Here is a 72089-nt window from a genome sequence, read left to right as displayed (position 1 = left end):
CAACTCAAACCAGATTCCGTTTCAGAGCTACGGTGCCACAGACAAATATACACACATACACAAATAGCGGTCAAACGCTCGTAAGACCCCTCTTCTTGTGTCGAGGGTTGAATGATCCTTACTACTAAATAAGAAATCATAAATACATCACACACTTGGTTTGACAAACCTAGAGGCAGGCGAAGTGTAGCAAGGAGATGTCCGGACCATCACCTCCATTACATTTTAATCGATTGCGACGTTTACACATAACTTAGGTACAAAATAACATTGCATACTATAGGAAAAAATAATTAGTTTTAAATTATTAAGAAAAAGCTTACCGCTATATATCTATCTCTTCTTTAGTACTATTTATAACGAAGTTCCTCCAAGGTACAAGAAAAACACGTGCTGTCTCTACAACGAAAAAACGGCATTGATAGTAAATGGCGTTAGGTATGTAAGCCACAATCCATGCGACAATATTACCATGCATAAAAAACTTTCTATTTTGGAGTTTTTTGTCGAATCTCTCCTAAAAACTAGGCTAGAATTTAAACTTTTATAAAAATAGGCTATGATAGATATCCCAGGCGAGGAGATAGGGTTTTCCCCTTACAAGTTTAGATTCTAATTTTTCATTTATGTCGGGTTACATTGGGTTTAATATCCGATCCATTTTCTTGATTGTTTTATTTAGCTTCATTGCGTATATAAGTACATATATATGTTTAAATGACACAGATTCTTAGAAAAACTTATGAAAATCACTATCCAATACTTCTCATCGAGGTACTACTACTGCTTACGTTACGTAAAAAAAAACCTTTAATTTGGTGCTCGAATCGCAAAGTGAATATAGCACACGATAATTGAATATAGCCCACGGGTGGAATATTTCTCGCAGTATCACATACACTGTCCGCAGCGGGACGCAGTTGTTTTGCTTAAAGCACGATATATAATACGCGCGGGATCTGGTGAAAGAAAAATAGCCAGTTTTCACGTTTTTGCGTGGCTCCGGTGCGTTGTTTTTGTTCACTTTCTGTTATTATGCTATCGGATATATTCAAATTGTTAATGTTCGCTGGGGATCATAAATCTAGATTTCTTTCGTGGCTTAATTTATGAGTTAAAAATAGGTGGATGGATGAAAATTGATGGTCGATTAATGTCATTTGACGTTCTTTCTGAAAAGATTCATTGTAAACTATCGTCCGTATTTGACTCCATAAATCTTAGGGCCTATTTCACAATGTCCAAGTAAAGTCCTAAATACGCTACTTGCCACTTATCAGTGGAATAAATCATCGCTGGCGTTTCACAATCTTCAAATAAGCTTAACTGGTAGATAGGTCTAAGTTTTGTAGGAAATATTATCGGGCAGTTAATTTATTTGTCAATAAGCTATCTAATACTTTACTTGGACATTGTAAACAGGTCTTTAGTGTACGAGCTGCTCCAGAGCTTTAGAACTGCAAGCGCCTAAAGGTGTTAGCAGCTTACAATCAGGCGACTTGTACGCTTGTTAACTTGATATTAATAAAAAATATCTACTCAGAAAAACACTAATACAAATAAATCTAAGATACTCAGATTTCTGGATAATTCGATTTTAGAATCAATTTAATAGATCCTAAATAACTGGAACTAATAATCAAATCACCAACATCAGTAAAGCAAACTCAACCCCTGTTATTTTGTATTGAAATTCGTCAAAGTTCTATTTCCATCCAACATTAATTAGTCCTCTGATAGGTTCAGTCTTGATAAACTCCGGTTATCCCCCAAATCAATTAACTTCTCTAACATTGAATAGCCTCGGCTTATCATTTAAATCTGCTGCGACATATCAAACAGCGATTAGCATATTCTTGAGTAATCACTGGGCCGTGTGTTCCGATTAGTTGCTATAGCGGAGCGAGAGTTTTTGACGACCCATTGTAATTTGAACTCCTTAAAATGTCAAACTCAACTTAATACTCCCAAGAAGCATACTTAACACCTCTCTCTCATTTTTTGCGCTTGATGATGGCCCTGAGACTAACGGCCCAATTCGAATAATTCTTATAAGATTTCACAGCGAGGTATCTTAAAACCTATCTGTCAGTGTCAAAAGTGAAGTTTTCGGTTGAAGAAATGTCACTTTTGACACTGACAGATTGGTATCGTATCGCTGTAACATCTTATACGCATTTTTTTTAATTCAGCCGTAAGCCTAACGCGGTTAACACACTGATGCAAATTCGCACGCCTCGTCGTTCAGGCGTAATGAGCGTTACAGCGCTATGCACGGATATAGCGGTGTCCCGCTCACACATAGAACGACGTGCGAATTCGCATCCAATGTATAAACGTGACAATGTAATAACAATGCAAAAACTGAGCAATACGGGTGTATCCAACTTTGACTTTTTCCTGTTAGTAGATTGAGTTATTTTATTTTATCTTGACCTACTCGTAATATAGGTACCTAAAATCGGGCGTTCAAGTCACCCGTTCTTGCTAAGGGATAGGAATACAGGACTAGAGTTCGTAACCAGGATGTCCTGTTTTGTGATACAGCTATATTGAATAATTTATGTCGCTACATTTATATTTTATTGGAATTATAGGGTAAGGTAGAGTAAAATATGATAAACTTAGGACAGATGTCACGTACCTCCTTAAATACATTTTTCGGCAAATAAAATATTTTCAACTACTAATCCTGTGATAGAGTAATAGTACAAAGTACTTATTTATTAATCAACAACTTGCAACCATTATTATTTATAAGTGGTGTCTGCAAGCCACAGTCCGAGGCAAAAAGGAGCGCTGTATCTCTGCCGGCTGACATGACAATATGTCAACGAAAAATAACAACAAACATGTTTTTAATGTGAAATTCAGAAATTGCTTTCTAGTTAATACACAGATGGATTTTCTTTAACCCGTACACCGGTGTGGTCGTTGATAATGTGCGATATATATAATAAGCCGAGTGCAATTATTGCTCACACAGTTCTAAGTGCCCAAGGATTCCTTTGGCGAAAACTTATATTACTTGAAGCCTAAGTTGCAGTGCTCGCGTGTGCTCGTACAATTATCTCTTTTATTTTATATCCTTTTTATTTTATTTTACTTTTATTACATAAGTAGTCTTAGAGTACATATTAATATTTAATGTCCCTATTAACAACGAATGTCGCTTCTACTACGTCGTTGGATATAGATGTACGCTGCCCACAATGCCCCGAACCTCGATATTTTAAAGGTAGTAAAGGTTTAAATATCCATATTGCAAAAAAACATAAGACCCAGACCCCATGTTCGGCTCCTGTAATATCCGTGTCCCCATTGATACCCAATACACAACCACAATCTACACCTTCTGTCCCACCTTTTTGGCAAACTCTTAGTAACCTCAAAAGTACCCTCCCTACTGTTAAACGTATACCCAGGGGAGCTCGCGTCGCAGTTTCCAAACGCCTCGCTGAAACGATTAAAAACACAGTGAGCGCAAACTCAAAACTTGCCTGGGAAGGACTTTTAACATTTTCTTTTAACGTTTTACACGTTAATGCCAACGATCAGTCTAGTAAATCCCTTACCACCAAAATTAAAGAAAATTGCTCGCATGATTTTCCAGTACACCATAATTTTGTTCAACTACACTCTAACAATCGAAACATCTTTAAATTAGTAGAAAGCAAGGTAGCCGATGGCGATATTAGGGGAGCTGCTCGCATCATATTTTCCGACGACGTAGTAGCACCTAACAGCACAGACACACTTTCAGCCCTAGCTAATAAACATCCACCTCCAGCAGCTAGCACCGCCCTGCCCGACCCTCCCCAATCCAGTGACTTACCGCTTAAGGCTAGAGCGGAAGACGTCCTAGGAGCCGTCATGTCGTTCCCGAATGGCTCAGCTGGCGGCTTAGACGGTCTCACGCCGCAACACCTAAAGGACTTGTTAAGCAGTGAATGCAACGGAACGCGTGATGAGCTCCTTAAACAGCTTACGTGCCTCGTAAACCTTATGTTGGGAGGTGAAGTACCCGCGGACGTAATCGACATCCTCTACGGTGCCAACCTATGCGCCCTACAAAAAAAAGAAGGCGGCATACGACCAATCGCTGTTGGATCCACTCTTCGCCGTCTCACTGCGAAAATAGCCTGCCCTGCAATTCTTGAAAAACTTAGTATCGAATTTAGCCCCCTCCAACTGGGCTTTGGATCCAAAAGCGGTTGCGAAGCTGCCGTCCACGCCGTGCGTACTTACTTAGAGCGTCGAGCGGGTGAGGTGCTGCTGAAAGTGGATGTAACAAACGCCTTCAATTCCGTGGACCGAGGCGCCCTGCTAGCCCAAATTAAAAATAAAATTCTCGAAACATACAATTTTCTGTGGCAATGCTACAGTTCACCTACTAAACTACTGTATAAATCAAATCTTTTGGCGTCATCCGTTGGTTGTCAGCAGGGTGATCCCCTAGGTCCAGCCATTTTCGGCCTTGCCATCCATCCTATTATAAAAAATCTAAATTCTAAATTAAATATGTGGTATCTTGATGACGGAACCCTTGGAGGTGATGCCAGCACCGTTCTGGATGATTTACAAAAATTAATATCAGAGCTGAAATCTATCGCCTTAAATCTGAATTTTTCGAAGTGCGAACTTTTCATCTCGGACACATCTCCGGACCGCAATATTATAGCGGAAAGCTTTGCTAAAATCGCCCCCGGAATCAAAATTACTAGTGAAAATAATCTTCATCTCCTTGGTTGCCCTATTTTAGACCAATCCTTCGACGAATACGTCAATAACAAAATTCAAAATTTCAATTCGGTTTCGGAACGTTTACTAAAAATTAACATGCATACCGCCTATTCCATCATACGACACTGTCTTTTTGTACCCAAATTTACCTATGTTCTCCGTTGCAGCCACCTCTGGAAGCACCCCAGTCTACTTCTAAAGCTAGACTCGCTAATTGAGGACACTTTAGCTTTAGTACTAAATATACGTTTCGAAGATAGATCCTGGACCCAGGCTACTCTACCTGTTCGGCACGGTGGCCGGGGTATCCGCAAAATTTCTAGTGTTTCACTGCCAGCCTTCTTGTCCTCGGTGCATAGTTCTCAAAACCTGATAGAGAGCATTTTAACCCCTTCTCTCGGGGCCATAGAGGCATCTCATTGCACCGAGGCCAAGAATGTTTGGTTAGTAACCTGTGGTAACACAGACCCGCCTGCCAATCCCTGCTCGCAGAGGCAATGGGACGAGCCGCTCTGCCGTCTAGTACGGAATAATCTCGTTGATACGTCAACTAGTATGGCAGATCGAGCTCGTCTACTTGCCACTGCGGAATGGGAGTCGGGTCTGTGGTTACAAGCCCTTCCCTCACCATCGATAGGAACTCTAATTGATAACACCACATTTCGACTGGCGACTAGCTTGCGCATAGGGACAACAACGAACGTCCCCCATCGCTGCCGATGTGGTGCCATGGTAGACAGTCTCGGCCATCACGGGCTTTCCTGTGTTAGAAGCGCTGGACGCATAACCCGACATGCCAGCGTCAATGACATCATCCGAAGGGCCCTTATCAGCGTCAAAATTCCGGCCATACTTGAGCCCGTTGGTCTGGCAAGAGACGACGGCAAGAGGCCCGACGGCATGACGCTGGTGCCTTGGAAAATGGGACGGCCTCTAATTTGGGATGCCACTTGCGTAGACACCCTCGCGCCGTCCCACCTTCCTGGCACTAGCATTGATGCTGGTCATGCCGCGTCCGCAGCGGAGGACCTCAAACGCCGCAAATACGCAACCCTTGGCAGTAGCTATATTTTTGTGGCGTTTGGGGTCGAAACGCTAGGGTCGTGGGGGCCAAGCGCGCGTCAGCTATACAAGAATTTAGCGACGCGCCTCATAGACACCACAGGTGACCAGAAGGCTGGCCAATATTTCGCTCAACGCATAAGCATTGCCATTCAACGTGGCAATGCGGCCAGCCTTCTGGGCACACTTCCCATCGGTAGCGAGCTTGAGGACATATTCTATTTATAAGACTCTTATTTTAATTTTACTTTTTATCATTAGTTTTAAGTTTATTTATAGCCTATTTTTAATTTAGAAATAAAATTGTATTTGTTTGTGATAAGATTTATAACACTTTTTTAGGACAGATAGATATTGTATATTATGTATGGTATTTTTATTTCATATTCGAATTTTGTCCAAAAAGCTTGGTTAATATTAAGTAACCCCGGGTAAACCAAAGTTTATTTAATATTCTAGCATTACCCAAAACAGGTATACCTACTTAATTTTAGTAAACTTAAGTTTTGGTTTGACACTTGAGTTTAATAAAATTAACCTTCTAACATACCCGTACACACACAGGTGACAAGCAGCAAGACGATTAGCTTAGCATGGCGTCAGACAAACGACATACAAAGATGCTAAGCTAAAAGCACAGGTATTAGTGTCTGACGCCGTAGGAGACGTACGCGACTTACGTGATTGACAAGCCTGCTTGAAGAACGATTTATTGCAATTTTAATAAAGCCAAAATTAGTTTACTGTTGTCAAGCCCATTCAATCACAATATTTGAAAATCACTTCAAGCTAGGCGGTAAACAATCAATGGCAATTGATACTTCTACGAGCTTGAAATCAGCGAGAAACTAGCATAATTATTTGCACACGCAAAATAATTATAATAGCAAAACTGTCATGGTAGTTTTGGCAAAGAACGGGGAGCGCTAGGATTATCAAATTTATTAGTTCAGTACGTCACTTGCGGTATAATTAACGACAGTTTGCCCCAACATTGTGTTTCGTGTACAACGAGCTACACGACGAAGTGATATTTCAGTCAAAGATTCGTGTCAATTTGTAATATGTCATAATGCTGAAATTGCGCCAAAATCAATACTGATTTTAAATCGATTTTTTTTAATTCAATCTAATCACAATGAGTCAGCACAAGCATTTATTAATTTGTGTCACGGCACGCCGCGACTTATGGTGAAAATTATTCATGAAAATGTTAGTGTATTTATACATACCTACATAAGGGTAGCGTTACTGTGTTAGCCACACTTACTGTTTTTGTTTGAAGAAATGTCACTTTTGTCACTGGCATATCTATTCCATATCGTATCTTTAACAAATGTTTGAAGTATATTAAAGTTCGAATCGGGCCGCTAGACTTGAAAATATAAAGATTACTTATTTGACGCCCAAAATACGTTTATTGAATTGAATGGAATTGAAAGCTTTATTTCAGACATATTAGGTATCCATATCTTGGTTAGTAACAATGTAACAAAACAATAAACGAAATAAAAATAAAAATAATGTTAGTATTACTTAAGGCTAAAACAAAAATAAAAATAATTTCCAATTAAAATGCGCAGTCTAGATTGCCCGCTGTCACCGGACATGTAATTTCATCCAGTGTTGCTGGAACGGACAATCCAGCCTGCTGGCCACCACGCGTAGGAGGCTGTTGGTGCTGGCGCACACGCGGTGCATCAGGGATGCCGCTCGTTTACGCATAATGGCTTGAAAGCCAGCTGTCCTGGACTCCGTCAACATACCTGAAGCACTGCAGTAGCGCGGCAGCCCCATCAGCATCCTAAATGCGTTGTTCTATTGTACCCTTATAAACACACAGTCATAATATATCAATGATTAACAAGGAAGGTATTTAGATCGTGAAATATAATATCAATTTCATTTTAATACAGACTCGCAGATACCCTACATTTTTATCCATGTGGGCCACTCTGACTTAGTGTATTAAAATATTCTCATGGAAATATTTATACCTTAAAATGTGGCTACTCCAAGCATTCGCAGTTCACGGCGTGTTCACGCATTCGAGAATAATGCCAGTATAAATGAGTGAATTACGTATACATAATTAACATAGTTATAATTCTAGCGACTCAATCAAGCCGCTCACGCGGAATGTTTACTAGTACACATTGCATAACAAGTACGAGTACCTAGTGTTGTCATTGAAATCTGCTTACTCGTAGAGTTTCGGTTGAATTTATAGAAGTATTACATTATAGGTTGCTTTTCTATGAGTTAATACTGAAAATTCGAAGATTCATAAGGGTGTTAAATTCGTATTCTTTTCTCACTCTCACAAACGCGAGTGAGATGGATAAGCGTGCTCGGGACTGCGGATATCATGTTTTTTTTTTTAATTTTTATTTGTTGTAAGTTTTAACAAAAGAAAAGTAATCGATGATCGACCCTTACAAAAACAATTGCGCATTTTTAGTAGCAAATTTTTATATTTATATCTTTTATGCATAAGTTATTAGTATGACTATGTACTAATCTAGCTATAGTTGTGCCAAACACTCGCTCTACTTCTTCTCAGATCTTGATTCAAAGATGGTAAAAAGTACACAGCCACGTTCATATAATTGGGGAATATTTTCTTTGTCTAATGCAGACGATTTAAGCATTGCTCTTTAGACAACGGGTTTTGTGTCTGTGGAGGCAGATGCGTGAGCGGCACGACCTCCCACATTTTTGGCAGAGAAAGCTCGTGCCACCTTAGGTTCTAGTCCCGGTTTGCTTTCTGCGACGCCTTCTCCTATCTAACGCATTAAACCAGGCTTGGTCGTACAGCCTCCCCTCCACAACACGCTTGCGCCATCCATCACAGTGTCACAGTGTAAAAAGTAACAGTGGGCCGACGCCTTTGATGTTTGCGTAAATGCCGACACCGCTCAAGGTCACCGTACCTGCCTAGGGTTGTCACAGACTTACACAACTGCCCAAAAGAGGAAGGTAATGTTTTTAGGTTTCATGTATGTATGTATGTGTACTAATTTTTCAAAATGGCGTCCATTTTGCAAATAAATATAGTGGACGTCACTTTTTTGAAAAAGTCGTTATGGGTGTTGTTTTCTGGGTTTTTGGGGGCGTAGATTTCAAAAATGGCATTTATTTTGAAAATAAAGATGGCGGACGTCACATTTTGAAATGGGTGTCGATGTGTGTAGCAACCATTTTTAATTCAAAATTTTTTGAAATCTGCACCCCCAGAAACCCATAAAACGAAACTTATGACGACTTTTTCAAAAAATTACGTCCGCCATCTTGGATATCAAAATAGACGTCATTTTCGTAATCGGAACCCCGAGGGACCTCGGAGATGACATCCATTTTTTTTTAAGAAAAATTTATGTCCGCCATCTTGGATTTCAAAATAGCGTCATTTTCGTAATCGGAACCCTGAGTAACCTCGGATATCACACCCATATCGATTTTTAAGAAAAAAATATGTCCGCCATCTTGGATTTCGAAATGGATGTCATTTTCGTCATCGGAATCCCGAGGAACCTTGGAGATGACATCCATATAGATTTTTAAGAAATTATTATGTCCACCATCTTGGATTTCAAAATGGACATCATTTTCGTAATCAGGGACCGCCCCTCCCGCCCGCCACCCCTCGGACCCCGCACGGTTGTCCTGTCTAGACGCCTTCGTCGACCGACTGTATTATTTCTTAGTGTCGGTGTTTAGGTTTTCCAGGCAAGGTCACCATGGTGGTCGATTTCAAATGCTGATATGTCTCGCTTAACACAGTCTTTGAAGCGCAGCATCAGTCTTTTAACATTCCTCTTAGCATACGCAACTGCACCAAGCAAGACACGTCTTGATATAGTTAGGTATATTATTATTAACCAGAACTCAATCCGAATTTGCATTATTGTATCTATTTATTTCTTCAGTTACTTCTCTCATAGTAAAATCTTCTCATGTTTGCAAACTGAACAAGTGCCTGAAGTACGTTATGTAACAGTCAAATTAGCGCGTTCAGTTCATTTTTCGAAAGTCAGGTAAAGTAAGTTTGTTTACTTATCCTTACCAAACATGGCAGTTCATCTATGAAACTTTGCCTCATCCCTTGCTCTGCGAGATAGAGCGCAAGGCAGAGGCGGATAGACAAATGTCTATTTATTTAATTAATAAACATAACCAGTGGAATACATCACAAATAAATAATTTATTTCTATACTTGAATTTAATAAGTACATAAATATTTTGGAGAAAACCTTATGCAGATTGACCTAGCCCTAAACTAAGCAAAGCTTGTACTATAGGTACTAGGTGCCCGAATATTTCAATAATTTGAGTGTCACATTGCATCTAACTTGACATGTAATGTTAATAATATAATAAATAAATGACTATGACTATATACATAGAAAACATCCATGACTCGGGAACAAATATCCGTGCTAGTCATATTTGTGTAATTGAATGCCCTTATTGGGATTCGAACCCAGGACCATCGGCTTCTTAAGCAGGGTCACTACCCGCTAGGCCAGACCGGTCGTAATGCATACTGCGAAATAGTGACAACCACAATGCTCACAACCTCCCCCAAAAATCTGGCGCTGTCGAGGTAAAGCCGGCAATGAGGTAAGTAAAAAATGATGTTGAATGAATAAAGTGGAAAACATGCGTGTAGTACTTGCAGTTTATCCTTTGTTATCCAACAGTCAGTCAGTATTTTACACCAAGATTAGTTTTTATAAGAGTTTCAAGCCATATATTAATGTCTGTCGTCCGAATGAATGCAAATAATACATAAAAATTTTAAGAAATTGAATAACGTTATGCATGACAGAAGCTGTGGTAAGGGGCTTTGAAAGGTTGGTTTCCAGTTAGATCTCACTTTTACTAGCGAAACGAATCTGGCATTCTTTCACATGTATGTTTGTGGTGGGATATCATATTTTTTTGACAAGTATGCAGATTAAAATTATTTTAAACGTAGGTCTCGCTCGATCAGTATAGGGGTGCAGGCGGTAGTAGTGACGCAGATCCTTGAAAATAGGATCGAACTGGTGCAGTTTGAATCCAGCGTCACTTTTACTTTTGACAAATTGATTCACCACATAAATTATTAGTGAATTAATAGTTCAGTTTTTTTAAAGATTAGTCGACACAGGTCAGTGTGTTTAGCACCACAGAGTGCACACAAGCATTTTTTTATTAGTCAAAATACTTTAGGAAAGTTTTAACTGTCACTCCATAATATTAGGCCATTACTAAGATATAGCATTACGTAACCATGGTAACTAATCTAAAATCTTGTAATCTTGTAAATCAAATTTTACTAGACTGAATATATCATCAAAACCAATTATTTTTGTGTTTTGCTACCGCTACCTCTTATGCCTCACACCAAGCCAGGAAGTTGAGAAGTTTCCCCTAGAACAAATAAGGCATTTGAATTTCCCAGCCCACTCCGAATTGAATACCCGGCGCTAGTTCCCGACTTGTGGGATTTTAAAAGTTGTGACTTTTAGAATGTGTCCTACATCCACGTGGAAAGGGGTCACGTGTAATTTGGATATATTTGTACAGTCACATATAGAGATAAGATCTTCCATTATCAAAGCGCGCAAAAATATATTGACACGGCTATACAAATAAGATTGTTTACCTTCTGGACCTTCCGTACCTTCCAGGTACCGTTCGGATACATACTACACCAGTATTACTGCTGCATAAATGCTGCCATAAATGTCATAAATCCGGGCAGCTACATTGGTTTTAACATTTCCAGCAGCAATGCAGTCAGCAGCAATGTCACCCTGCAATACAAGTGCAGTAATTCTGCCGTTTGCATTACTGCAAGGAACTTCAAATTGAATACCATTTAATATAAAATTACCTTTTTGATGTTTTAACGTTTGCGACAGCAATGCTGCCTCAGTAATGTCGCGCTGCAATACTGCTGCATTAATTCTGCCTAATGCATTTCATATAAAGAAAGAAATATTTAATAAAATTAATACCAGTGGCTCTTTGAGTTGTAGACCTCACTCGTAAGCTTAAAAAACGTAAAAATAAAAAATTGTCACTTTGTGGAGTCATTATCACCGCAAACACCGCCATAGATCCTACTGGCACTTAAGTCCTTTATGCCAATTTGTACCACTTGCGAAATTTTTCGAAAACGACAGAAAAATAATATCTAACTACCGAATCTGCTAGCAAAATTTCTGGATGTTCGATTGAGAAATGCGCCCTGCAGATGAGAACTTTCGGACATACGAAAGCATTTTGGCCCAACCTGAAATAGAGATCTTCTCTAACGCTCGAACAATAAAATGACCTATTTGGCGTTTTTTTTGTGATATCAATGCTGTCATAGTAATGTTGTGCTGCAATATGGCTAAAGTAATGATGTATCTGAATCCGAATGGCACATTTATATGTGTACGAAAGTGTCATGCATTAAATTTTGAAATCAAAGTATCACTTTTACGGCCCGTTTTTCGAACTTTCTTCAAACAAAAACATCAGCTTTGGCACTGCAATATCCGATCCATATCGTATTTTTAGCAAATTTTTGACGTATCTTAATGTTCAAATCGGGCCGTCAATCTGCTTATTAATAGAAAAAAAAAACACTTATTCAGTAGCACAGGTTATTTCACAAAAGTCAGGTAGGGACCTCTTTTCAAGTATAAAAATACCTGTGTCAAGAAACCCCTTTTTCCATAGAGATTAACGACATCGTAATATGTAAGTAACACAAAACATACACAGACAGACAAGCACGAGCGAAATGCACGATAATTGTATGTCATCAGTTAGATGTCATTCTGATATTAGTGTACGTCCGAATTAACCTGTTAAAAGAACGAGTGCCTTTGTGCATCCAAGCTACAAAGCCAAAATCATGTAGCATGATTATTCAATGTGTCAGCGCTACGAGCTACAACATGCTTGTCTCGTGGCTTGGCGTAGCATGGCTACGGAATGCTGCGAAGACATACAAACTCTCACTCAATGGTGCGTCAACTAGCTTTGCTGTTTTTGCAAAAAGTATTGGTGTTGAAATTGGATGTTGGATAGATCTAGCATAAATAAAACTAAGGCTTATAAAGAAAACAAAACAACACTGTACTTATAAGAGCTCTTGTTTAAGCCAATCGGCTACAAACCTTCTCAACGTGCATATAAAATGAGACTTACAAAGGACCGAAAAAAGCAGATTAACTTTAAACTTGTGTACGTAACAGCGCCTCGATCTAATTAAGTATGCGAGTCAATTGATGCCATGCACACAATACGTCAGGATACCAAGTAGGCTAAAGAAAGGGCGCCAACTTTAACGCATGCGCAAACTCAAACGGCGAACAGTTCCACTCACGTTGCTCAGTATCCGCGAAGGCCGCAATCTGAACGCACGGGTCTAAAAGAGCCTTTCGTGCTTACCGTGGACGCGAGTGCACGTAAGATTGGAGCCGTATTATCACAAGAGCTTTTCGTGGTGGAATGAACGCGAGGGCATAGTTCGTGCGATGCGCTCAGCGCGTAATGGGCGCGCTAGGCGTGATAGTGGCGCTTGCGCTGGTGGAGTCCTGTGCACCACTCTACCACCACCAGTTCGCTGTGCATGTGCCAGAAGGAGCGCCGGCAGCGCACGAGTTAGCACACCGTCACGGCTTCGTCAATCACGGACAGGTAAACGTCATGTTTTAAGTACCGAAATCACAAATAATTTACATTACGTACTCAGTACGAAGAGGGAAAATATACCTTGTTAATTGTTTACGTAACTATTTAATCTAATGCGTAAGTAGAATTCACTGTTAACACGCAACACAATGTAAAGCAACCTGAAAGAGAATTTCCAAGTTGATGTAATATAAAGTTAAACTGAATACGTTAAACTTCGTTTAAGCATTTAAGTACCTTTTAGATTACATTACAGAATACATTAACTTGTCTAATACGAAATCATACTAAATAATGTACTTTAACAATAGGTCGAGAAAAACATTGTAGTCTTCCAAGCATCATACTAAATACTCATTACGAAATTAAACACTGTATTTTATAAACCGAGCTATAAAAACGAAAATAAAAAATATTATTAAATTACATTTATAACTGGGTCTAAAGCGAATTTATTTTATTAACTTCATTTACCAACGTTTTGACACACGTTTCACTGGTCATGGTCGCGGCTAAATAGAGATAATAAAATAAATACGCTACATACCCGGTTATAAATGTAATTTAATATGTATCCAAAATACGAACGTTTGAAATGTTATAAAATAATAATAATATTATTACAATTACAATTTCGATGATTCGACTAGCTTTTTAAAACAAGATGCATTCAGATATTTTAAATTACGCGTACATTGATAGGTCGTTTATTTCTGCCATATTCCATGTTATCTTCCATTCTCCATTTTCACCCCCTTTTTGGGATAAAATGTATCCTGTGTCCCAATCCAGCTAAAGGTTTCAGCTGTATGTATGCTAAATTCAAGCAAATCTGTCATATTTTGTGTGAGTAAAGTACGATCAGCTTCTAAACATTATAATGTACAAACACATAAACTTATACATTTACGTTTTCTTATATTTCTTATAAACAATAAGAACAAAAAAATGCCTGGTTTTAACTAAAACGATGAACTAATCTTTTCCAGTTTCTAGTTTGATTATAGATGTGAAATGAAATGAAAATATGAAATGAGCGATATTAAAATATAAGAATTTACTAACGCAAACATGAACATGAACACGCAACATAAGAAATGTATAAATATTTTTGTTGAACATGAAACTTTAGAAAAGATTAAGCAATCGCGTCGGTACCCTGAAGGTATCTCTTAACGCAATCAATTTCTCATCATCTCGATTCTTTTAGTTCTCAATTCTTGCTATATCTCTAATAATTCACATTCCCTAAACTTGTCCCGAATTAATATTTTGTTACGAAACACGGTTACGGTTGCTCAAAACTTCGAGCATAAAATCCGCTTCCAGCATGAACGTTTACCTAGGTTAAAACTATTAACTTAGTTTCGTGGCCGCTTTGCATCAAAACAGGTATGCAAGGTAATTTCAGCTGTCATTATTATTTCCAGTAATTCAAGTAATAACATGAAAATATTATTTCCATTGAAATGTAATAAATTTAAATTAAGGGAAAGCTGGTAATAACCAAAATATATAAAACTGATTTTATATTTTGGTTATTGTATTGTACATAATACTGATTAGAGGTGAAAAACACCCGCCGCAACTTATTTGTTTACGACAATCCAGTCGACGATGAGAATTATATTCAATGTTGATTATTCTTTTGATCTTTTCTTTACTTGTTACTTTTAGATTTTCAATTGCTGAAATTGTTTGGGGATTTTTACCAAATTTAGATTAAAAAAAGATGAAATCTACTCTACAAGTCATGTTCCATTATCTTACTTTAATTATACTCGTGAATGGATATTTGAATTCTGTAAAATGTAGGCTTTGTTTAAAAGTTAATTCTATCTCTTTTTAAATACATTATCATCCAGCTAATAATGAATATGAGTACAAAACAGATACAGTGGCGATATCTACGATGCCGCAGCAGTAATGCAGCTGCAGGGGTGAAAGGAGCTAGATGGTGTTTACTACCTCTATGTTATTTAGTCGGCATTTTACTCGACAAAAAAAGGAAAGGCTAATATTTAAAAGTTTGCCTACAGGTACTATAATATGTAGGTTGGAATGTTCGTGCGTTTAATATGTTTCTTTCATCGTGCGTAAAAATTACAATTCAATTTTTTCATTTTTAGGCCCCGGGTGACAAGATACATTTTCAAGTGACTATTATATTAAAATAATACGCACCGATAACTGTAATTTACAAAATAGGTATATAATACCGGTATAGGTATTTGACGACCGGTTTGGCCTAGTGGGTAGTGACCCTGCCTACGAAGCTGATAGTCCCGGGTTCAAATCCTGGTAAGGGCATTTATTCGTGTGATGAGCATGGATATTTGTTCCTGAGTCATGGGTGTTTTCTATGTATTTATAAATATTCATATATTATATATATCGTTGTCTAAGTACCCTCAACACAAGCCTTATTGAGCTTACTGTGGGACTTAGTCAATTTGTGTAATAATGTCCTATAATTTTTTTTTTTTTTTTCATAGGCTGATTCAAAAATCAAAGTTTCTTAACTCTCACCCCATAATTTCCTCTTACCTACTAAAATTATAATTAGTAGTTAATTTGAGAATGTTTGATTAACATTTAGGGGTTGCTACTACCAGTAACACCGACCAACTTATAAAAATTCTTACTGTGATGTGTCATATGGTTTGCTTTTAGTATGTTCCATGACAATATTTTCCTATTTATAGAAGTTTATGTGACTGCTACATAATGAAAAGCGTCATTTACGATAAGCGTCGGTAGTGGCCCCTAGATATAAATTAAAAAATATGTAAAAAAAATAAAAAATATATATATCGCCTTTCTTTGATTTCACAAATTCTCAAACGTCGGTAGCGAGTGTAGCGACCCCTAAATATCAATTTAAGAATTTATTAAAAAATCTAGTGTTTTCCAATGCAATAGACCATTTTGTAGAGGGTGAGAGTAATAAATTAAAAATATTTTTTTTTCAGTACTAATTTAAATAACCTAGTATATAAACAATCACATAGACAAATAAAATATAGATATAATATACTCGTACCAAATAATAATAGCGTTATTAACCTTTACTTAAGGTTAATGATAATAAATCCTGAAGTTTTCCCAAACTCAGCCCTTTAAATCCTCATCTTGCTTTAACTAATTTAAGATTTCACTCCGAACCTGTTTTTCTTGAAGGAAATTGCCATGGGAAGGTTTTATGCTCCCCGGAAATTGATTTAGAGCGACACGGCGAAGAGTTTGACTTTCTGGGAAATCTTTGTTGGATAAATACGACTAAGGAAATATTGTAAGTTAAAACATGCTGCAGTAATATGTATTGTTCGGTTTATAAATGTATTTTGCGAAATGCAGTTTCTTTTTGTTTTTAATCTTAAATAATGGCAAGAAAGAGGGGAAACCTTTGCCCAACAAGTGGGACACTCTAATAGCCTAGAAAAAATAATAATTGAAGGAATATTTTTATATTTGGGGACAGTCTTGCACAGATCGACCTAGCCAAGCGTGTACCGTGAGTACTAGGCGACTATATATAACGTATACCTATATGCATAGAATACACCCAAGACTCAGAAATAAATATTTGTGTTCATCACACAAATAAATGCCCTTACCGGGATTCGAACCCGGGACCATCGGCTTCATAGGCAGGGTCACTACCCACTAGGCCAGACCGGTCGTCACATTGTGTTATTTAAATACTTTGATTACATATTAGGACTACTTATTATATTATCTTCAATATGTGAAAAGTAGGTGTCCATTTTATAAGAGCTTGCAAAATATTAAATAAGCGGAAATCTCTTTCTAAAACTTTAAGCTTATTAAAGTTTATACAAAATTTCGCCATTATTATAGATACAAGTACCATGCTTTTGTAACACGTTCAGCAGATATTCAGCAATATACCTTCCACCAGGAAATATCAAGTAAAGCATATATATTAAAAAGGCCTATGTTTGATAATAATGTCTTCCTTCAAATATGCAAAGGTAAATAAACATGTTAGAAAATACTCCAATATTATATTACAACGACTGAACGCAAATATAATCCTGACGTGCTCCTTTGCTTTGATGACTTCAGGATTTCCTCATAATTTATATTCATATATTGTATTTCAATATGTGAGATTTATTTTTTTATTTCAGCTACTGTTGTGAGTTACAGTTACTGTAGTTAATACATTTAATTTTAAAGGTTTACTCGATTAAGTGTAGCTATAGACTGATGTTGGTTGCTACTCATATTAATCAAAGTATTGGATTAACAAAGGTATAACAGCAAGTTCAATTTCACCTAACGATACCTGAAAAATACACATACATGCTAAAAATAAATATTTCGAATTCGATTTACTATTACTTCGACACGGTCCTATGAAATGGTTCACATCTTCTACTTGGGCAAGACTCCCGGCTTCTCCTAAATATTCTTTATTGTACCAACACATACATGCATTTTAAAGGACAATAGAAACATGTAACAATAAGCGGTATACATTTATATAAAACACGTCACAGTCACTCAATTACGTCTTAGTGAGAGTAAAAGAGAAAGATCCCCGCAATTTGCGAATTTCGATTTTCGCAGTAGGCCTCCTATGCGGCTTCTCGCTAATTGTTGACTCGAAGTTCGCGCAAATCCGCCTCCACCATATCGCTCCAGCGATACCTGGGGCGTCCAAAAGGACGTCCCTAGGCGACCCAGGTACGCTCTTTTCACCTTCCAGTCTTCATCCATTCTTGGCCGTGCTACGTGCCGTACGAGCGTAGCCGATAATATGGGAAAATGCGTATTTAGCGCAAAGCGACTAGGGACTGAGCGCCCGCCTGGCGGGTTGCTTGCAGTGAATGCATTAAACATTGCGATTGAAATCGGATTATACATAATATATCCAAGAATCCTGCATCGAAATATACAACATTTACCTAATTATCTGTTTATGCTTTACTATACATCTCGTGTAAAGTAACATAATTATTTCCAATAAATTATCTGCGAGCTCGGTTCTGATCGAGTCAGTTTCAGCTGCTAAATTAGTTTGACAGTTAAATGTTCCGCGGTTTTCGGCCCATCATTTAATTACCAATTTATTAATATTTTGTTAATAATTTAATATCAAGACACAGATGGATTAACTCTCATTTTATGCGCTTTTATAATAAGCAAATATGTACTATTCAACCTATATTCATGTAGTATTTACATATGTCCATGAACGTTATATTATATTAACTTAGTAATACTATGAACTAAGTCTAATCGTTTTTGAGATAGATACCGATTTTATAGAGTAGAGTAAAATATAGGTTTCTATGAATTTCTAGACATCAAGAGTTAAATATATTTAGGTTTCTATTAATGTTGATATAATTATTTGCGACTTTAATGTTAACATAAATGACTTTATTTTTTAAATTTTCTAAATCTCTGCTAAATGATATAAGAGCATAATGTACTAGTTAATACACATATAAAAAATATCACTGTATCACATAAAACTGCAGCCTAAACATGTCGCTCAGTTTTGGAGATATTTGGGAAACACGCATTTTTTTTGCATGTACACAAAAACAAACAAACAAACACTATCTCTTAAAGTCGTTGTTCCCATTCCGTCGGAGATGAAAAGCATTTTAAATAAAATAAGGACGTTGCTATAAATATTAAAAAACATAAAAAAAACTCACTGAAAAAGAGTTAATAAAAGGCCTTCACAAGCGCCCAGTAGAATAATGCGCGTTGAGAAAAAGTTATTGCCACGAATTTATCCTTGCCGTGTAACCACTAACGAGGTTGAGAGGAAAAACAGAAATTACATTTATCAAGAAAGAAAAAGTATCGAAGTAGTAGTGTCGCTCTACGCAGTTTCGCTTTCAGTATAGATCAAGCGAGAGCTAGATGACCTTAAGAGCTACCAAGAGTGTTTGAGTGTTTTGAGTCCCCTCAGAAAAATGTTTAGAAGAAAACAAAATCGATAATTTCTCCAAAATTATTAATTTTATCCTGGACATAAAGGGGGTCCAATTGGTAGCTTCTAAGATTAACAGCCTGATTCGAACTTTAAGATACGTCAAATCTTAGGTCTAGATACGACATGGATCGGATATGTCCTAATATTTGACGTATCTTAAAGTTCGAATTGGGCCGTAAGATGTTTCTTTGCCTTTGTATAGGTAGGCAAATTCATGCACAATACACAATACCTTTGTTTGAACTTTTACTTCAGACCGCATTTTTCTTCGCTATATTATCCTTCATCAAAAATGGAAATATTGAACCTCAGTAACAAAACTATCGTTTGCGAGCCAGCTATGACAGCATGGTTGCATTTTTATCGCTTGTCACTATGCCTGTCACTTTCGCACTTACAGACTTGTTAGAACGTGACAGGCTGCCGCCGCCCGTTTCGAAATTACGAATTGAAATTCAGACGTCACCGCTTCCAGACATACGATATCATGATAAAAAAACCTCTCATAAACATTCGAAAGACAATTTTTGTCCTCACTGTTAAATTAAAGCTTGTGTGTGAACACGTGATTTCGCTCCTGAAAGCCACGTCTACATCCATCATACTTAGCCGAGCTCGAGTTTTATTCCGATTAACAATACACTTTGTTCACCGTACCTACAACGGAATACGTAATTTTTTACATTTCTATAAGTCTGTATTTACTTTTGTGTTATAAATCACGAGTTGGAAGAATAATAAATGGAATGAACAATGTAATGTTTAGTTTACTTTTATTTGGTTTTAGTGCGAGTACGTGTGGATTTAGAGATCCTGCATATTCACGTCAAACATCAACTGAGCGGTTTAGGTATTCAAGACTCCGTTGTTAATTTTAAAAGCCAAAATCACTCATTTAAAAATAATAATAATTTTGTAGTGTTTAAAACTGGCAGGAGAGAAGAGATGCCTGTTAGACACAGTAGCTAACAGAAGGAGCAAGATGGTTGGCCACCTGATGCGACACGACAGATTCTTTTTGAACATCTTGGAGGTAGGGATTGCAATCCGGTCCGGCGGATCCGGTAATCCGGCCGGATCCGGCACTTTTCAGGAGCTACCGGATCCGGTAAAAATCACCGGATCCGGACCGGATCCGGTTAAATTAAAATAATGCCTAAATACAGCACGCGCTGTGCGTTTTAGAAGAAGAAAAGGCGACGGATGAGAGGTATGAAGTTGAACAGAACAGAAAACGAATGAAAAAGTTAAATTTAGTGAGATAAAAATATATTTATTGTGACGATGACTGGGAACAGGAGGACTTCTTTCATATTGGTGGCACGGTATGACGATTACATAAATACTGTAATAGAAGGAAAAATTAAAGGACGGAGATGCCATGGAAGGCATTTTTAATTTATGCTAAGAGAAGGTTAATGTTTAAAAAGATTATGTTTTGTCTTTACAATTTCATCCAATCTTATGCAGTTTCCTTCATCTCCTGGTACGTGCTACTCTACGTTTAGCCAATTCTTTATTTCCATGTAACTTTTCTTAGGAAGTCCCTTTCCGCGATGGTTTTTAATCCTACACTCTATTATTTTTCGCATGAGATCGTCGTGTCGTGTTTCGTTCCCTATAATTTGACGAATATACTTTTCTGTATTATTATTTTTTTAAATCATACAGTTGACATGAATACGTGTAATTTAGTAATTTTGCATGCCAGCTGCTGGTGAAATGTGTGTTTCCCTAATATATTGACCATCTTTTGTACCATGTTTCAAGCAAAATAAATGATTTATGATTTACTACTTTTTCGGATAAAAAAAATAGAACAAGGTAATATTGGAGCGCATTAAAAGTAAAATATCTTCTTTTGTTAATAGAATGGATGTCAACGTTACAAAGACTTCAATCAGAGAACAGTTACGAGAACTTGTCCTTTCAAGAAGTTTCATTTCCCACCCCACATCCCGTCATCAGGCTTTAGAAACTAATCAAATTTATAATTGCAAACGAAAATTTGAGCACTTGCAAAAAGTTAAATATAAAAAAAAAAACCGATTTCAAATTTTGTTTTAAAGTAATATTCACATTGTAACACTTTTAACTACTAAGTTCTATTTTATTGTTAAGAAGTTATTTATTAACTTCAAATTATAGATTTAGGAATACGTATTACGCAAAAAACTATAAAAATATGTTATTTAATTAACTTGAATATTCCTATACCAACCCGGATCCGGTCCGGCCGGATCCGGCCGGATCAGGGCCAAAATCCGGCCGGATCCGGCCGGATTGAAAATCAATCCGGTTTGCAATCCCTACTTGGAGGGCAAGATTGAGGGTAAAAGACGTAGAGGAAGGCCCAGGCTCACATATCTCAGCCACACAAAAGATTTATTTTTTTATACTACGTCGGTGGCAAACAAGCATACGGCCCGCCTGATGGTAAGCAGTCTCCGTAGCCTATGTACACCTGCAACTCCAGAGGAGTTACATACGCGTTGCCGACCCTAAACCCGACCCCCCCCTCGTTGAGCTCTGGCAACCTTACTCACCGGCAGGAACACAACACTATGAGTAGGGTCTAGTGTTATTTGGCTGCTGTTTTCTGTAAGGTGGAGGTACTTCTCCAGTTGGGCTCTGCTCTAGATCTGGAATGATATCCACCGGCTGTGCCCTACCACACAAAGGGAGATGACATTCACAATGCCTATACCTCTCTTTTGGACGTAGTTTAAGGACGTACCCGGGTCCAGATAAAGTTTCTGTCGTGTCGTACGAGGAAATTAAAAGGCTGGCCCAGCGAATAGATGAGTGGCGATTACTCCACCGACAATAGCATAGCACTTAAATATTGATGATGAAAACAGTTTGAAGTGTGGTTATAAAATTGCTTTTGGTTATACTGGTATGGTGGTAGCTACGTAAGCTACGTACCCGTATTGGTTCTATACTTAGGAATTATGTTAATTTCATATCTAAATACATATTGCTTAAATACCAAGCTTTTCAAAAGTCAGTTAATCCTTTTAACCATTATATTTTATAACCATTGTATTTTGAAATAAGTATCTTAAAAAGTTGAACGATATAAAAAAATGGTTAACGGTTTCTTAGTTCATTTATCTATTTACAAACGTAAAATAATTCAGAAGAGATGTCACTATTTTAAATCAATTTTGCATGCTGCCCATTCAGCATGCAGCCTGAAGCGTCTCCTTAACAATTAATAAAAATTGCGGAACGATATTAATAATTTTTGTTGTAAATTTAATTATTTTCTCGCAACTATGTTGGAAAACATCCTCCACTTTAGGCGTTATACAGTATGTAAATTAACTAAAACCATTTACTCAAACCCGTTAATATTTAGGCCCTACTGAGCAACTTTACTTGACTCACGTTAACAATAAAGGTACGGTTCGGTTTTAGACTACACCAGAACCTCTAGTGTAAATTTATTCGATAGCGTGACGTGACGTACGCGTTTGCGTTAAGTCTCATTTTATATGGGATTTATAAACAGCGCGCCACGCGGGACGTTTTTGAAACTCATAATCCCATACAAAATGAGACTTAACGCAAACGGGTACGTCGCGTCTCGCTATCGAATAAATTTACACTAGGGGTACAGTATTACAGCTGCAATAATTTTATTTATTTATTTAAATATATATTTACAAGGCATCACAGCATGTGCCAATACGAGCACACCAAATTAGACTAATTACACGTATACAGATGGTCACTAAAAGTCAAATGCAAGTGCTGGAAAGCCTATCATCCATCATCTCACAAAACCTCAGACACTGCCGACATACATTCGCCCATCTCTATTCGCGGCCTAAAAGAGACTTGAGGAATATCCGGGACATCTCCTTAATTCTTTCTCTCTCTCTCTCTCTCTCTCTCTCTCTTCTTAATAACCCTGCAGAGTCGTCAAGTTTACAATGACTCGCCGCACACGAAAAGTGTGACGTTTAAAAGGTAATATAACACGATTTCAATATACCCCAATAACGTTATGAGCATTTGAGAATAAGCATAGGGCACTTGATTATGTGACTTAACCTAGGACGTGAGTTTAAGCCACCATATTGCGTTGTTCACCTTGATTAGTTCTCTTTTCTGTACAATATAAGGGTAATTTTACTGTATTTCTTACAAAATCTTCCTCTTAACGGAAAATAACATACATTTTTTGTCCAAAAGTCCCAACTTCTAATTTATTCCGCCCAGAATAAGGAGCTCTTCATTAAAATCTGATGAAAAAAAAAAAAATTAAACTGGCCCAAATGCGAAAGTAACTTTGTCTGTCTGCCTGTAACCTCGTCACGTTAAACCGCTGATGTCGATGAGATGTTGTATGGAGCAGGGATCGGAAACCGGTATTTTTTGTATGGGAACGAAAACGGTATTTTTTCGTTCTTTGTTAATTGGCCAATCTAATAATACGAAGTCGTTATCTAAAAACACAACCGAGTCCTATATTTAGAGTATAAAATAAACTGAAATATATGTTTATTTCAATTTTTTTCCGGTTCCGATCCCTGGTATGGAGTTCGTTTGAAACTCGAGCAATCATACACAGACGAAGTCGCGCGCAGAAGCCAATTGTATACTAAAAAGTTAATAGTGAGCCTTTTAAAAATGTTTTATTTCTAAAATAGATGACTGATGTGTCTGAAAAGTTTTGGATTGGCAGCTACTTACCGGAAAACGCAGTGTTGCTAAACCTCCTATAATACGGACCAAAGTTCTAGTGATTGACTTATTACGCTAGATGATGCGCATTAAAGCAATACAAAAGTTAAAAATGGCAGTTAATGTCTGACAATCGTACTCTACGTGACAAGGCCCCTTAATAAACCGGACTTGATAGTGACGTCAGGATCTAGTTTAACCCGTCTTGAAGTATGGAAAACAAGAAATCGCGATTTTGGCGGTGCAATATCGCGTAAAACGCGTTTATTCTATGGTTGCTTTTAAATATATTTATTTCTATTGAACTAGATTTCGGTATAAATTTTAACATGTGTCATCCCTTCTCACATGCATGCGCTAATGCAATCCTCATGTACTTAAATCAAGATCTCACACACGAATATCACGCCGCCTTTAGTCGCCACTTAGTGCATCGATTCCTGAGTCCAATGTCAATGTATGGTCAACCAATTTGATTCCTAGGCCACTATAGAACCATGTCATAATGACTTCTACGACAGTGCTTATTGAGTGATGCATGTCATGTATAGAGTAGTTAAAGCGACAAGGTTCTATAGTGGCCTAGGAATTAAATTGGTTGACTGTACAGTCGCTCTGGTGATTATAACTTCCTAAAATCGTAGCGCAAAAGTTTAAAGAACAATAAAGAATCTAAAATTATCAGGGACCTCCGATTCAGATTCAAGAATTCGTTACGGTTTTGATATTATTTTGTTTTGATCCGAACTTAACAATAGCTCACTCTGATTAGTCCGAGCGAAATGCATTGGAGTTCTTTTCATTAGACATCTCGCTCGCGTCTTTGTGTACGTGAAATACTTTGAGTCGTGTCAATACGAGATCAAAAGCATAACCAATTGGCAAGATGCATTGCGATAAATTCGGAAACGATATTGTTTTTAAATTGCCAATATCTGATTGAGGCTGGCCACGACGTCCACGACATTGCGCGACTGGCTTCGGCTAAGGCGACAACCATAGGTTGATGCGAGACACAGCAATCGGATCTTTCGTTCCCACCTATGATTGTCGCCTTAGCAGAAGTCAGTCGCGCAATGTCGTGGCCAGGCCGTAATCTATCATCACTTTCTACAATACCAACAATAAGCAAGATGGTAAATGGTGCAGGAGCTTTAGTGTTTCCAAAGCATGCAGAGATTTTGGTTAAGTAGAATTTCAAACTAACCCCACTCTCAAAGTTACCTCAAAGGGTAATTCTACAAAAATCTCATTCACCTGGCCATACCTATTCGCAAATTCCCAGAAGTTGCCGCTTTATTAGCATCTCATTTTTGGCGACTGTGTAACCCGTTCCAAGTTCTGTCTACAATCATAACTGCTAAGCGAAATCTCCTGGCAATTTGCGAACAGGTATAACCAGGGGAATGAGATAGCTGTAGAATGATCTCAAAGCACCTTATAACAAAATCGGTCTTGTTGGTAACTAGCGTATTCCCTGGTGTTCAAGATCTCACGCACGAGTAACGCCCCGTTGTCCTCATTGGCCGCCACTTAGTGCACCGATCCTTGAAGTGCAATGTGATTGTGCATCCGCTTCGGTATAACATATTGTGTGATATACATCAAACGGCTGGAGTTAGGGCGCATTGAGTATAGACTTAAAATTGACCCGCGGATATATTATACAGAGTATAGGTACAGTCACGTACTTTATTTAGACAGGTACGTAAAGTCTAATTTACGCACTAGTGCGGAAAAGTAGCATCATATATACTGTAATAGTATTTTATGCAATTCGATGACAAATGCAGATCGGCTTAAGAGGATAGCTTAGTGAACGCTTCATCATACAAACTCAGTCCCCATTTTCCTCGCTGGATGTCACGTGTATTCGTCCCCATTCCTCTTAAGCAAACGACCAAAAGAATCCGTTACCGTCGTCCATGGACATCCGCAACACCAGAGGGGCTGTAAGTAATTTGCCGGCTTTTAAGATGAGAGTACACACTGTTCTTGAAGTTTCGAAGTCGTATCGGCCTAGAAATACCGCCAGAAAACTTCGATTCCGGGGAGTGCGCACAGGAACTGCACGACCTGATCCCACCTTCCTCTTTCTTCATTTGTTCGTACAAAACAATTTGCCTCCTCTTTTTAGTACATCCCGCCATCTGTATTGTCTGATAAATATGACCTCGGTCTCTTTAAAGCAAGAGTGGATAGGCTACTACTGAACCGGTGAGCTCCATCTTAGGCCCTGTCTTCACTTTCCATCAGGTGTGACTAGGGCCAATCGCCGATCAGTTTATAATAATAATAAAACAATGTAGTATACTCGAAGCTCTTTAATTGCAATGCCGATGGACTATAAGAAATTTCGTTAGCATCGAAGAAAATATCCTTAATAAATAAAGGAAAATAATTGAAGGTCATCAAATGTTTTTTTGGGCTCGCGGTCTAAGTACTTTCCTAAAAAGTACCAGTAGGTAACCATTAATTACGTTGGCTACTGTCATTAGAATTTAGGAGTAAGCTATTACGTATTTCTCTTTAAAAAACCGTGGAAAAAGAGAATATCAATATAATTGGCGGGTACAACCCATCATATCGTTTTACAGTATATATAGCAGCACCAACCTTAGTGCGGTAATTAGATTTTACGTACCGTCTAAAATGTATAGGGCCAATATGTACTTTGAAATGTTGTACGATGCACGTGGGAATGGCCCTTAAAATTTTTGACATAGTCATGTAATGTGATAATTATCGCACTAGTGCGGTAAAGTATAATAATAAAGAAAGATAGTTAATTTCAAGTAGGCATATTAGAAAATACACTTATGCACGTCAAATAGAGCTACGTCAAATAACTAAGTGGTTTTGTAAATAGTATTGTTTTAGTTGACTCATAGAAAAAATATTGTATACAATAGTTATATATAAGCTTTTCATGCTTGTACTTACCTTACTTTTTTCCTCGCAAGTGTGTTAAAAAACTTACTATGAAACACGTGTGCATTGGTCATTACACACACCGGCTTTTTTATTCACTATACAATATCGTCTCAAGTGTAATAAGCAACGTGGCACACTGTCTTGTATCATAATGTACTAAAACCAAATTGTATTCTATTTCAATAAATGGAAATATGAGACTGATATCTGGTTGCGTAATGAAAATTACGTGGATTAGACATCAATAAAGTACGAGTAATATAATATTATGTTATTTGTACATAGACGATGACTGTTTGTAAGTAGTTGAGCTACAATTGATGACAAAATAACAATATCGATACCTATACCAGTTTTCGAAGGTTAAGGTTGGAAATAAATGTTAAATATTCATAACAAATTGCCTTTGGTTAGATAGATTTTGAATTACTATTGAACTGATATCAGGTTGGTCATTAAATACGTAAAGGGAAGCAAAGGTTATACATTTTGATTTTGTTTGTGATATATTTACGTATGTACACCGTGGGCTGGTAAAACCCGATAGTATTTAAAGGTGTATTCTTGACCGCACTTAGAGACTAAAATATCATACAAAGTTTTGTGAAATCGGTCATGTTTTAGAAAGGATAATTCTTGTGAAAATTTGTATCTGTAATAACTTAGTGAAAAACGCCTTTTTGGCTGCGATGCTGCCACTAAGTGATTTAGTTTAGACATACCTACTGACAGATATATACGTTTTAAAGGATACTCACAATTTTTTTCTGTAAATAAAAAAAACTTTACTTATTCGTTGTAATGTTTATTTTATCGCTGAGATGCAAACATAAATACCGTGTCGTGTGCAGAAAACCGAAATCATTTTTTTTGCCGTATTTAAACAAAACTCATATTACATTTTTTGCTCCTAATGACCTCAGGAATGCGTGGTTATAATCTGTACAATAGTGTGTCCAGTCGAGTTCAAAGAAAAAGCCGTGCTATGCTGCAGTTTATAGGTAGGTATACATATTTAAAGCGAGCCTAGTCAAAATGACAATTGAATTGTCATTGTCATCTTGGCTAGGCCCCCAGTCCCCTTTGCGTCCCATTTTTTCACGAACGTAAGTTATGTCACGAGTAAGTAATATGTAATAACAAAAGGTATTATTAATTAAGGACTCATTTTTTATCTACAATGAAGTCGATTTCCATGACGACACTAATATTTTAGTCTAAACCATTTGAGAAAGCCCTAAATCAAATTTTAAGTTAAATGCAAGGCACATAAACACTTTAGCAACGAAAACTTAAAGTAAATTTTGTATATGATGTCATTCGCGAAGACGCGTGCTTCATGACTCTTAATGTCACGTTAATAAAGGTTAGATTATAGTTAGATTTGACAAATCTGCGCGTCATCGTGGATGACACGAACTATAGATTGGAACCCCTTGACAATCAAAGTAGCCGTGATCCCAATAACTGTTACAAGTACTTATGCTTACTTGGAGCGTACTAAACAACTTTACCTTAACACTCGTTGCCATGGTTATGGTCGCCTGGGTCACTATTAAAACCCTGGTGTTTTATGGTACTTTAAATAAGCAATCATACATTTCATGGCAGTTAAAGTAAACCGTTTTATTTCATTTCATTTCATTTATTATTCTTAAACAATACAATAATTGAGTCAGAAATTATATTAAATACAATTTATTAATAACAATAATAATGAGTCCTCTACTTAGAACGTAGTATAACATTTCTTCTCACAAACTTTGATACTACTATCGCCTGCCTTACGGGATAAAATATCAACAAAAAAATTGATCCAACCACTAGTCTAAGTAGGTATGTAAGTAAGCAGGCAAGTTTATTGCAGGCCGCATCATTAATTCTGTCGTTAAATCAAAGGTAAATATTTACCGACGGTAAAAAGCGACAGGCATAAAATTAGAGCAAATTAACGATGATCATAACCGTTGGGTAAACAGCGTTTTCCCAGCCTGTAGCGTTTAAGACGAAAGAGGAGGACCCGCGCAAAATATCGAACCTTCACATCAAAAACGTCAAAAACAATTTCAGTCTATAATTATTTTTTAAAAGTTCAAGGCACAACTTTTTCTGCCATTCAGTACCATTCGATATTCGTTCGATATTGTGCAATAAAAACTGTATGTGCACGTATGAAATCCTTAAAAAATATAAAAGTTATAGAGTCTCAGATTTTATTAAGCACTATTCGCACGACCATACACGACGGTCTTGTAAGAACGAGATAAATAAGGTCGTTTATCTTACCATATCACTCTATCCTATAACTTGAAATGATGCTGCCCGGGTCGTGTAGACTCGGCCCGCGGCTATATTAATTGGATGTTTGCGTTTTTCTTAGTGGTTACATGTATTTTTTAAAAGTATAATACAGTACAGTAATAACTTCCCGTCCGCTAAAACACGGCAATAATGGTTTGTTTTTATTTTTCATTTGAGTTTAACCATAATGAAGAACTTCCCGTATTATTTTTGCTACAGTAAGGTGAACATTTTCGATATTTTTTTTATACTACAAACAAGCATTAGGCCCGCCTGGTGGTAAGCAGTTACTGTAGCCTATGGATGCTTGAAACTCCAGAGGAGTTACATGCGTGTTGCCGACTCTAACATCCCGCACCCTGGCTGAGCTCTGGCAACCTTACTCACCGGCAGGAACACAACATGAGTAGAGATAATATTGGAGAAAAGGATTATTATAAAATGCAGCGGTTAAATTTTATGTATTCACAATTATAGCATAGGGACTTACGATCATACATTTTCAGCAACTGTCTATACTTATCTACATTTCTGATCCTTGTATATATATTTTTTAAGTAAGTATTTTTTTTTACCATGAACTACAAGTAGAGTAAAAGAGTGATAGAATATATTTTTTTAGTTAGTTGTTTGTCTGTTATATTATTTTTTTATAGATAAATGAATTTAAATAGATGAATTAGATTGTTTTAATTTATTTCGTTAGTTTTAATTTATTTCGTTTATAATTAATTTTATTCTGTATCGATTAAATGATGAAAATTGCATAGTTAGTAGAAGGTACTTATTTTATTGTAATTATTGTAAACGTGACTAATATATTTTGTTATCTTTCTCGTTGTATAAAAACGCTTGGATAGTAAAATTAAGGCGGTTTACCTCAAATATTTCTGGAACCACGAATGATGATAAAAATAGGACCTTTAGAAATTATAATTAAAATTATCTTGTCATTATATTGTCCATTGAAATAAAATTATATTTCACATCTAACGTAATTAATCTACCTTATATAAAAACAGCAAAAGTCTCTGAAAATTAAATTAAATCTCGTGCGAACGAATATTTAGAGATGAATATGATGACAATGGGGGAAACAAAAGCTAGGTGTAATTGAAATTGAAATGCTGCTCGAGCGCGCACTGACTACTCGTAATTACACCATTCTCAGAACGAAATGGCGTAACGGACTGTGAATGTCATACTTACATATAACCTTCTTTTCAAACGGCGTTTGGGTGCAAATCGAGATGAGCGCGCTAATTAATACGATCGTAGGACCTATCCCGACCTCGTAAGTCTTCTTAGCTTGTTGTGCAACTTTCAACGTTATTCCGAACAGTATAAAATAATTTTCTGCATTTATTTAGTCAATTTTGGCTAAAGTTTGCAGCATTGGTTAGAGTTAACGTTGCGGAACCTCAAGGAGACATTTCTAGGCATGTCTGTTACCTTACTTAGTGGTTAGACTACATGAGTTGAATGAATCGTTTCAAAACTGATTATCAATGAGAAATGGGCACACTTTTTCTTACTTACTTGGTACTGGTGATTCAGAGTAGATTTTCGTTTTTATTCTTATTTTTGAAGCGTAAATACAAGTTTTTTACAAGCTTTTATTTAACTTGCCCTGTTAGTATGTATGGGACAAATCTTGTAAGTTAAATTTGACCCACTTCCCGGTTTCCGACGAAGCTGAAAATTTGCATACGTATGTAAGACGGGTGACAATGCAATAGTATAGTACCATCAAGCTGATCTGATGATAAAGACAGGAGGTAGTCATAGGAACTTTGTGATGAAACAACGCAATCTAATTGTGTTTAGGGTTTTTAGAATTGTCTCGATGAGTATTAGTTGCCTGCGGAAAAAAAGTACAGTCAGCGATAAAAGCTTGTACGAAAAATGAAATTTTCGTCAAAAATTCCTTTATGCTACAAGTACGAGTACCTAATTTACATATGACAATAATGTGCGTACCTATACCTAGTTTTTAGTATTGAAGATTCTATTGTGTATTGTATTAGAAACCACAAACCGGAGGCACCAAAAGAAAAAGGGTCCGAGCGTTAATTATTTTTTATCTATCATTGTCAGAATTTTCTATGGTCCTAGGCAGTAGATAGATAATAAACTGTACAAACTGGATAGTACAGTTCAACCTTTTATTGATGTTAATGTTTTATTGTACTGTATTGTACAACCTTTTTTACCATTTTTAAGGTAAATTTGTTCATTATTGCGAAATCTTTTTTTCTTGTTTTCACCGGTGACATTCGATGACTTTCAACGTTAGTTAATTTTGTTATCAAAGAGTCTCCTTGCCAGTAAAATAAATTAGAACTACTGGAAATCCGCAACATGGCAAAGGTCAAATAAAATCTTGTCAGGGAATAAGCAAATTCAATTCAATAAACAAGACTTTCTATAAATAACTCCGTTGAACAACTGCAAGACTTTTATTAATTATAACTTGACTACAAGATTCGATTTATCGGCAACATGTTATGAAATACATCACCGCCAAGTTGCTCAAAGTCGTTCACTTGGCCTCGCAAATTGATTTTACTAAGTTTGATAAAGTTTTCGGTAAGCCCATGTTAGGGTGGTGCAAGTGACAAGCGGTGCGAATGGATGAAAGACATTTAATTTGTTAATTTTTAACAAGCACAAACGTCTGCAAACGATGCTATTAAGCTTAGAATATTAAAAGTGGAAAAATTACTGTCTTGGGTGAGACTTGAACTCACGGCTTCTGGATCGATACTCCAGCGCTCTGCCATCTGAGCCTTCAAGACCTCATTCATAGGCAGGAAACTTTCCACCATATGGGTCTAGGGGACCCCATCGACATATACCGTCAGAATGTTACACTTCTTAGACCAGAGGCCGTGAGTTCCAGTCTCACACAAGACAGTAATTTATCCACTTTTAAATTTATTTAATGTGGTTACAAAAGTAACAAGTAAACAAATAAAAAACAGAAAGAGTATAGAATCTTCTTTTTATAGCTCTTTTTTTTTCTTTGGCATATGAAAAATGAAGCGATTGACATCTCATTTGTCTACATCGGCTTAGAGTTTTAAGGGTAGGTACATATTTATGGTAGACATACCTAACATGAAAACATACTCGTACGCACCTAGCAGGTGTTACCTATGAACACGTAAGGAATTAAATTAATTATTGACTGTCTTCAAAACGTTGTTTTAAAATATTTCAACATAAATTACATTATTTTTTATATAATAAGAGGTACATTTTCTACACACTCTCACACTTCTAACAAATTCACTCATACACCCAAATAGCCGTTCACCCAACCAAAATCTCATTTACTCAACCCCAACACCCATTTACCCAAATACCCATAGCCCTATTTATACCAATTCCAATTAGTATTAATTTACACACCGCACTTGGAAATTGTCTCATTGAGTTAGCAAAATCAAATTTTATAAAATTGCATTTTACCTAGATTGATTACTCTAGGTATAAAGTGTACAGTGGGTGAAAAATCGGTATTTTATTACTAGCTAATTGAACAATCTATTGTTTATTGGATCTGGTTTCAGATATCAGTCCATAGATATCGGTTCACAAACTGAACTTATGAAGTTTTAATTTCCACAACAGCTTTATATTTGCACCAAACCACGCTGGACCAACTTCTCTATTCCTTGCTTTCATGGGAATAATAAAGCTTGAGAAAATATGATTATATGTTCCTTCCTAGTAGCTTTGGGTCTATCACATAATATACTAATGGATATGTTTGGTTAAACTAGCAGTTATGCTCCGCTGATTTTGTTATTACTCTCGAAATGGTTTAGTTCAGGAACGGCATTTGAATTTTAAATATATGGCATTGATATCGACATAGGAAAAAGAACCCCTTAAGCAACATTTTGTGAACTTTATAAAAGAGCGATTTAAAGTTATTTTTATTTTTAATAAATAAAAAAGAACAACTTCTGCGTTCTAGTTATAATAGATTTTTAATTAAATTGTTGTTATTCTCCACAGCAAAAAAACATCTGAAATAAATGTCGCTTAACTGAATATGGGTCATTTCAACCGATGCTCCCGGAAGAACCTTTTAAGCGACACCTCAAAATTCATAAAAATGCTGCTACCCGATTTGAGCTAGTCCTGGAACATTCATTTAAACAACATTCATTTAACCCGTATGTCGGACGGGTGTTTTGAAAAATGCTTTAAGCGACAGGATTGGGAAAGGAAAGCAATGTTGCTTAAGCCAATGAAGTGTACGGGTTTGAAATTGTGTGAATGTGTAAGTGACATGGGTGTTTTAGGGTTCCGTAACCAAAGGGTATAATGGGACCCTATTACTAAGACTCCGCTGTCCATCCTTCTGTCTGCCTGTCTGTCAGTCTGTCACCAGGATGTATGTCATGAACAGTGATAGTTGCCGCTATAACAACAAATAAGTACTAAAAAGCACAGAACCCTCGGTGGGCGAGTCCGACTCTCACTTGTCCGGTTTCTTATGAAATTGTGTGTCGCATCAAGCAAAAGTTTTTGTTTTGCTTTTATTTCGCAGATCGTGTCGAAACCAGAAAAACGTCGATTTCAACGATGTATATAACTCGTTTTCAACCAAAGTTATGCTTAAAGGGCTTATGCATTTAAACCATCGATATGTTATTCCTTGCAGCGCGTTTCGCTTGGGTGATTAATGTCAATAGAGTGAGCTAATATACATTTGTTTTATTTAACCACTGTAAGGCGGTCAGGTTCAAGCGTGCGTTGCGTGTCCGAAGCATGAGTAAATTGATATATTCGATTTTATATTTACTTAATTGACGTCGATTCCGTAATTTTACGAGAAGTTATGTACTTACTGACGTGGAACGGCATCATTTAGAAAAAAAAGTTGTTTCAATACGGGATGAATGGTTACAACAATATTTGGGCATAAAATATTCCTTGAGATTTGCATTGGAAATAAACGCGTTTTGTTGGATAATTTAATTTCCTTTCGTTGCGTTCTCTTACTAATGCTTCAGATAAAAGTTGAGATAATTGAACAAAAGGTTTTTTTCGTCTTATTTATCATTTGTAATGAGTTTTATTTAAAGAAATTTCTGTTTTACCGCCCTCGTTTATATTGAATATCTTTAGTAATGCAATCTCATTCAACAAATTGGTTTGAAGGAATTAATTTTTTGTATATCGTGATGATTATCAAATAGGTATCGTAGCTTTATTCCAATCATACATGCAAACATCGAAATGATTGAAAAAAATACTCGACTTGGTCATGGAGTAATAAACTTGGTCACTTTCAAACATGGTTACCTACTTAACTATTAAAAGAAATACGATACCTTCATAGTAAAAATATATTTTAAATTATTAAATATTTTATAGCTACTTTATATATTTAAGAAGGCAGGTAGACAATTGTACCTTCACTAACCTATGAAGGGATATATTAAAAGGAAAGTATAAGATTTAAATTACAAACAAAAAAGGCTAACTACTGTTCACGGTAACTGGTCATGGTAGGGCCCGGTAGGAGATAAATTCTAAAAAATATATATAATATTTACTAGTTTCTTATAGTGTTAAAAAAATACAGTAAGAATATTTACAAATACATAGGATATTTAGGGATAGTATTGAAAAATCCAGATCATATCAGTCTTCCCATAAAAGATGATGGGTACTAAGGTTCACAACGTAAATACACTAGACGATCACATGGCCAAATTTCTTTATTTTTCCTATTTACATTTAATTCTGGTCGAATTTTAGTTAATTAGTTTAGTTTAGACAGGGTTAGGTACACAATATTGTTCAACAAGTTCAGTACTATGAAGTGTAATATAAATTTAAAGTAAAATAATACATAAATTGCTTCATCAATACCTAGTTAATAACTGCAAGAAACTCTTTTGTTTAGATTAAACCAATTTATTGTACTGTTTTTTTTAAATCAATCCGTTTATTGTTTGTTTCAATCATACTCGAAGGTTAGCTGGAAGAGATACCTAAGGTATATAGGGATAAGTCAGCCCTTGCTCCTAAATTACTGAAAATTTTCTTAAAAATCTGTTTTTGTACAATTAAATGATCACTTACTACTACTAGAAATAGATCAAGTTGGCAACGATTTTGATAGCACGGACTCTGCAAGTGTTATTTAAACGTCATAATGTCATAAGAGTTTGACGTTTAAAATAACACTGCCCACTTAGCCTCGTCTTACTCTACAAGCATAGAAAACGTACAAATAATCGCCTTAGCAAGAACGTGAACATGAAATCGATAAGCCTTATCGAGTCCTATGATCGCTTTACTATTACGCTACAGGTCAAGTAAATTTAGACGACGAAATGTCCCCAAATTTTCTTATTTTTATTACACAGTGAACTATTTCCTACAATATTATAACAGATGGCAAGAGTTGGATTGAGAGTTAGATGGCTTAATCGAATTGTATACTATACAATTAAACTATAAAATTCAGAGACTTAAAATAGATTTAAAATGGCCTTTTATCTAAATTTGTTACTAATTATAAGTACTTGCCCTTTTTAGGGTTCCGTACCTAAAGGGTAAAACGGGATCCTATTACTAAGACTCCGGTGTCCGTCCGTCTGTCGTGTCTGTCACCAGGCTGTATCTCATGAACCGTAAAAACTAGACAGTTGAAATTTTCACAGATGATGTATCTATGTTGCCGCTATAACAACAAATACCAAAAAGTACGGAACCCTCGGTGGGCGAGTCCGACTCGCACTTGTCCGGTTTTTCTACTTTATTTTGTTTATGGAGTAAATGAGGTTTTACGTTTTATACTTCCTGAACAAAAAAGAAATACACGCTTAACATCAGTTCTCATATAACTGATATAAGAAATATCTATAAGTAGAATAGGTACATAAGTTTTACGCCGTGTACCTAAAACAAACACAGCGAAAACCATTCCAATATTGATATGATTTTTCTCTTTCAGATCGGCAGCCTGAAGCATTTCTTCCTGCTGTCACACCCACACTTGAGCAAACGCTCGCCCAACGCCAGTATAGACTACGAGAATAGACTGAAAAATGATCCGCAGGTACGTCCACTAGATTCTCACATTTTATAGGTTATATCCGTACATGACGGATATAAGTTCGAGGAGCAATTGTTTTGCTTTTTAATATGGAATCTGCTCAAGCTGGCCATATACACACAAGGGTATGCCTGCGCAGTTTTACCAAGTGCACAGGTGAAACGGAGCGTGTGTGGCATTCGACTGTGCAGTTTCCTATACAGCTTTGCCTGTGCAATTGAACTGTACTTGTATAGGCAAAACTTCGCAGGCATACCCTAGTGTATGGCCAGCTTTTTATTGAATAAAAGTTCAGAATACAATTATTTGGAATAACAATATACGAGTACATAATGGATACATACAGAGGATTACTATAACTAGCTTAAATCTAAAATAGGCCCTTGAGCCATTGTACCAAGTATGCTGGAGGTATTTCCTCGTTGTATCGCAATACTGATAGGTACGTTGTGCAAGGAAGCCGCCAGCTCTTCGGTTACCATTTTGAATACATTTCAATGTAAAAAGGGGCTCGCGAGGATAAGATAGATAGAATACTCTTTATTGGCACACCTCAGTAAAAATATACAAGAAAAATAAACCATTGATAAGTATGAAAGGTTAACTAAAACCTCCCCTGCATGTAGCAGTGAAGTGTTCCGATTGAAGTTCCATATTTAAAATTTGTATTATAACGTAAAATTTTGTAGGTTGGTGACACCAATTAGATTAGATTACTTTATTTCATTATTAAAATCTAACTATACATTTGCACTAATGTCAAAATTCGTCGTTCGTCAAACATTGTATAGAAACAAATTGTCTCTCCCATTAAGGATCGTCACGTTTAAACAAAAACGTGTCAAACAAATGAAGATAAATCAAATTTAATTTAAAATTGATACGATCTCAATATAAGCAACATCGAATCGTCATTAAAATGTCAAATAAAGTTCAAGATAAAAATATCACAAAAGAGGAAAATTTCATTTTCAAAATACAATGAAATCATAAAAACAATTGAATAGTAAATAAAATAACATATGTCGTAACAAATCCAATTACATGAACTCATTTATAGAATACAGAGGGTTATCCAACAAAATATTTCTCAATTTGCGCTTAAATGCTTCGCCACACGCACGGCTCATTTTTCAAATCGGCAGGTAAGTGTCCGAAGTAGGCCGATGACTCGGGGGTTCTTTTTTGTAAGTGCCATAAACTTAGAAGTTTAGTTAAGGTGGTTCGACTAGGTTACCCAAAGCTTAAACCTCACTAGATGGCGCCACAATTGCAAATTTTGAGTTTTAATTTTTTTGTGGAGTAGTCTTTGGTATTTCTATACTGTAAATTATGTTTAGCGCACTCTTTAAATAAATATTGAACTATTAAAACAAACATTGAACACTTCATTGTACAAAAACTACCCCTTAATGTCGACAGAATGTTTCTTGACTCTATTTCTAACTATCACTCACACATTCAAACAGTCGTACTGGGATCCTTGTAGTAGACAATTTGGCACAGCGTGAGTAGGCTTCAATAGCGTTGCGGTATGTACGTGGAAATACATGCAAGAGGATGTGGGTTCGAGACTCATTAATTTTTTTTTGTTATCAGTATTATCAAGTACCTATTATTAATAAATTATTTTATGAGAAATATGAGCGTTTTTCCATAAAAATATTAAAAATCTGATTCTCACACATCATGATATTTTTGGGTTCTTCCAACTCAGAATCACTAGCATAATCAATCCTCGTGCTATAAAAACCCGAAAATTTGTATTGAAATTTTAGTTTTACACTGAAATTTCTTTCACACTAAAATGTGACGTAATGGTATGGATATTTTAGGATATCTTTTTTTAATGCTAGGGTGGAGAAGATTCTAAGTAGAATGAACCTAAGAAAGTCCAAATTTGTAAGTCAGATTTTCCGGTATTTTTAAAAAAAAAAAGTAGGTACTATTTTACAGTAGAATTAAAACTTTTTTTTACGATACATTTAATTCAATTACAGTGAGTTACAAAATTGCATGGCCTTCTATTTATAACCATTATAAAAAGAAATGAGATATTTACCATCTTTGTTTATATTATTGATTTCCCGATATTTTGACACAACTAGAAGTTTCACACAATGCCTAGGGATAGAAAATTATTTATTTATTTTATTTATTGTCAATTTCATTCAACGGATCACATCATATCCAATTTATGTGTTTATGTATTGCATTGTTTTCTACCTAGTTGGTTATTAAATTCTGTTACTGCAATAATCTTTATCTACATAAAATATACCAACGAAAGTTTAATAAAGTATATATTATAAAATAATAAGTAAAATGAAGTACACAAAATCAGGAATCACATATGACAATATCATTCAAAATCGCCTCCTCTGGCTTTGACACAGGCCCTGAAACGACGAGGCCAGTCATCAATAGCGGCACGCACGATTGTCATGTCTAATTCCGTCACTGTCTTAACTATGGCCCGCTTGAGGGAGTTAATATTTGTGTGGGGTTTAGCACAGGCTTTCTCCTCAATAACCTGCTATATGGCATAATCCAGGGGGTTAAGGTCCGGGCTGGAGGACGGCCAGTCTTCGTGGGCAATAAAGCCAATTTTGTTCCTTCGAAACCAGGCTTGAGTTGTTTTTGCCTTATGTGCAGGAGCTGAGTCTTGTTCAAAGATCCATGGCTGGTGTTGAAATAGGGTGTGGCTTAAGGGCTTCACTATTGGTTCGAGAACGGTTTCCAGTTTCCGGTTTTCACACCTTTTTCACAGAAATGAATCTGTGTTAGCCCTGAGTATGACACACCCAAAATCATGTTTGGCGGGTGCCCACATTTGTGCAACGCAATAGGGTTGTTTCCATCTACAAATCTTAGGGCATAATTGTATCCCAATAAATTCTTTTGGTTAAACTACTTTTAGGGGACCTGTAATGACCATATTTTTGTAAATATTGAATTTAAAATATCTTTTGGCACACGTCACGTGACCAAACTTGAAACGTCATTGAAGATTCTGATGACGTCACAACTCTCGGATTGACACTGTTGACAGTTAGGCGATTAACAACAAATGACAAATATTAGTTGACAGTTCGTATCTTCTACGTGTGTATGTAGTTATGTGTCAAACCATAAACTGTGACGTCACACAATTTTCAAAGAGCGTTTTGGGCGCGAAAGCATCTGTCAAAATATATTTTGTTAATTTAACATATTTAAAGCCGTTTTTAGTATAAAAGCTGAATTTTAAGGCAACTTTTAGTTAATATAGAAAGTAATACAAGCGTTTCAAAAAATTGGAATACGATTCTCTTTTAGGCCCCAATTCATTATAGATACGACGAGATAAGCGTTATGTGTGGTATATAATTATAGCTCACAAATCCACCACATTATGTCATTTTTTATTTTTTCGGTAGCATTTATTTTAACGGGAATAAAGAGGTTGCAAATCGAGTAACAGAACTTCAGAACAGATATCATTTGATATTTACCAGTCGCTTTTCGGTGAAGGAAAACATCGTGAGGAAACTGGACTAATCCCAACAAGGCTTAGTTTTACCCTCTGGGTTGGAAGGTCAGATGGCAGTGGCTTTCGTAAAAACTAGTGCCTACGCCAAATCTTGGGATTAGTTGTCAAAGCGGACCCCAGGCTCCATTGAGCCGTGGCAATATGCTCAATATGCTGGGACAACGCTAGGAAGAAAGAAAGAAATCGAGTAACAGAACTTAGTAACCAACTAGGTATAATAGTTATGATGTAAATGTCCATATCATGTTGGAGTCATATATTAGCCAACTAATTATTCAAGATCAATACACTTAGCTCCCTTAGGTATTCGCCTAAGTACAATCTCGGGCAAAATTGAGTTTTATAAAAATGAACTAGTTTCTAGGTCATATTATTTTCTATGAATTGGTCATTTTTGTAGACTCCAATTACAGTTACACTTTTCCTGGTTTTTCGCGGACCAGAATATCGATGATTTTTGTAACTTGATTTAGACGTTGCTATCATTTTCAATCCAAAAACACATAAAATCACAATTCAGAACATGCGGCAGCGTTGTTTTCTATCAAGTACCTCAAGCACCAGGGCGGCTACCGGGAAAATCGAAATTCGTCAATTTCGGGCATTTTTCTCTGTCACTCTAATTACGTCTTAGTGAGAGTAAAAGAGAAAGATCCCCGCAATTTGCGAATTTAGGTTTTCGCGGTAGGCCCCCAGGTCCTGTCAAGTTTCAGCAGAGTTGCCAGGCGAGCGGAAGAGAATTATCGTACTTGAGTGTCAATATTATTGTACCGTTGAAAAAAATATCGTACGCCAATCAAAAAGGCAGCCCCTAAAAATGTCTAGCAAAATAAGCTTAAATTTCCAATTAATAATAAAAAAAGACAATTTTCGTCTAAATTGCGCAAAAAATCTGTTTGTTTGTGTATTTTTGGGATAGACTCAAACGGTATACAGGAAATTGAGACATTTTAAACTTTAAACTTACACCAAGGAGCCGAACACCCAAAAGATACTAATTTTAGCCTATTTCTGAGAGAAAGTGTCATATTTTGCTTCAAATTACTAGACTTTTAAGGTGGCATCATCCAAGGGCTGAAATTATAGTACTTTAGTGTACGATAATGCTCTTTGGAACATTATGTCATACCGCGGCCCAAATTATCGTACATGTACGACAATTATCGTACGCCTGGTCACACTGAGTGTCAGTGTCGACAGAGTCAGCTAAAAACGCGTCAAACATCGCAACGTCGCGCCGATGGCAGTCCGAAGCATGGAGTGGCAACGCCGCAATGTATTTGTACACGACATTTGTCACACACACATAAGTAAAATTTATAAAAATATAACGTTCATTATTGCATGATTTCTGTATGAAACAAAGTTTTTCTATTAATTTAGCGCAAATGAATATTGGAAAGTAGATAGATGCGCAACTATTTATGTAATAATATTGTGTAATTAATTAATTAATAGCGATTGTTTTTTGTATGAAAATCGAACCACCTTAATCTTGTCTTCTTTTTGTCATGTCATGCCTTGAAAACAAAATGTGGTTTTGTAAACTATATGGATTTCCGGTTGAACTTGAAAATAGTGAAGTCTTCTCGAGAATATATATATATATATATATATATATATATATATATATATATATATATATATATATATATTGTCTTATTAATGCTGTTTAAATGTATTGATAGTTTATTATGCATTAAATAACAAGGAAGTGTGCAGAATTGGTCTTGAAACGCGTTTATCTATTGTGTTTATTGTAAAGTCCAGCAATCACTTTACCAAAAGCAACTACTGAATAACGTTATGCTCTACGAGCGCACTTTTAACATTGACGAAATGATCATAAATTTGGTCTTCCCATTGTATTCACATATTTAGATACACGTGCCCGTACCACCTGAGTCGGTTTTCTGTGTAGTTTTCAGGTATAGGGGGTAGGGGCTAAACTGCCACGAATCGAATGTACTCTTTTCTGACTTTATCAAGCCGTGTAACGCACTACCACCTAAACATTTCGGCTGAATGAAGTTTTTGCACGAAATTAGTTCATACGAGTAGGTATCATGATCGCTGCCACATCGCTTGCAGCGTTTCGGGCCCTCACAAGTTACCTACGTAAAATAAAAGTATGCTACGGCATGCGTGAGTGATCGGCATTTTGGATACAAAACCGAGATATTACGAAGTTGAAATAGTAATATGGGCTGGATACGCCTTTAATGACCTGCCTATGCCCGTGATACATTTTAAACTGTAATTTTAAGCTATTTCAGTGTAGATAATATATTTATAAAATATACGACGTTAAGTAAACAGTTATGAAGGCCATTCACCGCGAGTTGCAACCAACATTCCGATCACTGCATGTAAAAAAAAAAAAAAAAAAAACATTTATTAAAAATTACATAACTAACTCAGTGGCCCCTTACTAGGCTAGGCCTGTATCGTGGTGACCGCTCTACAGAATTGCTACATACGTTTTTGGGGTATCCTCTAAAGTACCTATCTTGTATAATTGATGAAAAAGCATACACATTACGCAAAAATACCAAAAATTTAAGAAAAATAAAAAATAAAATATTATCATCTATCGAAACACATTAAAACCAAACTAGAGAAAGCGCTTTGTCACCTCCACGCTCTTTATATCCGTGTAAATACGTACTAGCCGTATCATATCTCTGTTAGTATTAGGCAGCCGGTCCGGGCCGTAGCAACTACGCTCGCATTCTATTGCAAATTGTTTTGATTCGTTATTTCATTTACCCACAAAAAATATTTTATTTTATTGTGTTTAGTTAAATTTTTATACTTTTAGTTTAAGTCATATTATGTACCTAAGTTTTTTGTTATAAGATTAGTGTGCTAAAATGTATTTTGCATGAAAAAAAGAAAAATTCTCATGTAAGCGAATATTATGTATTTTTATGAGAAATAAATAAAGATATTTAAACCTAAACCTAAAAACATGCGCTGAATAATATGACTCCATATATCTTTATAGATCGCGTCATTCACGAAGACGCGTGCCTTTATTCGCAATGTCATGTTATTAAAGGTTACATTTGACAAATCTGCGCGTCATCGTGGATGACACAAACTATACGAGTTAAAATAGTCATTGTTATCGTTAGTCACACTTTTATTCCGGTAGAATTTATATTCCTCACTTAATGTTTTCACTGAGCAACGTCACTCAAAATATGTACTTCAGTTACTTATTTTTAAAGGCTAAATATACCTTTAAAATTTCCGTCTCTATAAATACTCAGAAATTCGCCTTTGAAATTTATCAGTGGATTATTCAATATAGGCGTACAGTGTTTATTTATGTCTCTCTAGAGTGAACACTGTCGACAGAATTGACGTGCCGTGGATTTACACTCTGCTGGTCCATTATTCAGATTATAAAATCGGTTTTGGTTTTGATATTCTAAAGACACGATGTAGTAAATTCAAAGATGAAATAAATTACAAATCACAATAGAATCAGGAGGGAGAGCGAGAGGCTTTAAAACTCCGTAGGATCGTGTTCATCTCTCACTCTCGATGTACATGCTCGGGACCGCGGAATTTCCTCAAAAATAAATTTCTTATTTTTTGAAGCAATTTTCATATTTACTGCATTGTTAAAAAAAAATAAAGTGCGTGTTAGACCTATGTTCGTGATTTTTTTCTATCGAGCGAAAGTAAAAAAAAACAGGTTTCGAATCGATGAAGTCTCTAGATAAAATCCTCAAGATTGCCAATTAAATTCATGGCAACCGTATTGTAATCTTAAAAAGCGGTATATACGTATTTAAAGGTAAAAATTACAGTAAGCGTTAGTGTTGGTTAAGACTCGAGTCCTTTGAGTTATCTGCTTTAAGACTCGACTCAGTTTTTCAGACTCTCATAATTAAGATGTAACTTTAGTTCTTTTCAACTTATTAAAGACTCGAGTCTTTTGTAGAGACTTGAGTCCTTTTCGGAGAACTTGTATTTTTTTTACAAATAACTTCGAAATGCGTGTCTTTATGTCAAATTCATGGATGTACAAATCAAATAAACCATACAATAACGCCTATTTACTTTACTGTTGTTTTTTTTTTTTTTTTTTTTTATACCACGACGGTGGCAAGCAAGCATACGGCCCGCCTGATGGTAAGCAGTCACCGTAGCCTATGGACGCCTGCAACTCCAGAGGTGTTACATGCGCGTTGCCGACCCTTTAAAAATCTGTACACTCCTTTTTTGAAGAACCTCATACTGTAGACCCTCGGGAAAACCTCGGCAGGTAGCTCATTCCACAACCGGAGCGTGCGCGGGAGGAAGTTCCTCTTAAACCGCACAGTGCGTGACCATTTAGGTTCTAGGGTGTGAGAATGAACACCCTGCCGACGGCGGGCGGTGCGGTGATAGAAAGTAGCCGTGGGCATCATGTCAAACAATTCTTCAGAGCACAGCCCATTGTACAAGCGGTAGAACACACATAAGGAGGCAAAGTCTCTCCTTAGACTTAAAGGTTCAATACCGCTTGTGAGTTTGGGATCGTCGACGATTCGTACAGCACGTCTTTGAACTGAGTCGAAGGGCCCAAGCTGGCATCCAGGTGCTCCTGCCCAAAGGTGACAGCAATACTCCATATGGGGTCTCACTTGCGATTTATAAAGTAGCAGTCTTTGCCCTGGAGTAAAGTATCGCTTTGCTTTATTGAGCACACCGAGTTTTTTAGATGCCAGCGCAGCCTTCCCTGCCAGATGACTACGGAATTGGACGTCACTGGAGATGTCGACACCGAGGATCCCAATACTCCCTGATATGGTAAGGGTTGTGCCTTGGAACTGTGGGACCACAGTAAATGGGGTTTTTTTAGCGGTAAACGCGCAAACTTGTGTCTTTGTGGGGTTGAACCGGACTAAATTATCCCGACCCCACACCGAAACTCTGGATAGAGTGCTCTCAATATCCGACACAAGGTTTTCACGGCTCTCCAGCACCTCAGAACGAGGGATGTTAGCGCGGCCTGTGTAAAAGGCATCCCCAGTGCTATCGTCCGCATAGCAATGAATATCGCCGATAGACAACATGTCATTGATGTGCAGCAGAAACAGCGTTGGGGATAGCACAGAACCTTGCGGAACGCCAGCGTTAATGTCCATGCTATCAGAGCAGCTTCCGTCTACTACGGCTCGTATGCGTCTGCCGGACAAAAAGCTAGCGATCCACTCGCATAGACCCTCCGGCAATCCATATGATGGTAACTTCGACAAGAGACCCCGATGCCAGACCCGATCGAACGCCTTCGCTATATCCAGGCTAACTGCCAATGCCTCACCTTGACTCTCAATGGCCGAGGCCCAGCGGTGTGTGAGATACACTAGAAGATCACCAGTCGAGCGACCATGGCGAAAGCCATATTGGCGGTCGCTGATCAGATCGTGTTCCTCTAGGTATCTCAGGAGCTTCGCGTTAATTATACGCTCCATGACCTTAGAGAGAAGGGAGGTGATAGCAATAGGCCTGTAATTCGATGGGTCCGATCTATCGCCCTTTTTTGGCACGGGATGCACAAGGGCCGTCTTCCACGAAGATGGAACATGCCGTTTGTTGCTGGAGAGCGTGAAAAGACGCGCTAACACGGGACACAACTCAGGAGCACACCGCTTTAGCACAACTGCAGGTATACCGTCTGGCCCGCTCGACTTATGGACGTTCAGAGATAGCAACTCCCGCCGAATATCCCTCTGCGTGATAGAGATTTCTGGCATAGAGTATGCGCACCGCGGGATGGTGGGCGGCACGGCGCTACCGTCGTCGTTCATAGTCGAGTTCGAGGCAAAAAGAGTACCAAGAAGATCGGCTTTCTCTTTTGCACTGTGGGCCAGATCACCATCAGTTTTACGCAGCGGTGGTAAAGACGACTGACAGAAATTCCCCTCGGCAGCTTTGGCAAGAGACCAGAACGCGCGACTTCCAGTAGGGTAGCCCGCTAGTTTCTCACCAATTCTGCCGACGAATTCGTATTTAGCCCTGGCAATGGCTTTGTTTAGATAAAACCTATAAAATAGTTGACTGAGTCTTTATCTGGAGACTCGAGACCTTTTGAGTTGCGCTTAAAAAAGACTTTAATAAAGGACTCGACTCGGGACTTAAAAGACTCAGAAGATTTTAAGCTCTGAGTCTCGTAAAAACGAGTCGAGTTCTTCAATTTAGACTAAAAAGACTCGAGTTCCTACCAACACGGATTATTATAGGACTTTATTATGAAAACACTATATCATCTCGCCGCCATAACATGTTGTTTCGCATTAACTAAACCTTTTAAAAATAATAAAAACCTTAAATGTGGAACAATTACTTAAGAAATTTTTTGAATTTTGAATTTTATATAGGTATAAAAATACATTAATATACATAAAACAAAAACATTTCCATTATGAGATCTAAATAGAATTTTCTTTATTATTTATTTGAAGGGCAACTCAAACATCAGCATTCAAAGTTTTAAATAATATTATCGTTAGTATGAGTTATTCAAGTGGCATAAATAATGCTATCGTAGACGCCGCAAGTACTAATTTAATATTGAAAGTTATAAAAATCCATTTCGCATTCATTTACATAGTTCAACTTGTAGTAATTTGTTAGCAAAGTTTGCCTAGAAGCGGTTGGTCAACCACTAAAGTTGTCTAGATAAAATTAGTCTTCTCAATTGAATTAGGTATTGAATAAACATTCTTGATTTTGACTTTGTTTACCCAAGGATTTAACATTTTAATTTCATTGAAAATATAAGGAGGCTCTAAAAAAGTGTGCGAAGATGAGAACATAAGCGAACCTTATCCTAAAGTGATGTATATTTACGAGTATATTTTTTGCATCAGTCGAAGCACTACCTTAAAAGTATAGCAGTAACTTTACAATTACAATATCTGTTATTTGAACGACGCTGTGCTATCATATGGACGCGTCAGTTAAGCTTGAAATAGTAGATTGTTAACCAAGGGATAAAAGGCACTCATTCCTATCGAGGTAGTTTCACGCAGTGAGAGCGCCAATAGTCCGAGGCTGAAATGATGCCTTTCACCCGAGTTAAGCACTCTACTTTTCACTTCGGCCGAATTAAATACTCTTCGAATACGAGAAAAGTAAAATATGTGTTTACAAAAACATCCCTAAAAAACTTTCATAGTATTTCTTGAGGGTACTTTCAATTAACAATTTAGGTAAAAATATCGTTATTAATGGAATGGAGAGTTAAAGATCAGAATGAAAATTGTATAACAAATCTATTCAAAAGCAAATTTCAATTGCTTATCGTATAAAAACGAAAAGAACGTACTTGGAAAGTAAAATGCTCTAGTGCAAAATGTATCACTTTCTGCACACCTCAAAGAGCAACAATGACCCTCTTTCAGAGCATGAGAAATGAAAACATATAAAGTCCATTGGAAGAGAATCCTAACTTGATTTATTTATCATTTCATTCAGAAAATGTACGTTATAATATTTATGAGCCAAAAGTCGGTGGAATAAAAACGTCTTTTTGAAAAAGTGTGTTGAAAAATATTATTATTACTAGCTGTTATCGTTAGTTACAGTTTAGCTGATTTGATAAGTTATAATGGTACTTTTTCATATCTTAATTTTAGTAGTATAATTAGGTACATAGTTTGAGATTACATCATTTAGTTGGAGATATCAGTGGTCCTTAACATAAATTCACTTATTGTGTAACACGCTAACCGAATTAACATTTTCTTAAGTTTACTTTCAAATATTGCCTCACTCGCTGAGTTAATGACCTCTTTCGGAAGAGAGTTATAAATTTTTGCACCCATGACAACGAGTGACTTCCGAGTCTTTGCCAGTCGGCAGCGCGGGACTAGCAGGAGGTGCTTGCCACGCGTGTTGCGGCCGGCCGTGGTTCTGCCCGTAGGTTGTATATAGCCCGAGATTTGCCTTCACATACCTATTTACAGGCCTTTAATATATAAACACATGGTAACGTGAGGATCCTGTGCTCCTTAAATAACGACTGCGCTGGACAATCATAGGGCTTACCCGAAATTATTATCCTAAGGGCACGCTTTTGTAGTCTAAATAGTCTATTGCATTCGGCTGCAGTGGCCCACAGCTCCAAACCTTGAGTCAAAATTGAGTGGAAATACTCATAGTATACCGTTTTAAGATTTTGAGGCGTTAGTGATGGCGCGAGTCTAGAAAGGGCGAAGCAAGCCGACGCTAGCCTGTCGGCTACCGCATCTATATGGGGGGTCCACGTTAGTCCCGAGTCAATAGTAAAACCGAGATATTTTGCTTGCTCTACCTGTGGGAGTTTTATATTGTTTACATATATTTCTAAAGGGCTTATACCAATTTTCCGAAGTTAAAAGTGCATAATATTTGTTTTTTCAATATTAAGCATACCGTTAGATGAAAACCACTTGGCAATGTTGTGTATTACTTTATTAGCTTTAATTTAGTAACCCGGACCCGAGGACCCGGGTATGTCCTTAAACTACGTCCACAAGAGAGGTATGGACATTGTGAATGTCATCTCGCTCTGTGTGGTAGGGCACAGCACAGCGGATGTCATTCCAGATCTAGAGCAGAGCCCAACCGAGGAAGTACCTCCACCTTACAGAAAATCGCAGCCAAATAACACTAGACCCTACTCATAGTGTTGAGTTCCTGCCGGTGAGTAAGGTTGCCAGAGCTCAACGAGGGTGGGAGGGGGTTAGGGTCGTCAACGCGCATGTAACTCCTCTGATACTGCTTACCATCAGGCAGGCCGTATGCTTGTTTGCCACCGACATAGTATAAAAAAAAATTGAAGTTGATAAAATTATCTTCATTTAATATTATGCACGTGTCATCTGCGAACATAATATACTCAGGCTCAGAGCACGCCATCATAATGTCGTTAATTAGTATTTAACAAGAGCATGTCGGGCCATGCTCAGTGTAGGGTTCCGTAGTTACTCTTCCGTCACAATAAGCTAAACTGGAGCTTAAAGTATAGTAAATTGTTAACCAAGGGATGAAACGCGAGTTAAACAAATAGGCAAACTTGCATAATCAGTACCTAATTAAAGTCTTTTTACTATGAAGGGGAAACTTTATGCGATAACTCAAAAACAGCTAAACTGATCATATCCGCTATAGTTTTCATTTAAAGTCTTTCTTAAGCTCTACTTCCACGATTTTTTTCATATTTTTTGGACCTATGGTTCAAAGGTTAGAGGGGGGGGGACACATTTTTTTTTCTTTCGGAACGATTATCTCCGAATATATTCACTTTATCAAAAAAAATTTGTTGAAGACCCCTATTACTTTTGAAAGCCCTTTCCAACGATATCCCACACTGTAGGGTTGAAGCAGAAAAAAAAAATCACCCCCACTTTACATGTAGGGGAGGTACCCTCAAAAAAATTAAATTTTTAGATTTTATTGTACGACTTTGTCGGCTTTATTGATTTATATATCCATGCCGAATTTCAGCTTTCTAGCACTAACGACCACGGAGCAAAGCCTCGGACAGACAGACAGACAGACGGACATGGCGAAACTATAAGGAACCCCTAGTTGACTACGGAACCCTAAAAAGGTTATTACCCATCATCGATCCTTGAGGTACGGCACAATCTCCTATGGGTTCAAGGTTCGATTCCGTGCCACAAGGTCTGTAAAGACTTTCATGTTGTTTGTCACAGTGACAGATACGAAATGGGTCACAAATTATTCAAATTAAATCTTTTGACTGCACTACGTTATGTACGCAATAGATAAACCTCTGCTTAATGCTGTTGATGCAATTTTAAGCCATGCTTTCTGAAAGCGAAGACAAAAAGTTTTTTATTCTATATTATCTTAAGTTGACATATATGATATTTTCTTCTTTGGTATACCTTCGTCACAATTTCCTGTTTATCTACTTATATTTGAGCGTATTTCAGGAACAAATATTTTACCGCTGCTCAGCTAATCTAATAACTATATTCTGTGACACGAATTGGATCTCAGCGTACGTTTTTTCTTTATAAAAGTTTCAGAAATTCTCTAGGCAGTCCCCAAGGAAATCTATGTCTTGGAATCCGCAATTTATTCGAAATTAAATTAACGTGTAACTATAGGCATATATGTATAATTTCCAATGAGCGGAATTCTTCATAGCAAAAATCAAACTGTCAGAGGGATTGACCTAACTGTTTTATCGACTTATCGATAAATATTTGTCACTTAACGAAACAAAGTTAAAGTAATGAAATTAGGCTTTTGGATATACATACAAACAAACTAACGGTGTCCCTAATTAGCTGACTGCCACTGTATTTTGGTAAAGAATACAACAGAAAATACTTTTATGATGTAAATGAACGTAACATTTAGAGCAATATATTGTGGAAGAATCTTCTTTGAAACTGAAATAAGAATCTTTCTGTATCCATTTTTTTATTGTTTTCTTTTAGGATTAACCATTTTAGTAACACGGCACGGAAATCACTCATGAAAACTCAAGTGACATATGTGACGATTTACTTAATACGGAGATGCAAGTTGCTTATCAAAGAGGTCAAATGTTACAGAATAATATTTTAAGTTGATTGTGGATACCTAATGCGATATTATTCCGTAACATCGATAACCAAGTCGATATAACAGTTAGGTCAATCCCTCTGACAGTTTGATTTTTGCTATGAAGAATTCCGCTCATTGATAATTTCATACTAAATAGGTGACAGTCTCAAGCGGAATATATTGAATTCATCCTTAAAAAATTATAAAAGGAAGGTATTTCATACACACCTACCTACATGCCTACTGCGTTAGTGTGAATCAAAATTCAGAACATACGCATATGTACCTAGTAATGAAATGTGATTTATGTGATATAGGTACCTAGAGTATTTTTTTGTTATGCTGCTTTAAGATGTGATTAAAAGGCCAACGTTAATCATTTCATTGAATGTACGTGGTGCAATCCGCCCGTAGACCGCTCGGTTCTAATAAGGATTGTATGTTAAATAATGTTACAGTCGAGTTCATAAATATATGAGCAAATCCAAGGCTTCAAAAATAAATGAGCATACATATGAGCGTACATATGCATCTGAACAGATTAACCATATATAATATGTAAGCAACTGAAAACTGATAATTGTCTGTACTAAAATTTTTTAACCAAATTATTTCACAATTATTTAACCAAGTGAAAGTACACAAATACCTACACAAAAGTTTTTTCAAGAATTTATAAGCATGTAGAGGTACATATATATCTGTACTAACGTTTTACAATTTAATGTGAACACGTGGAAGTTCATAACTATCGGATTAAAACAGAATAAATAATCATCATCTGGTTCTCTAGGCCTACTTATCAAAATAGGCTTAAGCTAGTCTTAAGTTTAGATATTATTTGAGAGACTTGTATTGTGAGACTGGCTCAGATTAATATGACAAGTGATGATTGTACATATTTTTGATTGGTTAATCTGTTCAGATGCATTGTTTTGTACCTTTCTATGCTCATTAATTATTGAAGCCTTGGATTTGCTCATATATGTATGTACTCGACTGTACTTACATTTTAAATTTAATGAATGGATGTTTAATTATTATTTTGACATTGTGTTGTAAATTATCATTGCTTTATATTTCTAGTTAATTTATTATTGTAATGAAAATTTTAATGTTTTAATACCAGTCAAACGGGAATTGTGAACGGGAATTGTTTTCGAAATACAGGGTGTTTATTTAGTCACCTGCAATAATTTACGGGCTGAATATACAAATAAGTCATATTGAGCAACTTTTAATATGGGACCAACCCAGAAATCGCGAAAAAAAATTTAGTCTTCCATAGGAAATGTCAAGGTCAGGCAGCCAAAATGTATGGAACAGCCATTTTTTTTTTCGCGATTTTGGGGTTGCTCCCATTGTAAAAGTTGCTCAGTATGACCTATATATCCACCGCGTAAATGATTGCAGGCGACTAAATAAACAGCCTGTATAATATCACTCGTGTTTTATGATATAACTTATCTCACTTTGCTTTGCTAAATCAAGGGTTTGGATTTAAAAAAAACTTATTTGGCGTGAGTTAAGGTCATGCGTCTTTTCTGTGGATAGCCTAAAATAAATGGACTTTAATTGAAGCCTAATTTTCTTACTGGATCCTTATGGTCATGTTCAACCCTTAGTACATCTTCATCATCATCATAATTCTTAAGAGCCTGGCTCTTGTTGGTGGAGTAACCGCCATTCCGTTCTTCTCTCTGCCACTGTTTTGAGCTCCTGATAATTCACTACGTTGATTTTTTTTTTTTTATTCATTATTGGGAAACAAAGAGCGAAAAATAATACATATGTTTACACAAATATAGAATACACACAAGCCATAACAGTTTCCACTTATAGAATAATAACATTCTTTGCTGCTCAAACCAGACTTATACAATTTGGTTTCACTTCTATGAAATTGTAAAGTAGGTTTAGGTAAGATTATTAAACTTTAACAACAGAAAAGAAAGACATAATACCTTGCTTATACTAAATTTACATGCAGCTCATTATCTTAGAGAATACAAATCATTAGATTTAATATTTACTACTTTTTTTTTATTACTGTTATTTATTTATTTATGTTCTTAATTGCAGAAACAAACTTAGGTAAGGTAGAATTAAATATATCAATATCAGAGTACTTCTCATTATAACTTTTGCATGCTCTTACGAGAAATCTGTTCTTCGCGTACACAGTTCGGTTGGAAGGTATTGAGAATAAGTTATATTTTCTCTTTGGCTTAGTCCAAAAAAGCACGCCTCGATCTTCCCCTGCCTTTTTTTCTATTCTTCCTTCAATTCAATTATAGACTTTATATGAGTAATACATATAGTAATACATCTTTATATAGTAATACATCTTCACAGTTACTAAAATATACCAAAACTGTTAACATACATAATGTCCACCGGAAAGACGCCTGTTTCTTCGAAAGTCTTCTCGTTTGTTTTAACTACAGTTTTGTCCACAGGTGAGATGGGTGATGCAACAACGGGAGTTGAGGCGGTCGAAGAGAGACCTCCAACCGCGGCACGTCATGCGGCAGTCCACTCCGTCCTTTCCAGACCCGCTGTTCAAGGAGCAGTGGTATTTGGTACGTATTTTATGGACTTTTATACGCAATGGGTATTGATATGGGTTTATTAAAAGAATACAAAATATAACTGAGGTTTGATAAGTTTTATGAGAAAGGGGTATTAGGTGTGACTTGAATTTACTTATTTTTATTCTTAAACGTTCCCTTGATTTTCCAAGGACCCAATGCTTGGTTTTTTACCTGATGACAATCTCAGTGGGACTTACTTTGAAGTATAATGCTCTCTGTAAACCGCTACTATGCTACTATGGACTCAGTCCAGTTCCAATCGGAAGAGAATGCCATTAGGCACGAAATCCGTGATTTGTATTTTTTTGTAGTTTGTGCAATAAAATTTAAATAAATAATTCTTCCTAACAAAAAGGTAATTTTCCAAATCAGTCCGACTTTCTTAATTTGAGAAATGGGGAAACATATATTAAAAAAAAAACAAATATCCCACCAACATGAGCGTCTTTGAGACATTGAAGTCTGTTAAAAATTACCTCTGACAGTTTTATATGGGTATGCGTTTAGCTTTAATTGTCAATTGTGTTGCAGTTACTTACTGCAATGACCATCAGAATACATAATTTTCTTACTTATTTTAATATGACCTCTGCGGTCGGTCGGCAGAGGTCAAACGGCGATCGTAACTCAATTGAATTTGTGTTCTGAACTGAGTTGGGACCGTCTCCACATAACTGTCACGGCATGACAGTTTAGACATAAATTGGATCGTTGAGGTGCCCTAGTTTAGATTCAGTCACAGGTACTTACAGAAACAAATGAAGAGCTTTTTACATCTAAGTGATCCAATAAAAATATTATCTCTAATAAAATAAACTTTTCTATAAACAAAGCTTTAGATGCAAAAAAATGTACAACTTTTTAGAGTACAAAACACAATTATGGCTCAGATTAGGCAATACAAAGGCGAATTTGGAGCTCTCCTAGTTAACCCGTTAACATTTTAAACCTTTGCAGAAGATGGCTTCACAAATCTTCCTAAAAGATTGAAGGCTTCAAGCAAAGCTTTGTTAAATAGTTCAGTTGATTTAAAAGTACTAAGCAGAACTTTAATTAGTTCAAGTCTTAGGCTTCTTATAGTTGAAAGTTTCAGGGTGTCATCAGGGGCCTATTTCACCAGGCTGACAATTGACATCTGGCACTGACCTGATTACCTGACATTTCTTTTCAAGCAGTAAATGTGACTCATATCTATAACAAATCCAGATTATATTCACAATCTGTTATTACAATCAGACAATCACAATATGCCTCCTGGGATTCGTATATTTTTTTTTAATTTAATAAATTTATTTCACAAACAAACTTGTACAAAAGGATTCTTAAAACTAATTTCAGAAACAAACTTCTACAAAAGGATTCTTAAAAGTAAACCAGCAGGTCTGTTTCCTAAGTAGGCGAACCTGTGATCTAGGATAAACATTCATATCAAGCAATCGATTTCTTGAACTCCTCTACTAGGGACCTAAAGTTAATAAGACAACTATTATATAAGTAAGTTGTTTTATTTGTTATTAGTACACCCAAAGGAAGACGCTCCCGCTTTCCCGCGCCCCTGTTACGCTGCCGGATAAATCTACATGATTTATATTCGTGACTTGTTCCGAAGATAAATTGCCCTTCAGATGATTCATTACAATTTGGAAGTATTCGATACTTAATCCCAAACGTGTTGGGGGTTAAGTTAATGAACTATATCTGGTTATTTACACTATTTGTGAATTTGATGGAAACTAAAGCAAACAGAAGGACCAATGAACGCTAATTGTCGATGGCGTTCCTCTAGATTCTATATAATAAGCGAGACAAGATATTCTGTATAGTTTAATATTAAGCACCTGGCGTCATGTAGATTTAGCTTGTTCTAAACACCACCTTTGGGATTTTGACAGTTGCGTTTTTATACTAAAAATGTTCTTCATTAGTACATTTGATAAAACTTCACATCATTTTTTATTCCTAACTCGACTCAAATCAACTTCCAGTTATATTACATTTGTAGTTAGATACGTGGTCCAAGCAGGGCGAAGGCTAGAGTTTTGTATACTTACCTAATTCTAATGCCTAATAATCTTATTAGACGTCGATACAGTCACGTCTGAAAATATCGACATGATCTAAGTACCAAAAATATGTATATACGACCTTATGGCCCATATATGAGGGTAGTGTATACATATTTTTGACACTTTGTCCGTCTCGATATTATCAGACGTGACCGTACAATCGTAGATAATTTTCTATTTATTTATGTACCTTAAACATTTGAAATTTACATTATAAATTAAAAGAATAAAGCGTATTTTCTCCACTACATTTTTAGAAATCTGTAATGACTAACAGCTATGCTAATTACTACTTCACGGTAAATACATTATCTCGAAACAAAAACAAGCTGAAGAGCAAATACCAAGAAAACGTCTATTTTCCTTCCCGACTTACTCTTTAGTACTATAGTTTTAAATAAATACTCAGGAAAGCGTCTCGTCTTTGTATTAATACATATTAAAACGAAAAATACTTCAGTACCCCATTCTTTAAAAGGCCATTGTTGTGGATAAAGCATTGCTTTAAATTCATTTTGCTCTATTAGTGCCGAGAGGCATTAGTGTTTCTGATTAGTGTAGTAATTAAACTAGGCACATCTATAGTTATTTATGTTCATAACTAGTGTGGTATACCGTAGTTTAAAATAGATTCCTAAACTTATGCGAAACAACTAGTAAATGCCAGTGAAATACGTTAACGGGAAAATATAGGAAGCCTAGGAGAGTTAAGTTTGACCTAATACACGATTTCAATACCTAACCTATTACTTAATAATATAAAAGTTAGTCTGATTGAAAATAAACCTTTTTTACTTAACTAGTTTTACTGCAATCCGCACCAGAAGTGCGTCTGCATAAGCTCAAATTTGAATATACCAGTATCTAAACTCTAAACCTAAGCAAATATAATAATACAGATATTAATGGTTACATTGTTTAATGCTTTCATATAACTAAATTATTGATTTGTTTTCATTATTTTTTATTATTCGTACGGAAAATGTAAATTTTCGGCCCGCTGCGCTAAACGAAGTTGCCGCGTTTCGGTACCTACACACACCTCGGCCAGTCAATAAGAAAGCCTCAATCAAATGTTTGTTGATCTCGTCTTCGCATCGGCTGACAGTAGGGTGGTTCACCTTTGTACGGGAAAAATACAGACTCTAGCCAGAAAACACGCCAACCCCTTATTTTGTTACACTTATTGTTTTGATAAAATACGTCAAGTTTTGTAATGTATCTCAACAAAAAAGGGAGTTCACTGATTTTGATTTAAAATTTAATGTTTACTGAAACTATGTGATGAATAAATCAAAAATAATGAAATATAAATCAGTGAAATACAAAAACTAAAATTTAGTTTTTTTTTATAACAATTTTAATATCAGTTATTTTTTTTTTTGGGTTTCATACAACATTAAAAATTTCAAAGTGGTTGAGCACGCCTTAGTAAATATTTTTTGAACAGTTATATGTGGTTTGACACATTTCTTACTTTACTGCCTTACTATACTTTAATTGATTAGGTAAACACAAATGTGAGAGCTGAACTTCTAAAATAATTAAGTTTGATTATTCCCCAATTGGTAGTTTCCGAACCCGAGTGCATAGGACGTAGTTCATTGTTAGGCCCAATTCCGGGTAACGGCCTAATGTAATTGCGCTATTACCATCGCCATTTGTGTCGACTCTTTTGTTTTAATCTTTTTGGCGTTCACTTTAAATAGCACAAACTATACGTTTAAACGTTCCAAATTGTTAGGAATGCTTCCAACGATTTTAGGCCAATACCTAGTTTTATTTCAGAATGGCGGGGCGGCCGACGGTCTGGACATGAACGTAGGCTACGCGTGGAGGAAGGGATACACGGGAAAAGGGGTAGTCATAACCATTTTAGATGATGGCATTCAGCCCAACCATCCAGACTTGTCGCAAAACTACGTAAGTGTACTTTTATTGTACAATGAATTCTTACTTTGCAAAATTTAATGTTCTTGTGTAACCGCCGCACGTGCAACCATAGTTGCGGTTCGTTTCTATAGTATATCTTTTAAGCGCTTACATTCTTCACTTAACACTATACGGAGGCATATTTTATTATTATTGTGATGTTTTAGGACGGGACCGCATCGACCGATATAAACGGGAACGACACGGACCCGACGCCGCAGGACAATGGCGACAATAAACATGGCACCCGGTGCGCGGGAGAGGTGGCTGCGGTCGCGTACAATAGGTATTGCGGCGTCGGTATTGCGTACAATGCGAGCATTGGAGGTGTCAGGATGTTAGACGGCCTTGTTAATGACGCAGTGGAGGCCCAAGCGCTAGGCTTCAACCCACACCATATAGACATATACAGCGCATCCTGGGGGCCCGAGGACGACGGCAAAACTGTCGACGGACCAGGTCCTTTAGCTAGAAGGTAAGGTTAGACTACTAATTGTGTGCGATAAAAAATAATAGCTAGCGGCGAGCTCATTAAAATGTTTTGTTTCAGGGCCTTTATAAATGGAGTGACAAACGGCAGGGGAGGAAAGGGGTCGATCTTTATATGGGCGTCGGGCAACGGAGGAAGGCATACCGACTCTTGTAATTGCGACGGATACGCAAATAGTATTTTCACGATATCAGTATCTAGTGCAACCCAAGGCGGTTATAAACCATGGTATTTAGAGGAATGCTCTTCCACTTTGGCATCAACTTACAGCTCTGGTACTCCGGGGAGGGATAAAAGTGTTGCCACTGTTGATATGGATGTTCAATTAAGGCCGGATCACTTATGTACAGTAGATCACACGGGCACGTCTGCCTCTGCCCCTTTAGCTGCGGGAATATGTGCATTAGCGCTAGAAGCAAATCCTTTACTGTCGTGGCGAGACATCCAACATCTAGTAGTTTTAACGTCAAGGTCACAGCCATTAGAAAAAGAAGAAGGGTGGATCGTAAATGGAGTGAAGCGAAAAGTAAGCCACAAGTTTGGCTACGGTTTAATGGACGCCGCCCAAATGGTCACATTAGCCGAACAATGGACCGGCGTGCCACCTCAACACATTTGCAAGTCGCAAGAAATAAACGAGGACAAGTCGATCGAAACTTCTTCCGGCTACACGATATCAATGCATATGGATGTCAATGGGTGCAGCGGTACCGTAAATGAGGTCAGGTTTTTGGAACACGTTCAATGTAAAATTTCGCTCAGCTTTTTCCCAAGAGGTAATTTACGCATACTGCTTACATCACCAATGGGAACGACTTCGACCCTTTTATTCGAAAGGACGCATGACGCCACAAGCTCTAATTTTGACGATTGGCCGTTTTTAAGTGTCCATTTCTGGGGCGAGAGCGCCGAAGGACGATGGACCCTTCAGATAATAAACGCTGGAAATAATCACGTGACCCAAGCGGGGCTATTAAAAAAATGGCAGCTGATTTTTTACGGCACCGCCACTAACCCTATTAGACTACGAAATAAAAGCTACTTTACATCAAATAATAACGCATACCAGGATGAGAAGGCTTATCACGTAAACGACGTTTACGATGCCTCCGAATATTCGCAATTCCTCAACGAAATCGAGCTCGGAATTTCGGACAGACATGCCAATCCCAAAAATATTCCCTCCGCGCAAAGAAAAAATGTTTTAGCGGATGCCAATGATAAACAAGTGCAAAGGTTATGCGATCCGGAATGTGATTCACAGGGCTGTTATGGCAAGGGTCCCACGCAATGTGTGGCGTGTAAACATTACAGGCTGGACAACTCATGTGTGTCGCGCTGTCCGCCACGGAGTTTTGTGAATCAAGGCGGCGTGTGCTGGCCCTGCCACGAGTCATGCGAGACTTGCGCAGGTGCCGGCCAAGATTCCTGCCTGACGTGCGCTCCAGCTCATCTCTTGGTCATCGATCTAGCTGTTTGTTTACAACAATGTCCAGATGGCTACTACGAAGACCCCGATGCTAACGCCTGTTTCCCGTGCGCAGAGCATTGTGACACATGCTCTGAAAAAGCTGACATGTGTGCCTCTTGCGCTCATAACTATGTACTTTATAATGGTTCTTGTTTGGCGACTTGTCCTCCGGGCACATATCAAAAGGATGACTTTGGTTGCTTGCCTTGCCACGGGACTTGCGAGTCATGCAACGGTCCGAGCGAAACGGCGTGTGTCTCATGCAGGATCGGCAATTACGTATTCAAAGGCCGTTGCGTTGAAAAATGTCCGACCGGATATTACGCAGACGTTCAGAGAAGAGAATGTATAGCGTAAGTAGCATATGAATAAAAAATAACATCGTTATCATAATAGGTACGATTTCCTTAGCATGCCATTAATTTTAATTCACAATCTATTTCAGATGTCCCATTGGGTGTTCAATGTGTTCAAACACAATATGTACAGCATGTAAAGATAAATGGATTTTTACTAAAGGAGGAAAATGCCTCCCAAGTGGCAACGAGAAATGTGATACAAGTATGTTACTATAGAAAATAAATATGATATTTTATTTCATATACATTTCATATTTTATTACATGTATAGGTAGATTACAACTAAAGCTTATTTACAGACGAGTACTACGAGGAAGGTCGATGTAAAAACTGTCATTCTACTTGTGAGAAATGTAGCGGTTCGAATGAGTGGGACTGTTTGTTTTGCTCAAGCCCGCTGTTATTACAGGGATCGAGGTAAGGACACTTTATTAAGTCTGGCTTTTCTCTTTGTGAAGAAAGGAGCCACTAAGGGTTCGTTTGTTTTAGGTGCGTGGCTGAATGCGGGCAGGGATATTTCCAGACGGCCGGACGGTGTTCAAGGTGTCCGCACACGTGCACTGCGTGTGTGTCCCGATTGAACTGTACGTCTTGTGCGGGTGCTTTGCGCTTACAGTCCGGCACGTGTAGAGCTACTTGTGCTCCTGGGTACTACCCTGACGAAGGAACCTGTTCAAAATGCTACCTGTCGTGTGAGACATGTACAGGCCCTCGAAGAGACCAGTGTGCATCTTGCCCCCCAGAATGGAGGTTAGCCGCCGGCGAGTGCAGGCCAGAATGTCCTCAAAACTTCTTTCCATGGCAAGACAGTTGCCGGCGATGTCACCATTACTGTCAAGACTGCCACGGCGCGGGGCCGCAGCGCTGCACGTCTTGCCCGACACACTTCTCCTTGGAGAATGGCCTATGTGTGGAGTGCCTTAGTTCCCAATACTACGAGCCCAGGACTCGGACATGCCGTCCTTGTCACGACTCCTGCAGGTCTTGTTCCGGGCCTGGGCCTACAAGTTGTGTCACCTGTGCTCACCCATTGCGTTTAGATAGGTAAATACTTTTTTTTTAAGTTTAACGATTATTACATTTTTAGAGAAGTCTATAAATGGATTTATGGAATATGAACCAAAAAGTAGTTGGGTTGCAGTTTGAAAAATTTATATTATTCTTTTTTTTTTGTTTTAGGGTAAATCATAAATGCCTGCCATGTTGTACAGAAACCATGGTTTCAAATTTTTTGAGCACCAACGTGTCGACTGATTGTTGCCATTGCGACAAAGATATAGGTAAGATATCCAATCAATACTTTTGATAATAAATTACAAAACATTGTACAGTCTTTGTAATAATTTCACTGAAACTTTATCGAACAATGTTTTTGAGTATTTAATTATGTTTCGAAGACGCCATTGAAGTCATTGAAAAGGATGATTAAAGATTACGGTGGCGGAAGAACAAAGGTATCAAGTTTATAACGAAGTTCTGGTATCCGGGCGCTGTCTAGCCTGTGGCTTCGCAACAATTTCTTTTATACCGATTACTATTCCCTATAGAGCTTTTCTAAGCGTTTTGAATACAAAAGGTAAACCGGAATTATTTTCTAGGAGGCTGTTTAAACGGCTCATCGGCGGGTAAACGGCGCATTGCGGAGAACATTCGCACTCATATAACAGCCTCGTTTTTTGTTGACGATTCGAAGGACCGCTCGAATATCTGGGACCATGATTTATTGGCAGTGGGGAGTGTCGGCTCGGCGCTTCTTGTAGTCATCATAGTATTTATAGTTATAAGGGTAATTTGTTATTTTTCTTCATTATAGTGCATGTTAGATTATTTTATGACCAAAAAATTACTTTTAGCAATGGTCTGAATCTAAGATGTATGGCATGTCATATAAGGCAAATAATTTTCAGTTAATAAATAGCCACTATTTTGTACAGCGCGGTGCACATTGTAAGTCTAATGTGAACGTTCCCTAAATCTTATTTGCGCGGAATAACTAAAATCTAATTAATGTGAAGTAGTAAGGTTTGAAAAATCGGCACTTTTTATATTTTCTAATGGTGAAAAGTTATGTACATATCTTGCATAGACTCATGCATATCGCAGATGGAAGTTATTCTACAAAATTGGTTAATTCCTATTTATTTATTGTTTAAAAGAAAAGTAGGTAATGATATTTTTTTTAATGTTAGAATCAAAATTTAATTATATGTTTTCTCGACAGTTTAACATAAAGAAGCGGAAGCGGCGCACAGTATTCCCGCAAGCAGAATACTCCCAGCTGACAACCCTGGACGAGGACATGGTCCCTCTGAAGGCGACAGCCCTCACCGTTGCGCCGGAGAAACAAGTGGGCTTACTGGAGGAACCAACATAGTGAATACAGAGTCAATATAAATAGGATAAGCCCTGTTGTGCACAACTTGCCGGATGAGGCCTTAGCTTATCTCAAGGGTATCAATACGTTTTTCCCTGGTAACGGTGGAACGGCGCACAACTCGCACAAGTAAAGGTAAACATATCTTTAAAGTCACCTGTACAAACCAACTCGAAAGAGTTATTCGACATTCAAGCTAAATACAAACAGAATAAAGTATAAAACAGAGATTTAGATTTTATGTTGTATGCTTTAGAGCTGTCTATAAAAACTTCAATTGTTAGTTTTTTAAGAGCTATTTCAAAGAGTCTGTAAAGTTTGCACTTCAATTTCAACTATATTACATTACGTTGTCTTTCAACTTTTATATAAACGATTAAAGCGCATGAATCACAAGGATAATTTCAAATGAGTAAATAAGTGTTACGTCGGTCCTAGGATAAAAATTTAAGGCTAGCAATCTTGAGGTCCCACGGGATATTTTCCTGCCAATTCCAATTCACTTTAATACGCCAGTTACCCTTTTCCGTTTTGTTTTGGCTTCTCTATTAAAGGTATATTCGCGATTAAATTATTATTACAGCAACTCTTAGCAATCCACTGCTTCATAATTATTATATTATGCATCTCAAAAAGGATCATCCGGCATGTTTGTAACAGAGATTAAACTACAGACTGATGTGTAAAGGTTTGAATACTTACATGATTAAAAAACAGTGTACATAGCTTAGGAATTATATGAAAATGATATAAACCACTTTGACATGGCCAAAGAGTTGTAGTCAATTTAAAAAATGTTAGTTAGGTTGTTTAGAGCTGTATTCATATTTTATTAAAATAAAAGTTTTATCATTATTAACGATGCAAAAGTCAATTTTGCACCGTAGCTATTTGATAGGATAGTGGAATATTAAAAGACCTAGACTAATTCATTTTTCAAAACATATTCTTGATATTTGTTCAGGCACCTTTTGACACCTGTCAATCAATACAATTTAAGTCAAAAAGAAACGAAAAACAACAGGGATTGTTGCACGCTATCAAATTAATCGCTATCAGGTGATAATTAAATCGAAATAGGCGCCAGCATAGACTATTTCGAGTTGCTTTATGGAGCTAAAATCGGTTCAAGTGGCGGTTCTCCTGTTAGAAACAAGTATAAAAAAATAGCATCATAATTATATTCAAATATTAGTTTTCAAGAATTGCGGTAATCGAAGCGCTGGTGGCCTAGCGGTAAGAGCGTGCGACTTGCAATCCGGAGGTCGCGGGTTCAAACCCCGGCTCGTACCAATGAGTTTTTCGGAACTTATGTACGAAATATCATTTGATATTTACCAGTCGCTTTTCGGTGAAGGAAAACATCGTGAGGAAACCGGACTAATCCCAACAAGGCCTAGTTTATCCTCTGGGTTGGAAGGTCTGATGGCAGTCGCTTTCGTAAAAACTAGTGCCTACGCCAAATCTTGGGATTAGTTGTCAAGCGGACCCCAGGCTCCCATGAGCCGAGGCAAATGCCGGGACAACGCGAGGAAGAAGAAGAATTGCGGTAATCTACCATCCTTTTAAAAGTTTTATTTTTTAGGTTTAAAGTTAGTCTTTAGCCCACGCAAGGGTAATCCATTACAGTTGCGAGTTTTGTATACTGCTATAACATTTAGGTCATGTCAAATCTGGTTGTACGGTCACGTCTGAAAATATAGATACGAAAAAAGTGCCAAAAATATGTATACACGACTTTATTGCCCATAATTATATTAAGGTAGTGTATACATATTTTTGGCACATTTTTCGTATCGATATTTTCAGACGTGACTGTACAAGTCTAAATTTTGAGAGCAATTATCTACGACTCTATCTATTATTATGATCATGATAAATCCACTTTTGTTTTATGTCCCATTTATTTATCTAGGTACCAGGTAAGAATATAAAAAGTATTAAGTAAAAGAGTATACTGATATTGTCTACTAGAATTTACACAGAGTTTTAACCTATATAATTCGTTAGGTATCATTACAGGATGTTTTTTGAAAACACTGGGGCTATTTGTAAATTTGAATTTGAGGTTTTTACACCGTGGCAATCAATAACGCAATTGGTCTAAAATATTAACCCACAGCCGTTTGGTACGGCTATATGGTAAAAAATTGTTATAACTTATGATATTCATGATCCGTAATGTGTAGTTCCAGAGATTTCCAATAAAATAAACCTTAATAATGATGCGTAGTAATTTTTACTGACACACATCGCAAACTTTATTATTTATCAAATCTATGTATTGGTGTGTAGGTTTTCATTATATGAGAGAGTTAGTGCAGACATATTATATGAATTATTTACACGCTTCGAGTATTCAATTACGTAATTTAATATTCAGAGTTAATTGCTGTAGACATTTGTATGTAAATGAGTGCATATGTTTATCTCAGCCACTCCACGTTTTATTAAAGTGTGCTTGATTATTTTAAGCCTTTTCATGGACCGGTTTATTCATGCCGACTAAATTATGTATAGGTACGTCGATTACGTTGAAAATAGTAAAATGTGCATTTATTTACTGAAAATATGACTCTGCATGTATTTATCAACACATTATAAAATGCTTACAAAAATAATGTGTTTCATATATTTTTGAAAAAGGATTCAAATAACATTCAAATAGGTAAAATCCGACCCGCTTAATTGAAACGATGTTATATACACTCGAGAGCAATGAAAACGCGTTTGTTTAGAATTTATATACGAATTTATCCGTTTTCATTGCTTTTAAGTAAAAAATAACCATTGATACACTTTATCTATATTTTGTAAAACGAGAGTTATGTTGTCAATTATTGTGGTTTATAAACCTTTTATATCGTCACCCTATACACCTATAAGGTCCTAACAAATTAGCTACCAATATTTTAAGAAATGGTGATTTTCATTAAAACAATTAAATTTAAATATAAATTAAGAAAACTTTTTTTTATCGTTTTATTATTGTTTTCATTTAGCGAACAATTTCTTTTTATTCTATCTAAAAATAATCATCATGTGCATTTAACTGACAAAATGTCATGCCAACAATTGTTTGTCTTAAATATTTATCAACGTGTCATTTGATTTATCAATGTGAAGTGGCTAGTTAAGTGTTAGGTAAAAGAGGTTCTAGAATCTGTTCAATGAGGTCTCATTTAATTATTCTGGGTGATTTTACGTGGCAAATTTGCTTCCCAATTTTCTCCATAAAAGCATCATAAGACCTATAATGTTTTATACTTAAATATACTCCCGGAGCTGTAAAAATATTGGTAGCTAATTTGTTAGCACCTTATATATTTAACGATACATGACGTTACTAGTAGCAGTAGTAGGTAAATTAACTGAAATTAAATTTCAACTTACTTCTACTAAAACACACACATTATTTACGATCTAGTAAAAATTGTTGATTTATGTAATATTCAACTTATTTATCTTCGACTGTGTACCTACATAGTAGGTATACCTATACCTACTTAAAATCGGACCACTGATTTATTGTGTTTTCTAAGGGACCCATCCTTCGCTCGTTGCTATTTCGATTGAGTTATTTTGGCCCAAGAGATGCCTTAATCTAAGTATTTCATTCAGTAAATATTTGTACTTCAATAAAATATGTCTTATTTTTCGGACTATTTAATAGCACGATTTGTTCTCTTTCGCGTGCATTACCTGTTTTCCTAAAATAATTATTACATCGCGAGCAAGGTACTTTAAAAGAAAATGTAACCAAAATTTTATGTCTATCAATGTTGTCCTCTATCTATATTATTATTGTGTTAGGTCATGTTTCATTCTAGAGTTTAATGTTAACATATCTTAAAATAATTTCGTTCGTTGAAATTATTGGTTCGTGGATGTAACGAACGGTTGTATATACATTTAAACTGAAAAGTGGAATGATTTCATGTAAATATGTATAAAATGTAAATATATCGATGGTTTTTATGATGGCATAATTTGTTTTATTTTAAATATCTAAATCAACACCCTTAACGCCACAAATGGCAAGAAGCGACCTACTGTGAGTAAATTATGACATATGAGGTATTAGAGAGTTCTGATTTGAGTCTGAGATGACCTGATTTTGGCACTTTTTTTCACAAAAACTTGTTCAGTCTCCCATCTCGTTGCCCAGGTTTCCTGGACTCAATGTGCTGTGTGTGTGTGTGTGTGTGTGTGTGATGTGTGTGGGTCATGTACATTTTATAGTATGATTAACTCGTTCGCGTCCTTAGACATAGCAAGCTTAAGAAAATCTAAAGATAATACTTTACTTTACCCCCTTACAGGTGGGATAATTTTTTTTAGTACTTGAGACTCAAATAAGTAAAACGGGATACATATGAACCAGTCGTTAACTTTTGTAATATTGTCCACATAAGTGACGTTTTTCTAAAATGTGTTTGACCCTCTTACACGGTTTACACGTGCATATAATATATAAGTATATATTATATACTTAGTTAACTCAGTAAAAAATTGAGAGGAAAATCTAAAATTAAGCCTCGACATACTTCACTTTATTAAGAAATGAGAAAATCATGCAAGCTTTGTCTTCCTGCCCATCGCATTCAAATTAAGATCAAATTAGTAACACAGTTTTACAGGATTCGAATTATATCAGAATGATATTTGAAACATGTTATTCAGCTATTGTGCGTCTCGCCGAGCACGATAACTAAACGAGAAAAATGCACGGTAACTACATAACATGATTCAAATATCATTCTAATGTAAGTGTCCGTTCGAATTAGCCTGTAGGTTTCTGAATGTTTCAGGTGTATTCAAAGTTTAAAAATATGATGTTAAAATTTTTAAATTTATCACTAATGTTCCATCGTTCTCGCTACGGTATTATTGAAATTATTAGTATCATATTATTGAAACCTGAATATGCCCCTTTAAACCTTAAGACTTTTTGTTACACAGTGCGCTACATGCAGTGGCGTTCCTAAAGAAGAGAGCGAGTGGCATTAAAAAAAATCTCTAATTGATATCTTATTGTTATTCGTAAGTATCAGTGTTGGGGAAAAAGTAGTTCGATTACAGATTAACGATTCTGATTACAAAATGTAGTTTTAACTAGAAATTACAATTACTAGGAAAAAGTAGTTAAGCCTTTGATTATTAATGATTACTAATTACTTTTAGTAGTTAGTAATAGAATTAATAACTACATTTTGTAATTGTAATCTGTAAAAAAATACTTTATACGATTACAAATTACTTTTACTCAAAAAAATGTTTTCGATCATCTTTGTATCCCAAATCAGGTTAGAAAAAAAGAACGAATTTTAAGTTGATCTTATGATACCAAGTTTGACTTTTCATTTAAAAAAGGATTGTTAGCTTTACAAGATTTTGTATAAAGGGACTTATTAAAAAATATGAACATTTTTGGGCAAAAAACGAGTTTTTGTCAGGTAGTCAGTTCCATGAAGCGGCACCCGAACATATTTTTTAAATGAAATAGCGTGAGGTAAGTAAATGTATGAAATAAATATAGAAAAAGATATTATTACCTTTTTTTACTGAGAGAGTACTAAATTTGCTTTTATTAGCCTATCAAGGAGTAATTGAGTAATTTTGATTATAAAATAATGTAATTTCGATTACAAATTACAAAGAAATCTTAATTACAAGTAGTTGTAACTACAAATAATTCAACTACATGTAATCTTATTTTTAGTTAAGATTACACAAGTAATTGATTACGCCCAACACTGGTAAGTATGTTATAATAATGATAACTGCACCAGCGAATGAATGAGTAAGATCTTATAGGCCTCCGGCACTGACACGGCATCAGATTTTAATAATCGCGGTGCTTGATTGACTCAAATCTCAATGAATAAGCGTAAGCACAAGAAAAATAATAATAAGGTAATGCATTCCAGAAGGGTCTATTGTTTCCCGTAAAGTTTTAAGTCATAATGTATTGTTTGTCCGCATTTTCGTTAGTCATAATTTGCTTTTATATTATATATATAGATAGATAGCTATAGGATAACCTTACGAAAATCCTGGAAAGTTAACGGTTTCAGAGTTATGACTAATTCAATTCAATTCAATTCAATTCAATTTATTTTTATTTCGGACCATGTCCATAGTGTTAGTATACATTCCCTTAATCCTATGTTAGTTAACTACTATACTAGCTCATAATAAATTATACACCAAGCCTCTGGATCCCATATGTACTCCCTCCCAGTGTTTCCAGAAGGCGCAAGCAGGCGATTCTAACACTAGGCGCAAGAGGCTGTTGGAACTGTCCCGCACGCGACGCATCAGGGAGGCAGTCCTTTTGCGTATTATTGCACCAAAGCAATCAGTGCGCGCCTCCGCGAACATACCTGACGCGCTACAAAAGCGAGGCAGTCCCAACAACATCCTGAACCCATTGTTATACTGGACGCGCAGGGCATTGAGGGCCCTTTTAGTATAATTTGTCCACAGACTGCACGTGTAAAAGGTCTGGCAAAACGCTTTAAATAGCGTTATTTTGACATTCCCATTACATCGTGCAAACCTGCGAGACAACATATTACAACGTACCGCCAATGCCCTGCGCTCCCTCTCTATATCTACGTCGTCCTGGAGATTATCGGTCACCCAGTGTCCGAGATACTTAAAGCGCGTTACCCTTTTAAGAGCGATACCACACAAGCTGACAGGTGGTAGTACGTCAAAGGCCTTGTTACCTGCTTTAAAAACTAACAGCTCGCTCTTACTGGTATTGTACCTCAGACCATGAGCGACCGCATAATCTTCACACACCTTTAGGAGTTTCACTAGCGCACTGATTGATGGACACAGCAGCACCATATCATCTGCGTAGCTAATGTTATTCACCGTGGTGCCACCTACCGAACATCCGATATTCGTGCTGCTGAGTCCAACAATCAGCTCATCCATGTACAGATTGAATAAGCGCGGTGAGGTAATGATAGTATGACTATCATTACATTATGACTTTCAATAATTATGTCATACAATGGGATCCGATTCCAGAAGCATATTTCAGCATCATCATACCAGCTGAAAGGCGTCAGCTGTTGGATATAGAGCCATCTTTTAGAATTTTCGTAACAACACTTATTCCTGACCGCTTAGCATGACTTGTGCTGTCGCGAGCGACCCCATATAATTGAATTCGCGCTAGATAAATGGAATCGCGCGCGAGACCACAAATCATGTTAGCCGGTCTGGTGTATGCGAAAAAACTAAAGACTTAACAAAAACAATTAAAATATTTGTCTTCTTTTTTATGGGTACCGGCAATCCAAAGATGTGGGGTTCGAGTCCCACGTTGGCCAGAGTTGATTATCGTCATTGTGATTGACATCTGTATATACAATTTATACAATTATGAATAATAAAGTAGGATATGATTTGCACTTGAACTAATAATAGTGATCGTACAGGTTTGGATATAAACGTGATCAATAAAAATCGGTACACAACTGAGAGGGCGTTTTTACAAAAACATGGCTTAACCTAATTCGACGCCTACGTCGTATTTCCTAATTGTGTCTCCTTGATGTAGTGCTCACGTCTCGCTGATGGCAGCTATTTGTTAACAAAACAAAATCTTCCGCAAATGAAAATGGAGCAAAGCGATTTTTTTAGCAGATATGTGATTTTGGGAAACAAATTGGAGCTCATTCTGTTTAACCACTTGACAGTCGAGTGATCATTTTGCGTTCAACCGAAAATACAAACAAAACAGAAAGGATTATATAAATCCTGTAAGATATTCAGGTGAAGTAGTATTAACGAAAATTATTTTTCGTTTTATGGACAGATAAATATTTTACATACCTACCCACAATTAAGTACTATAATTAAGTACTACAATAAAGTATTACAATTTAGTACTATAATTACGAGGGCTAATTCAAAAGTTGTTAGTTGCTTCGGCTCTACTCATGCGATAAATTTTTTATTTATACTATTGTGAAGGATTTTTCAGCAAAATAGCTTTCAGTTAAAAGTATATAATAAAAAAAAAACTATTTGCATTCATTAAAAAAAATATGGCCATAAGTAGCATTGAAATATCCCTTACAATAGTATAAGTAATTTTTTTATCGCATAAGTAGAGCTGGAGCAACTATCAACTTTAGAAGTATCCCTCGTAAGTAATACAATTAAGTACTATAATTAAGTCATACAAGTAAGTACTACAATTATATTGAGCGATATAAAAAAAACACCTCGCTCTGGGTTGTACTTGGTCCAACAGGTCTCCATAGCAGTTCAGTGGGGGAAAATGCTGCAGAAATTAGAGTCAGGTCATTCCTTGTACGATGCAGGGGGGGTGATGTGGATATTAGGATAACAAATTAACAAAAGTGGTAATTCCCATACATTGTATGACACAATCGCATGAAAGTATTCACGGGTTGCAGTTACAGGAATGAACAGCAATGACCTGGAATTACTTTTCAGAGTGTTTTGGGGTGAAAGAAATTGATTTAGGGGGTATGCGTTATTAATTTCTGAAAATCGTAAAATAAGTGTCACGCTAGTGAATATACATAATTAACGGCAACGCGCATGTTATATGGTGTTGCAGGCGTTCATAGACTACGGTGACTGCTTATCATCAGGCGGGCCGTATGCTTGTTTGCCACCGACGTGGTACATAAAAAAAACATGAAAGTGGAAAGTTTTACATATAGTATTTTTTTTTATCCATTATTTAAGAAATGCCTAATTGTAGCTCAAAGTGTTGGCTTAATTTTATTGTGAGTACGAGTTTAGTTTGCGTAACGTTTGCTTTAAAGAATGATGATGATTTTTTTGTCTATTTACGTAATATTATAAAAGTAGGTTATTAAGTTTTTTAATGAACACAAGCGGCTAGATATTAATATAAGTATTAAAATCTAGCCGCTGTATTACGCAGTGGCTTACGTGACCGAATAACTCGCGATGCGACGCGGCGCGGCGCGGCGGCCCAACGGCATTCGCGTTCACAACGAGATCGCCCACGTAGGACACTTCCATAGGTATCAAAGGATTGAATTCACCCGCGCCGCTTCGCGTTCGCGAGGTATTCGCTCACGTAAGCCGACACCTTAGGATACACGATAAAAAGACAATCCAACAGAGTACCAGGCTTGGAAAGTCAAAAAATTATAGAATAGAATAGAATAGAATAGAATAGAATAGAAGAAATTTATTCAGAAAACGCTTAAGTTTAAGTAATACATGAGACGACAGAATCAATTTATTATTAAGCGTCACTGAAAAGGTCTCCACTCAGCTTAATGTCAAGATACCACCTAAGGATCTCGACGCTGGTCTTCCGTGGAAACCTTTATTGCAAATGCTTATTACCTAATAGTGGAATGCTCCTATATTGTAGGTAACTCTAACGACATTAAAATACGAGTGTGAGTATGAAATTAAGTATTCGCCTTTTAAGCTGTACCTAAATTCATAAAATACTCTAAAATGTTATAGGCATCGATAGCACGCGGTGTGTAGACGTATATTTAGGACGTAGTTATGGTCTTATGGTCTTACTTAGACCCAGTACCCGGCACGTATAATTGTGAGCTATGATTATATTTTTTGACGTGATAAGAGATTATAAAAAGTTCCTGTATACTGGAAAGGTGATTTATTTATCTACAACTGACTTCCATAAAATTTCAGAAAATCTATTTGTCTAATAACTTGACACCCTAATGATCACATGAAAGTCGGTTACCATATATTTTAATATATTGTTTATTAAATCATCACTATTTAGGTATGTAGAACAACAGTAGTTAAATATTTAAACAGAGTATCGATGAGTCTGATATGGCCTTCCGGTATCGATGGGGAAGACCATTAGCACCCCAAATGAACCAACCCCTTAAATAAATTATGTCCAAAGGTAATGAATTTTAATCAATCGATTTCAAGTATTTTTTTTGTGTCGAAGAATGTTTTTTGTAAGTGCCAATTCAACAAATAAAGAATGGTAAATGAAAGTTACATACATAATAATTTAATTCTAGACATTCAAATACCTTTTTTGACAAAATGCCAGAAGAAAATACAAATGCATCTTCAAAATCATGCCCTAAATATGTACCTAATATAATGTGTTTTAGTTAAAAGACCTCTAATAAGGTGCGCTTGGGTTCCACAGGGAGCTTGAAAAGCGATTGAGGGAGGCAACCTTAGACCCT

The 72089-nt window shown here is 36.6% G+C and overlaps 1 protein-coding gene across 1 annotated transcript; it reads left to right on the top strand.

The window, feature by feature from the left end:
* Nucleotides 1-12269: 12269 nt before the first annotated feature.
* Nucleotides 12270-63407, top strand: LOC133527194 (furin-like protease 2). Its single transcript, XM_061864094.1, has 12 exons — nucleotides 12270-13491; nucleotides 36381-36485; nucleotides 53040-53162; nucleotides 57029-57163; nucleotides 57340-57647; nucleotides 57723-59486; nucleotides 59579-59694; nucleotides 59792-59909; nucleotides 59982-60536; nucleotides 60672-60772; nucleotides 61091-61278; nucleotides 61714-63407. Exons 1-12 carry the CDS (start codon nucleotides 13345-13347, stop codon nucleotides 61864-61866), a joined length of 3813 nt encoding a protein of 1270 aa, XP_061720078.1. The 5' UTR covers nucleotides 12270-13344; the 3' UTR covers nucleotides 61867-63407.
* Nucleotides 63408-72089: the final 8682 nt, after the last annotated feature.

Source organism: Cydia pomonella, chromosome 17 (assembly GCF_033807575.1).
Source record: "Cydia pomonella isolate Wapato2018A chromosome 17, ilCydPomo1, whole genome shotgun sequence".
Taxonomy (NCBI): domain Eukaryota; kingdom Metazoa; phylum Arthropoda; class Insecta; order Lepidoptera; family Tortricidae; genus Cydia; species Cydia pomonella.
This window is presented reverse-complemented; position numbering and strand designations above follow the sequence as displayed.

Excerpts from the sequence above, each read along its gene's own strand:
- LOC133527194 (XM_061864094.1), top strand. The coding sequence starts at position 13,345 with ATGGGCGCGCTAGGCGTGATAGTGGCGCTTGCGCTGGTGGAGTCCTGT. Across the intron at positions 57,648-57,722 it reads CCAGGTCCTTTAGCTAGAAG|GGCCTTTATAAATGGAGTGA; the intron begins GTAAGGTTAGAC and ends GTTTTGTTTCAG. Across the intron at positions 59,695-59,791 it reads CAACGAGAAATGTGATACAA|ACGAGTACTACGAGGAAGGT; the intron begins GTATGTTACTAT and ends GCTTATTTACAG.